The following is a 72,089-nucleotide window of genomic DNA, read 5'->3' on the forward strand; positions in this document are numbered from 1 at the left end:
ATCATCCTTGAAATCATCCCTAAAGATTCACTATTTCACTCCTTCCAATACTATTGTACACACATCTGGTCCCTCCTCTTTTCCTATAGTCTTTCCTTTTCTAACAAACCTTATTTTCTCTTATATATTGAGAACTCTATGTCTCGTCACTTCTTTGATCTCATCAAAGAACACTCAGGTGGTTTCACCTCTCAAGTGTCAGAGGTCCCTGAGGATGATTCTGATAAGTATCTGAACTCCTCCATTTTGGACTTAGTGACTCTCACGGAGTCACCAGAAAAGGAAGCAACGCATAACATCATGGCTATCGCTATTGAGAGTCTGATGAATGAAGAAGCATATCTCTCGTCTGAGTATCAAGGGGAAAAAACTCCATTCCTAGGCGATATAAGAACCATAGTACTCCTCGAGTCTTTGGCTCATGAGACGTTCCCAAAAAAACCTACTGAAGAACCTGATCCTCTTCCAGGCAAACCCACTTCTGCACCTCTTGATCATCCTAAGCTCTTAGAATCCTCCTCCAAGTCACCCATTATCAGGCCAAAGCAGAAAGAGAGTTTTGAGTCTACATTACAGAAAAGTAGAAGGAGTGTCAAGACAAGGAAAAAGAGGTTGATGAATCAAGGGGAATTTGTCACTGACAAGAGTGTTCCAGTAAGTGGGATTGATAAAAATGCTCCAAAGGAACCTGGTTCCATAGTGCAACAATCTTTGAAAGTTCAAAAGTCTATGGATAAAGCTTCCAATGAAACTATTGAGAAATGAAATGGTGCATCCGTGAAGGGCAGCAACAAGTCTAAGAAGAGTCCAGTTGAGCAAGCCATGTCTGAATATGATGTTGCGGGGCTAGTAAGCTGGAAAGGAAAGTCTGTTGAAGGATCTAGCAAACGAAAATGGGAAACTGTTAAAGAACCGGTGCTCTGAGGACCATGTCCAGTGATAGTGGTCTCTGGCAGCAGAGATTAAGAACTCAGAAAGTCTTGTAGGGTCGTATATTTGACCCAGCAATTTCAGAGATGGTTGGTATGAGACAAATTCTGTAGATAGTAGAATTTCAGCAATGGGAGCACTTGTTTGAAGGGAGCATGCCTCTGGTGTATGAAGATGCGGTACAAACTTTCTACGCATCTCTCTTCACCGTTGAGGGGGATCACATTTGTGGGCTAGTAAATGGAATAGACATTGTACTTGATGCTTCAGCATTGGGAAAGGTTCTCAGAATTCCATGTGAAGGAATGTCCTCAGTCAAGGGTGTATATGGTGTCAACTTTGGGAGAGCCATCATGAAAGAGCAAGCTATTTAGCAGGGGAACAAGTGCATAAGAAGGTATTACTTCCTGAGTATCAGCTTCTCTTTGAACTGGTCAATAAGGTGCTCTTACCTCGTTCTGAGAGGCGGTGTATTGCTACAAAATCGGATATGACCTTAATGGAAGCGCTTGATGAGTTTGTGCCAATCAATCTGCCAGCAATCATGATAGATCATATGCAAAAGGTGGAAAACTTTAAAGGTGGAAATCATGGGCTACCATATGGCTTTCTCCTCACTCAGGTGTTCAGATTTTACAAGGTCCCCTTGGGGAATCCCAGAGTGGGCACACGCAATCAAACCTTCTTTAAAAACCACTTTAGAAAAATGTGAATGTATATAAAGAGTTGGTGGAAACATCTCGACCATTTCTCAGCTGATCAACGCTCAAAATGTAGCTTCTGAAGAGATCAGAAGGTTAAGGGCTCAAAATGCCATTCTGGAAACTCAGCTCAGACAAGCAGTTAAAGGACTTGATTCTGTTAATGAGGAAGTTGCCCGACTGACAAAGGACAATGATAAACTTCGGGCACAATTGCTTGAAGAACAACTGTCTGCAAATGCTCGATTAGACTTGGTTCTCAAAACCATTGCTGCCTCTCCTTCCAAGCCTCCTTTTTCTAGTGTCCCCTAGGATCCTCTCAGTGGCCAGCTATTTTTGCTCTAATATTTTGTGGTTGTTGTTTTCTTTTTGTTTGCCTTTTTTTTGGTGATGGCATGCTGGAATTCACCATTACTGCTCCTGTCTTGCTTAGTCCATTGTTAATATTAATGAAATAGCTCCTCTTTTTGCCTGTACAATGCTGTGTTCCTCTGGCTTCTCTTTTCTGTCATGTTGTGTGCATATATGTGGCATGAGTTAGCTGTGTTAGACTTCTTTATGCTAATTATCTGTTTGTGTTCTTTTTAATGATGCCAAATGGTAGAAAAAGTCATAAGGGATTTAAGGGGATCTGAGAATTAAAGGATTGAATTAAGGGATTTAAGGGATCTAACATTAAGGGGAATCAAGAGGAAAAAGAGAATAAGGAGAAATCAAAAGCAAACGGTTTAGGGGTAACTTGTGTAGTTTCTGGTATCTTATCTGGTTATTTCTACTCTAAACAAATACTATCAATGCCTAAGTTTGTCATCATCAAAAAGGAGAAAATTGATGGGTTTCCAATGTCTTTGCCTTATGCTTCTTATGTTTTGATGATCTAACAAACTTATTGTGAAGAACCAAATAGAGAATCTGACCCACATGGTATACATTTCAAATGAATAATGTCTAGTCTGATCTCCAGCAAATGAATGAACAACCACAGGAAGGAACATAACACGGGCCCGGTGACCTGGTCCCTTAGGGTTCTCTGATAGAAGTACAAGTCAGTGACTGTCCGCAACCATTGTAAAGAGGAACACAACAGGGACCTGGTCCCTTATGGTTCTCTAACAAGAAGTACAAGTCAACTGTACAACTAGAATGTAACAACAAGAAGTGACCATCTTGCAACTGTTACAAAAGAGGAACACAACTGGGACCTGGTCCCTTAGTGTTCTCTGACAGAAGTACAAGTCAACCATACAGCTGGAACGCAACTGCACAAAAGTGACTATGCAGCAGACAGTGCAGCAGTCACTTTTCATTGGGAAGAAGCGTATGCCAAGAATTGACATCACTATCCATTGTGATGTTTTTTGTGATATAATAACCTGGTGCAAGGCACAACATTTCACTTGTGCATTCAGTGATATTCTCTCAAGCATAACAATGTTTATCTGGCATTGAAGTCACTGGTGTATCAAGAACAAGAAGACAACTCCACTAAAGATCAGTTTCATAATGAGTTTATGTATATCCGTAGTTGAGTTGTAATCTTATTATTTGTTCTTCATTGTATCTCCTATTTTGCTTTTTTAGAAGCTTTGTCTTAGGAAAACCAAAAATCTATAAACTTCCAAGTTTATGTTGTGACTAGGATTAGTCATAAGTTTAAAGTCTTTGTAACTAAAAAAGTCACAAAGTGGCTTGTGGTGAGAGCATCACAAGTTAGTTGAAGTCTTTATAATAGGGTTATTACAAAGTGGCTTGTAATAGTGAGATTGCAAGTTAGTGAAGTTAAAAGCCTACAAGTGTAGGTCATGATTTTTTTGATCCCCTTGTATGGGATTTTTCCACGTAAAAATCCCCCGTCTTCTTTACTGACAATTTTATTAGCATTCTCAGCTTAACCTTATAGAGGACCAGGTACTCTACTATTTGGTGGACTCATACAAACTAATAGCCCCGCTGCAATGCTGACCTATCCAAACACCGGTTCATATGAAATGCCTCAAGTCACAATGATCAAAATCAACAACTGTGCACAATTCGACATCAAGTACACGAAGTGCATGACCATAAACATGGAGAAGCCAATAACACAATATACCACAGCCCTAGAAAGAACATAACCAAGGCACAATCAACCATTCAACACCCCAATAATCATCTTGCTCGAATTCCACTGCAAGGCCCAAATAGAACCACATCATGTATGCATATAACCAATGAATCACCACCCCTCATAGCATAGAAGAGTGACATAAAGCACATATCAGAACACAAACAAGATTAACTCTAACCGAATGACTCACTCCTCAACACTAATAATTCTGAGTCAGTAAATCCGACCTGGTGTAGAATACACGTCCTCATTGGGCCTACCAATTGGTCCCTAAATAAATTCTGGTCATCCCAAATGGATAAATAACCCTCCAAAAGTCCACAATGACCTAACCATAGCACGTACTATCAGTTGGCTAACCTTGGCCATATTTTCACAGTCCACAACCACAAAACAATCTGCTTCTAAGAACTCCCAGTCTCCAAATCCACAAAACACACGAATCACCATAGTCGATCCCAACTCCACCACTCGAATGGATAGCACATCTCCCATACAAAATCATCCCACGAGAAATTCTTTCATGCCATATAGCAAAATCTGAACATCAGCAGTCGATCAACCAGGCAAGTACCACAATACCAATGAAGCATCCGTAAGTCAAAACATAGTGTGCCTTCTGAAATGCGTATACTTCTCAGGAATTACGCGAGTACTGCAATACCAATGAAGCATCCGTAAGTCAACATAGTGTGCCTTATGAAATGTGCATACTTCTCAGGAATTACCAAGTAGTTATAGCATTCATCGAAAACCGTCTATGCCATTTAAGAATTCATAACCTTCCCTTCAAAACTAAATCGTGACCTTGCACATGCAAATCTCAATCCCACACAATACACCGTATCTATCATTCCATCATATAAAAAGTACAGAATCTCATAATCAACTCTGAGTCACCAGTAGAATATTTACCCGATCAGTCAGAAACCTTCCATTTGATCCCATCCAGGAAAAAATCACAATATGCAACATGCTTCTCACGCCCGTAAGAAATGTCCATCTCAAACCATGATAGAAACCATCAAGAACTCTTCAAGACCCATTTTCACATAACCAAGCTATTAGAACTGAATCTCTCTTAACTCAACCAAGCCACGCAGGTCGCCAAACCCAAGAGTATTACCACAAAACACCTTAGAGACTCATCACATCATAAGTACCTAAAGAACCGATCATATCCATTACTATGTTGATCCAACCTACTACCAGGCTGTCCTTTTTCTCTGAATTTCTTCCGAATTACCCTCAAGTTGACACTTCTCCTTGCCAAAACACCACGATCCTTACCCAAAGCTCACCACCAAATATCCTAGCATAAAATCACACCGCCCTAGGGCCCATAAGCTGATATATTCCCTCTTAAGCACCCCAAAAGTACCACAACCAAGACACTCACTCTGAAGAGACCTTCTATGAATCTAAAGATGTTTCTTTCACCTTTTTCATACTGAAATGTATAATCCATAATGATATAGAAATACCGCAAGTTTCGACACCATCCAATGTAAATCTCAGATTCTAGCCATATACAAATTCGAAAAATTCTCAATTGACACATATAAATCTTGAATCCATTAGAAACCTCTCGAGAGTCATCCACTCTACTCAAATCTCAATTGACCACCCCAACAAGCCAAACGACCTGTTCCCCTTTAGCACGACAACACCCAAAGAAGTAACCCCTGCCTTAACACAACCAAGCAAATTCCTACTCCATGCGCGCTACACACTTCACGAATAACAACTCAATCATTCCATGATTTCCATATACCCATAAAGTGTAATACACCATGCATCCAGAAATTTCCCTGCTTATGTCATCCTTAAAATCAGCCTTTACAAGTCATAACCGATCCACAAGTATGCCTCAGGTTGAAATCAATAAAACACGTAACCATGCAATCAAATCGTTGATAGCAAACTCCCCCACTTGGCTCAAAGCCATAAATCAAAATTCTTTGTTAGTTTATATAAGTCCACCAAACTGTAAAGCACCTGGTCCTCTATGAGGTTATGCTAAGAATGCTAGTAATAATGTAAGTAAATGAGACATAGGATTTTTACGTGGAAAAATCCTAACTCAAGGGGACAAAAACCACACCCTACACCTCTAGGCTTTCAACTTTACTAACTAGTAAACACCTATTACAAGCCACTTTATAATAACTCTATTACATAGGATTTAACTCAACTAACTTGTGGTACTCTCACCACAAGAAACTTTGTCACTCTCTAGTTACAAAGACTTTAACTAATTTGTGATACTCTCACCATAAGCCACTTTGTCACTTTCTAGTAACAAAGACTATAATTTATGACTAAACCTAGTCACAACATAAACTCAGAGAGTTTACGGATTTTACAAGAGGGTTCCTAATCAATGCTTCTGGCTAAGCAGTTTAGGAGATATAGTAAGAACAATCATAAAGTTACAACTCAACTAAGGACAACAAAATACTAACTTTAGGAACTGGTCCGTAGTAGCGTTTAAATTTGTTCTTCAAGATCGTGAGAATTGATTTCTCTATTTTGCAAAAGGCTTGAATGAGGATCAGAATTGTTCAAGTGATGTTTTGATATAAACTCATTGTTGATACATTTTTATGACATCACTTGAAATTATGTAAGCACTTTAGTTGGTCAAGGAATAAGTGGGCACTGGAAATAGTGTAGTGCAAGCAGAAACAATGTAGGCTGTCATGTCACTTCCAGCTGTAAATTGACTTTGTACTGCTATAAGGGAACCACAAGGTTATCAAGTCCTTGTTTGGTTTCCTATCTCTTGAAGCTATAGCAGTTCACATTTAGCTGGAATCCGTTAAATAGTCCATGTGTGTCAGGTTCCCTATCTGGTTCTTGACAGTAAGTTTGTTAGATCATCAAAACATAAGGCAAAGACATTGAAAAGCTATAAATTTCCCTGTTTTTGATAATGACAAACTTAACATTGATAATCGTGGATTTAGAGAAAGGAGAACCAGATTAAGTAATAGGAGAACACAAGTTCCACCTGACTTTATACCTTCCTTATTTCTCATTATCTACACTTATTATTTATTCCCCTTTTGGCATCATTAAAAAGACAAGAACATATAAACAACATAAAGAAGTCTAGCCGAGCTAACTCATGCCACATATGTGCACACAACATGATATAGAAGAGAAACATAGAATTGAAGAAATGAGATAATAAAAGAGGATAGATTTTATATTAGTAAAATTTAATATGCCTTTGCTTAAAAAACAAAGGCAACATTGAACTGTTAAGACGGGAGCAGTACTGTTTCATCCCAACCACATCAAAAAAAGAAAACAAAACATCTGCCAAACAAAATAAAAAAAACTTAAAAGAATATTTCCAGAAACTGGTCACTGAAGGGGCACTAGGAGTAGAGGGCTTGGAAGCTGCAGCAAGTGTTTGGAGAACAAGGTCTATTCGGGCATTGGTCGACTTTTGCTCATTGAGCAGTTCTGCTTTCCGGTTCTCTACTTGCGCCCTGAGATTAGCATTCTCTTTTATCAAATGAGCTACTACATCATTTGATGCCGGAACCCCTTGGGCTTGGTGACCTTCCAGGATAGTATTCTTAGCCTTCAACCGACAAATCTCCTCAGTTGCACTATTCTGAGCATTAATGAGTTGTGAGACGGTTGATGTACTCCCTACCCCCCTATTCTTTTCTATGCACTCACATTCTTCCAATGTTGTCTGTGAGAAAGTCTGCTTCTTAGTCCCTAACTTAGCTTGCCCGAAGGGCAACCTCAAAGAACTTAAACACTAGCGTAAGCAAAAACCCGCAGGGAAGGCCATGATTACCATCTTTGAAGGTGGCTCACCTTTTACATATTTACAATCATAATAACATGCAGGCTTATAGGAGTAAATATATCCAGTTGCTCCATCAAGAACATGTTAGACTTGGAAGTCATAGACCTCCTCTCAGCTCGAGGCAATAGAACTTTGTTTACCAATTCGAAAAGCAGCTGATAGACAAGGAGCAACGCCTTCTTATGGATCTGGTCCTCCTTTTAGTTTGCGTTGTCTTTTACCACGGCATTTCTGAAGTTAAACTAACACACATCCTTTACACTGGACACATCAACTGAAAGAACTTTAAGAATTTCTCCAAGCAGCTTTACATCGAACACAATATCTACTCCATTCACCAAAGCATAAATATGATCGGTCTTAATGGGAAAGAGGCTAGCAAAGAAGCTTTGTACCTCATCCTCATATGCCTTAGGTGAATCTATTTGGAATAGATGCCCCCATCGTTGAAACTCAACCATTTCAAGAATTTGTCACATACCAGCAATCTCAAAGATTGCTAGGTCAAATGTACGACCCAACAAAACCTTTTGGTGCCTCAGGCGTTCTAAACCAAGGCTGACTTCACTTCTCATCCTCTTCACAGAACCAGGTTCCTGAACAATTCCAAACTTTTATTTGCCGGACTTCCCACCATTTGATTTCTCTTTTCCCTTGGTTTGACTAACACATCCTCATCAGACATCGACAACTCACTCACAACATCCTTCAACTTGGAACTAGGGTTTGAAACTCTTTCTACTGAAGCAGGCTTCTTCTTCTTCAGGGACCGTCTCACTAATGAACCAGGTTCATCTGGTGTTTCCTCTTCCACCTCTTCTACAGGGATCGCCTTATCACTTATGGGCACACCATCTTTCACCAGCTTCCTCCTTTTCTTCTTACTATTTTTTTGCTCTTTTGAAAGGTAGAGTCATAGGCCAACTTAGTTTGCAACCTGATAGTGGGTCGCTTTGTGGAAGACTCAGGAGTGGACACCACCCTTTGCTTAACTATGAACGCATCAAGAGCTAGGTCGTCTAAATCCTCCTCATTACTGGACCTCATCTCAGGTACCTGTATGTCCAAAGGCACAATAGCGAATGTAGGAATAGAATTGTCATGGGAATGAAAACCCTGACCCAGGTCCTCTAGAGAGGGATCATGTTCCTTATGTGAGGGCCCAGTAGCATATGCTAGTGTAGAGCTTTCAATAGTTACAATGGCCCCTTCGTTCCCCATACCCTACACCGTATTTTTCTGAGAGATGATCTCATGTAGTACACCATCAGTAGACACCACAAAGAGGGTTACAACTTTTTTTCCTCAGTCGGCACTACTGCTACTACGGAATCTGTAGAAACAATGCCAGAACCCTCTGTGACCTTAGGGTTTTGACCTTGTTGTCCACTTGTTCTTTGATTAGTGGGAACCTTAGAAGATGGAGAGGACATATCAACAATTTTAGGATTTTCTGAAATGGAGAGAGACGGGGAATCTAGGTGAGGTGTGATTTTAGCGGGAAGGGTAAGAGTGGTTAAAGAGGGCTCAATAGGGGTGGATGACTCCATAGGTTTTTCAGTAATAGGTATGATTGAGGTAGGGAGGTCAGAGTTTGTATCAGCCATTGGAAAGATGGAGTGAAGGTGCTTTGGGAAGTTCTAATAGAGGACTTATGGTTTGTGGAGAATAGAAGGGGGTTTTATTAAAAATGGATAATTATGAAGAGATATAGGCACCTGTTCTGAAACGGCGTTGGGTGTGGATAAGTGCAATGCTTCAGAGGGAGATGGAATGATTTGAAGTGAAGAGACATGACAGTAGAGTCTAAAAAGTTGGATGACATGGCAGTTGTGTTTTGTACCTTTTTTAAGACGTGTATTAAAGAATGCATAGAACTACTAACCTTTGGTACAAGAACCAGGTTCTTGACCTGTTATTTGAAAGTATCAATCCTATTTTATCATCTATGTACTGCATCTACAACTTCTATACTCATTACGCATATTTACCTGCAACGGTATTAAAGTGAGTTAGACATGGCCAGAAAAATTCTTTTAGCCAGTTTTTTCTTAAAGGTGATTTTCATAGCCAAATAATGAGGAATCAGGTTCTCAATTGTGCTTTAAAAGCCCCAACTTCACTCTTTTCTTTCAAAATGTTCCCTACTTAATGCCTTGGTGAAGATGTCTGTAATTTGATTTTCTATGCTACAAAACTTCATACATATCAACCCTTTCTCCACATTGTCCCTCAGAAAGTGATGCCTCACATCAATATGCTTGGTCCTTTTTTGTTGAACTGGATTCTTGGCCATGTTGAGTGCACTGGTGTTATCACATAGAAGGGGCACACTCTCAGTGAGTACCCCAAAGTCCTCCAGTTGCTGCTTGATCCATAAAAGTTGGGCAAAGCAGGATGCTGCGGCTACATATTCTGCTTCAGCTGTTGAAAGAGCCACTGAGTTTTGCTTTCTTGTGCCCTAAGAGATGAGACATGAACCTAGGAAGTGATCCATTCCAGAAGTGCTTTTCCTGTCCACAAGATAAGCTGCATAGTTTGCATCAACATATCCAATGAGATTAAAGCTGTCACCTGAGGGACAATAAAGAACCGGGTCCTGTGTTCCTTTAAGTTATCTCAAAATTCTTTTGGCTGCCTTGAAATAAGATTCCTTGGGATTTGATTGCACATAGCCCCACACTAAATACAATATTAGGCCTACTGGCAGTAAGATAGAGAAAAGACCCAATAATGCCTCTATATATGGTTTGATTCACAAGAGTCCTAGTTTCATCCATGTCCAGTCGAGTGGCCATAGCAATGGGAGTGTCTATCACCTTTGATACTTCTATGTCAAACCTCTTCAAGAGCTCCCTAATGTATTTTTGCTGACAAATAATGTACCCTTTAGGGACTGTTTTACTTGAAGACCCAAGAAGAAGTTCAGTTCCCCCATCATACTCATTTCAAACTCACTTCCCATGAGTTTTGCAAATTCTTCACACTGAGAATTAGCTGTTTCCCCAAAAATGATATCATCAACATAGACCTGAACAATGAGTAGGTTCCTTCCCCGTTTCTTTAGTAACAAGGTGTTATCAATTTTCCCTCTTTTAAAGCCATTTTCCAAGAGGAATTTTGACAGCCTTGCATACTAAGCCCGAGGAGCCTACTTTAGCCCACACAATGCTTTGTCCAGTTTAAACACATATTCAGGGTGTTCATGACATTCAAACCCTGGAGGTTGCTTCACATAGACTTTTCCTTAAGAAGTCCATTCAGAAATGAACTTTTGACATCCATTTGGAACAATGTGAATTCCATATGAGATGCAAGCGGTTAGAATTCTAATAGCTTCCATGTGAGCGACCGGAACAAACATTTTATCATAGTCAATCCCTTCCTCCTGATTGTAGCCTTAGACCACTAGCCTGGCCTTGTTCCTTGTGGTACTCCCATGTTCATCAATCTTGTTCCTTAATACCCACCTGGTTCCTATAATGGTTCGATCTGAGGGTCTGGGTACTGTCGACGCCCCCTTTTTTCTCTAACCGTGGGGTCAGAAATTGGGTATACGACATTGGGAGGACAACTCTATTCCTTTTCGAGAATTGGGTTTAGAAGTTGAAGAGTCGCCACCTAATGATTATAGTGCATTAGGACACTTTTTTAGAAGAGTTTGAGTTGGAAAACCAGAGTTCGGGTAAGGGCTAGAAATTATCTCGAGGGAAAGGTGTTAGGCACCCCTCAAGATCCACTAGTGTGGTTCCCGACCATGTTGCAATTGTGACTTTACAAGTAAACAATCAAAGCTCAAATAAGGACTCGCATATAACATTGCAATTAGGTTGAAAAATTTTGAAAGTATATAGAGAGGGCAGAAATAACAAAAGAGAATTGAATAATTTTACAAGAAAAGATGAAACAAATAAAGGGTGGGGGGGGGTCCTAAGTTTATAATTAATATGGATCACTTCAATGCAATACCCAGCGATCACTCCTCAGAAGAGGGGTCACACGTGATATTAGTGCACCGGTCATCATATCCATATCTACTCTTTCCACCGCGTTAAGGTGTTAAAGCGCGAAATGGTATCATTACTTATTGCATGCTATTACCCGTCCCAATCCTATCAGTCCCGGAGGCATATGTGACTCCTAATCCTAAAGGGGAGGGAGTTGGGGCTTTTGCGGAGTTTTCAAAAGGATAAAAATCTAGGCGACAAGCAATAACAGATTGCAGTTAAAAGGGAAACAAATAGCAGTTAAGGCTCAAGTCAGCCTCCTCTTTCAAAGCAGCAAATTATCTAGCATGACTTACAAATACTGGTTTGGTCTGTATTAAACTTAACGCATGAAGGGTGGCTAATTTATCACATATTTTCAGTAGAAGTCCGAATTAGTCCTGCCTACTGGTTGTAATTATCAAAATTGATGCAATTATAAAATTTTACCCTAAGGCTTGCCTAGGCATTAAACAGAACCTATAAGCATGATATCTATTAGTTTCAGAAATAAAGAAGTAAACTGATTGCAGAAAAAGAATTGTCAATTACAGGGACATAAGATCTGCAGGAGTTAAACATTATTGCTACTGATTTTAGGCTTATAAGCAAGTTGACGATTCAGGTTTAGTTAACAGCTCCTATAGACATACTTTCCAGGTGTTACTGATTTGAGCACTGTTATTGCTTATGCAAGAATCCTATAGGCAGATTGTCTACATGCAATTGATTAGGTATTTAAATCCTATAATAGGTTTGCCTAATGACGGATGCAGAATGCATAAAGTTCTATAGGCATGGTGTCTATATAAAGATGCAGAATTTTAGAATCGGTTTACAGGCATGGCATCTGTTATGAAATTGCAGAAAACCCTATAGACATAGTATGTATATGAGAATGCAGGAAATCCTATGAACATGGTATCTACATGAGTGCAGAATTTCAGAAGTATAGCAATTCCCTATGAACATGGTATCTACCCCTTGCATGCATAGTCCCCTGCCCTTTTCCACTAGCCGACCCCAAATGTTTATTACAAGATTATTACAGACTAGAATGAATAAGAAAAATATATAAGAAATTAAAGATTCCAACCAAGGAGAGCCTAATTCAGACCCCAGGTCTGAAATATGAAATAAACCAACTTCCCAAGATCAGATTCCAAAGCCTTCTCTCATCCGGTGTGTTTCAGAGATCCAAGGAGTTTCAGGAACTCAGGCAGTGCTTACACCCCAAATATATTGCAGAATTAGATTATAGTGCAGTAGGGAAATGCCAGCTCTCAGATGTCCAAGTTCAGAGGGAACTCAAGGTCCCAAAGCAGGGCTCAAATGAGAGGGGCAGAACTTAAGATTCTAGGAATAGGTGTAAGTGCACAAGGGGAAGGGAATCAGAGAGAGACAGGGCAAGCTAGTGGTCATGCCCAGCAATTGGGAAGCTGGCATACCCCTGACCAGCCTGCTAGTCAAGCATTGAGAGTTAGGATCCATTGTGGATCAAGCCAAGGCTTGGACAACAATTAGGATACTGTCAGGCCAAGAGCTTAACTCAACACATAAAAGGGAATGAGGTAGAGGATTCATAATAGAAACAGAAGCAAGAAAGGAGATATGAAGCACAAATTACGGCATATAAGCAATAAAGTAAACAAGAAGCTTGAAGTTGTGAAGTAAACACATAGGGGGTGAGGCAGAATATTTAAACAAAGGACATACCAGTTTCAAAGAAAATAAGTAAGCAAAAGTAGCCTTGAGAGAGCCAAGTTGCAAACAAAGTAGTTCCAAAAGATCTCAAGCGTAGCCAAGTATTGAATTAAAACAGTATTGCAAGTAAGTAATCAGAAGTTGTTTTTTTGTAAAAGTATTGAATTGTAAGTTAAGGATGATCAAAGTGCAAAAGGGTCGTGCCCCTTTTATAGTGCAGAGAAGCAAGTAAGAAAGGCAAGAAAATAGTTTGCAATCAATCACATAAAGTCTCCCTTTGGTTAAGGGATTCTGATTTCAAACGGGTAAAAGATAAGTAAGGAAAGAGTCTGATCAAAATCTTTTCAAGGCAGCACAAGAAGGATAAATACACAGGGACTATTTAAGGCAAAAGTCTAACAGTACATGGTTTGTGCAAATAAGGAAAAAGAATCAATCAAACAGCTAGGGAAATGAAAATTACAAGCTCAATTCGAATGAACCAAGTCAGGAAAAATCAAAGAGAAATCAGTAACAATCAATCAAACCCCATTAGAGGATTTCAGAATCAATCAATAGTTGGAAAAACCCTTTTTGAAAGAAGAATTTCTCATATATAAAGCACACAAATATGTGAATACCAGAGGGAATTGTCAAATTATTTAGAAGAGAGTTTAACAAAGAAAGGTTCAGAATCATAAGCAAGAAGAGGTATAAGTCTAGTTTGCAGACTCACAATGAGTCTGAGAGTCCAGGGTCCCGAAGTGGAACCTAACTTGCACACAAAAGATCAAAATGCCAAGAAATACCCGAACCTTAGGGTTTCGAGTTGAGTCAGACAATAGAGATGAGAAGGCAAACCATTCAATAGAGGCTCAGGAGTCTTTTCCAAAGACTTATGAGAAACAAACAGACATGATACACAATCAAAAGCATGGAGAACATGTTTTGAAAAAAACTCAGAACTTAAACAAGTTCAGAAGAAAAAGTGATACAAACTTAAGAAGCAGTAGATGAAACACATTTAGCAAGAACACGAACAGAGTCCAGTAAAGCAAACAAAAATCGAAGAACTTAACAGTAACACATATAGTAGAAGAGTAATGAAAACATAACAAGGATAATCATGTGAGCACATGAGTAACATGTATAAAAGAAAAGTAGAAGTACAATACAGGCGTGGTAGAAAAGAAAACATACGAACATAGTATAGACAAATACATGCAAAGCGAAGAAAAAGAAAATCCAGAGAAACATTTTAGGCATTTTCAGAAAACCCTAAATCGAAAAGAAGCGATTTTGAAAGTAATTTTTGAAAGAAAAGTTGGGGAAATTGTTTGAACACTCAAGTAGAGCATGTATACACAATAGATCTAAGAAACAATGGAGAAAACCTCGAATAGTCAAGGTTTCGGAAGAACCCTGGAATGAGAAAGGCTTTGAAAAAAGGTCTGATCGGAGCAGGAGATGTCAAAACCAAGCTTGAACAGCCATAACTGGCCGGAGCAAGGTCGAAGACAAGCCAAAGAACTCGAATCAAACAAGGTCTAGGCCAAGCCTCTTCAAGGTCTGGTCTGGAAACCATGATAATCGAGCACGTAGGAGTCTCAGGAGGCTGGTACAGGCCTTTAATGGCTTTGGAAGCCATGGATTCAGGCAATTTTAGGTGGTAATCAGAGGGAGGCGACTAGGGTTTCGGAGGAGGTTGAGAGAGAAGTGAATTTCAGAGGCGGCAGACTAAACGAAATGGCCAGGGTTTGGGGGTAGGTCAGGATTAATTTAGGAAAGGGTAAAAGGTAGCCGTTGATCATTTTGATCAACAACATAGATTGAATGGGTAGGTAAGGGATTCAGGTGGGTTGTTCTTTAAAGGGTCGTGGGTCAGGTAATTGGGCTCTGAGATTGGGTTTAATTGGGGGTTAATTTGGGCTAAAATTGAAAGCCAATTTGGCTATATATTAAATAGCCATTTCTTTCCCTATTTATTTTATACAAAATAATAAAAATGATTTCAAAGTAAATTTAAAGTACTGACCCAGTTAATAATATATAAATATTAATTTAAAAATATTGGAACCAATTTTATAATTATAAAATACTATTAATCTTAAAGTAGGCTATAATTGCAATTATATGCAATTTAGCTTTTAAAATACCCAATAAATTTGTAAAAATATACAAAAATTATCTTAACTATATTTTGGTAAAAATATGGGAATAAAATAAATTATTCACCAAAATTGATGATTTTGGGAATAATTATTGGATTTTGTACTGCTAAAATAGACAATAAATTGGTTTTAAAAATCTTTAAATTTTTTGGAAAAATACCAAAATACTTGGGGATGCTTATATATTCATACACATGCTATTTTAAAAGTATTTTGAGTATAAAATATATATAGGAAAAATTGGGTATCAACAGGTACCAGGTGTCAGACATTGTTCCTTTCAAACTGATGTAACTCGTCTTGCATGGTTGTAATCCAATCTGCATCTTTCAAGGCTTCCTTGATATTCTTGGGTTCTATTTGAGAGAGAAAGGCTGAGAAGGCAAGTGAATTTCTGGCTTTTGACCTGGTTTGTACTCCGGAATCTATAGGGGTAATTATGTTGTCAAGAGGATGAGAGCTTTTGTGTCTCCAGTTAGACGTCTGAGGTTCATTTAGAGAGAATGTGGGTACATTTGACTGGTTTTCCTGAGTTCTTCTCTCAGGTGCTAGTGGAGTACCTTGAACTGCATCAACCACTCTTTTTTCAGCTTTAGTGGTTGTAATTGAAGTACCTGGTTCCATTGAAGATAAGACAGTATTGTCTTCACTCAGCTCTTTTACTTGACTCATCATATCTGCCTTTCTATTTGTCATGTAAATGACTTCACCAGGGACTAGTAAGGGTTCTCCATCTTGATCTTCTTCAGCATTCTTTTCACAGAATGGATAAGCATCAAAAATAACATTAACACTTTCCTCAACATATTGAGTCTGCTTATTGTATATCTTGACGCTTTTCTTTGAGAAGAGTAGCCCAAAAATATTCCTTCATCACTCTTGGCATCGAATTTACCAAGCTTATCCTTTCCTTTATTGAGAACATAACATTTGCACCTAAATGTTCTTAGGTGAGTCAGCTTGGATTTCCTTCCATTCAGCAGCTCATATAGGGTTTTGTTTATGAGGGATCTCATCATGCACCTGTTCAGCAAGTAGTAGGTAGTGCTAAACGCTTCAGCCCAGAAGTTCATTGTAATTCCACTGTCGATTAACATTGTTCGTGCCATCTCTTCCAGAGTTCTGTTCTTCCTTTCTACTACTCCATTTTGCTGAGGAGGTTTGGGAGCTGAGAAGTTGTGGGTGATGCCATTTTCATTGCAGAAATCATCAAATTTGGCATTGTCAAATTCAATTCCATGATCTGACCTAATGCATGCAACTCTAGACTCCATCTTCACCTGGATTTTCTTTACAAAGGCCACAAACACCTCTAAGGTTTCATCTTTAGTTCTAAGAAATAGAGTCCATGTGAATCTGGAGTAGTCATCCACTATCACAAAAATGTATCTTTTTCCTCCTCTGCTTTGCACTCTCATAGGACCACATAGGTCCATATGCAAAAGCTCTAGTGGCTTTGAGGTGCTCAAATCCCTTTTTGACTTAAAAGAGGACTTCATATGTTTTCCTCTAGCACATGCATCACAAATTGTTTGCACCTTGAACTTTGTCATGGGCATACCATGGACCAGGTCCTTCTGAATTAGTTTGTTCAGAAGAGAAAAGCTTACGTGCCCCAGTCTTCTATGCCACAGTTCAACATCATCATCAACAGCTTTCAGACAACTCAGATCACCATTTTGTAAGGTCTTGAAATCAGCAACATAGGTGTTCTTGTATCTCTTTGCCATAAGTACCACTTCACCAGTTACTAGATCAGTAATTGTACATATCTTGGACAAGAATTCCACCTTGTTTCCTTTATCACAGATCTAAGAGACACTCAAGAGACTGTACTTAAGGCTATTGACATAGTATACAATTTCAATAGAATGAATGGGTGACTTCTCGACTTTTCCAACTCCAAGAATGTACTCCTTTTTCCTATTTCCTAAGGATACACTCCCTCCTTGCAGGGCTTTTAGTGAAAGAAAGTCCATGGTGTTCCCAGTCATGTGCTTTGAACACCCACTATCCATGAACCATTGTTGATTGCTTCCTTTCACTGTTCCCTGCACAAGAAGATCAAGAGTTAGTTTTAGGAACCCAAGAAAGTTTGGGTCCCTTGTAGTAGGCAAGAGGATGAATAAGAGCTCTCTTAGTCAATGCAGGTGATGTGCATTTTTTGTGAGTAGAACCTGGTCCCTCTTTTATAGTCACTTTTTCAGCAAACACTTTGTTTTTCTGAGCAGATTGAACCCTGGCTTGGAAATTTTCTTTGAAGTGCCCATTGTTCCCACAGTGGGTACAAAGCCAGTTATCTGAAACAATGACGTACTTGCTGTGAGGGTTGTAAGGAGTTTTCTTCCTTTGGAACCCTATTCCATGCCTATTTCCACCATTATTAGTGTACATGGCAGTGACAGCTTCTGAGGACCAGGTCCACTTTAGAAACTTTTCAAGATCATTTTTTACTCTTTCCAGATGAGTTTGTAGGTGCTTGTTTTTCTCAGTTTCAACACATATCCTAGTTCTCACAGCTTTCAACTCATTTTTAAGCCTAATGTGTTCCTCACTGGCTATCTCTTTTCCTTTTCCAGAATTTTCAGGTTTTGAATTAGTCTCTGGTCTCTCTATTATTTCCCTTAGGTCTGCAATTACTTCCAAGAGATCATTTCTTTCTTCTTTGAAGTTTTCAATGGTTTCCTTATGGTCAGTAACTACAGCTACTAAGTCATCTCTAGTTTGTTCAGCTTCTCCTAGTTCTAAGGTCAAGGAATCCCTATCCTCCACAAGGCTATGATAGGCATCAATCAATACACTAGCTAAAGACATGAGTTTCTTAGGAGAGTAGGATTTCATATTTCTTTAAACATCCCTAAAATTTACCTCCTTGTTGTCATCGTCTTCATCATCATCTGATTGGGCCATCAAATTAAAAGTTGAGTCATATTCATTTTCCTTGCCTGCAACTGCCATTATAGAACTATCACCAGCATCAGTTTCATATTCAGACTCACTAGAGGAATCTTCCCATGCTGCAAGAGCCTGTTTCATCACATTGTCAGTAGATCTCTTTCTTTTGAAGTCCTTGAAAGGAACCGGGTTCTTCTTAGCTGCTTTTTCAGGGTTGTTCTTGGAGAATTCTTGCTTCAAGAGAGGACAGTCTTTGATGTAGTGTCCAGGCTTTCCACACTTATGGCAGAGATCATAGTTTTATAGTTTGCTAGAGCTGCCCCTTTTTAGCATTTCTCCATTTTTTCTGACCATCTTCTGAAATCTTTTGGTTAAGTAAGCCATGTCACTGTCTTCTTCACTTGAATCATTGCTATCATCTTTGAGTACCATGTTCTTTTCTTTCTTTGGTTCTCTTTTTTCACTTTCTATCTTCCTCTTCATCTCGTAGGTCTTCAGATTTCCAACCAGCTCTTCTATGGTCAGCTCCTGCAAGTCCTTTGATTCAATAATAACATTCACCTTGCTTTCCCAAGGGCTAGGCATAATACTGAGAATTTTCCTTACTAGCTTGTTTCTAGGAATGGTTTCACCAAGTGAGTGTAACTCAGTTATGATGGAAATGAATCTTGTGTGCATATGTTGAATAGATTCATCGTCCTTCATCCTGAAGAGTTCATACTCGGTAGTGAGCATATCGATCTTAGACTATTTTACTTGTGTGGTTCCCTCATGAGCTGTTTGCAAAGCTTCCATATCTCCTTAGCAGTGTCACAAGCGGAGATTCTATTATATTCTTCAGGTCCTATTCCACATACCAGAATCTTCTTGACTCAAAAATTCTTCTCCACAGCTTTCCTGTCTACGTCGATGTACTCTTTACTGGTTTTTGACATTGAAAATGGAAGTTCTTCCAGTACCTTTGTTGGAATATAAGGACCATCACATATGATATCCCATAACTTAGAATCCTCAGCCATGATAAAATCATGCATTCTTGATTTCCACCACCCATAGTATTGTCCATTGAACTTGGGTGGTCGGTATGTAGATTGACCTTCATCAAAATTTGGTGGAGCAGCCATAAGGATCCTTCCTAGGTGTTATCCTGATAGGAGGAACCCGCTCTGATACCAATTGTTAGTTTATATGAGTCCACCAAACAGTATAGTACCTGGTCCTCTGTGAGGTTATGCTGAGAATGCTAGTAAAACTGTAAGTAAATGAGATACATGATTTTTACGTGGAAAAATCCCAACTCAAGGAGACAAAAACCACTACCTACACATGTAGGCTTTAAACTTCACTAACTTGTAAACATCTATTACAAGCCACTTTGTAATAACTCTATTATAAAGGATTTAACTCAACTAACTTGTGGTACTCTCACCACAAGCCAGTTTGTCACTCTCTAGTTACAAAGACTTTAACTAACTTGTGATACTCTCACCACAAACCACTTTATCACTCTCTAGTAACAAAGACTTGAACTTATGACTAAACCTAGTCACAATATAAACTCAGAGAATTTACGGATTTTACAAGAGGGTTCCTAATCAACGCTTCTAGCTAAGCAGTTTAGGAAATACAATAAGAACAATCACAAAGTTACAACTCAACTAAGGTCAACAAAATACTAACTTTAGGAACTGGTCCATAGTAGCGTTTAACTTTGTTCTTCAAGCTTGTGAGTATTGATTTCTCTATTTTGCAAAAGGTTTGAATGAAGATCAGAAATGTTCAATGATATTTTGATATAAACTCATTGTTGATACAACTTGATGACATCACTTAAAATGATGTAAGCACTTTAGTTTGTCAAGGAATAAGTGGGCACTGGAAATAGTGCAGTGCATGCAGAAACAATGCAGACTATCACATCGCTTCCAGCTGTGTGCCATTGACTTTGTACTGCTATGAGGGAACCACAAGGGTATCGGGTCCTTGTTTGGTTTCCTATCTCCTGAAGCTATAGCAGTTCACATTTAGCTGGAATCTGTTAAATAGTTCATGTGTGTCAGGTTTCCTATCTAGTTCTTGACAGTAAGTTTGTTAGATCATCAAAACATAAGGCAAAGACATTGAAAATCTATCAATTTCCCCATTTATGATGATGATAAACTTAAAATTGATAATCGTGGATTTAGAGCAAGAAAAACCGGATTAAGTAACAGAAGAACACAAGTTCCACCTGACTTTATGCCTTCCTTATTTCTCATTATCTACACTTATTATTTATTCCCCCTTTTGACATCATTAAATAACACGAACAGATGAATAGCATAAAGAAGTCTAGCCGAGCTAACTCATGCCACATATGTGCACACAACATGATAGAGAAAAGAAATATAGAATTTAAGAAATGAGATAATAAAAGAGGATAGATTTTATATTAATAAATTTTAATATGCCTTTGCTTAAAAACAAAGGCAACATTTGATTGTTAAAATGGGAGCAGTACTGTTTCATCCCAATCACATAAAAAAAAAGAAAACAAAACATCAGCCAAACAAAACAAAAAAAACTTAGAAGAATATTTCCAGAAACTGGTCACTGAAGGGGTACTTAGGGGGCACTAGGAGTAGAGGGCTTGGAAGCTACACCAAGTGTTTGGAGAACAGGGTCTATTCGGGCATTGGCCAACTTTTACTTATTGAGTAGTTCTGCTTTTAGGTTCTCTACTTGCACCCTAAAATTAGCATTCTCTTTTGTCAAACGAGCTACTTAATCATTTGACGTCGGAACCACTTGGGCTTGTTGACCTTCCAGGATAGCATTCCTGGCCTTCAACCGACGAATCTCCTCAGTTGCACTATTCTGATCATTAATGAGTTGTGAGACGGTTGATGTACTCCCTACCCCCCTTTATTTTCTATGCACTCGCATTCTTCCAATGTTGTTTGTGAGAAAGTTTGCTTCTTAGTCCCCAACTTGGCTTGCCCCAATGGCACTTCAAAGAACTTAAACACCCGCGTAAGCAAAAACTCGCAGGGAAGGCCATGATTTCCATCTTTGAAGGTGGATACATTTTGCACGTGTTGAATCATAAGAGTAGACACGCTCACAGGAGTAAAGCTATCCAGTTGCTCCATCAAGAACATGTCAGACTTGGAAGTCACTGACCCCCTCTCAGCTTGAGATAATAGAACTTTGTTTACCATTTCGAAAAGCAGTTGATAGACAGGGAGCAACGCCTTCTTATGAATCTGGTCCCTTTTTGGTTTGCATTGTCTTTTACCACGACACTTCTGAATTTAAACTGACACACATCCTTTACACTAGACACACCAATTGAAGGAACTTTAAGAATTTCTCCAAGCAGCTTTACATCGAACATGATATCTACTCCATTCACCAAAGCACAGATATGATCGGTCTCAATGGGAAAGAGGCTAGAAAAGAAGCTTTGTACCTCATCCTCATATGCCTTAGGTGTATCTATTTGGAATAAGTGCCCCATTGTTGAAACTCAACCATTTCATGAATTTGTCGCATACCATCCATCTCAGAGATTGCTGGCTCTAACGTACGACCCAACAGAACCTTTTGGTGCCTTAGGCATTCTAAACCAAGGCTGACTTCACTTCTCATCCTCTTCATATAACCAGGTTCTTAAACAATTTCAGACTTTCGTTTGCCGGACTTCCCACCACTTGATTTCTCTTTTCCCTTGGATTTGACTAACACATCCTTATCAAACGTCGACAACTCACTCACAACATCCTTCAACTTGGAACTAGGGGTTGAAACTCTTTCTACTGAAGCATGCTTCTTTTTCTTCTAGTACTGTCTCACCAATGAACCAGGTTCATCTGGTGTTTCCTCTTCCACCTCTACCACAGGGATCACCTTATCACTTACGGTCACACCATCTTTCATCAGCTTCCTCCTTTGCTTCTTACTACTTTTTCTACTCTTTTGAAGGGCAGAGTCGTAGGCCACCTTAACTTGCAACCTAGTAGTGGGTCGGTTGGTAGAAGACTTAGGAGTGGACACCAACCCTCGCTTAACTATGAACGCATCAGGAGCTAGGTCGTCTAAATCCTCCTCATCACCAGACCTCATCTCAGGTACCTGTATATCCAAAGGCACAATAGCGAATGCAGGAACAGAACTTTCCTGGGAATGAGAACCCTGACCTGGATACTCCGGAGAGGTATCAGGTTCCTCATGTAAGGGCCTAGTAGCTTCTAGTAGTGCAGCGCCTTCAACAGTTACAATGGCCCCTTCATCTCCCATACCCTGCACCGTGTTTTTCTGAGAGATGATCTCATGCAGTACACCATCAGCAGACACCACAAAGATGGTTACAACCTTTTCTTCCTCAATTTCGTACTACTACCACCACAGAATTTGTAGCAGCAGTGGTGGAACCCTCTGTGACCTCAGGGTTTTGACCTTGTTCTTTGATTAGTGGGAACCTCAGAAGATGGAGAGGACATATTAACAATTTTAGGGGTTTCTGAGATGGAGAGAGATGAGGAATATGGGTGAGGTGTGATTTTAGAGGGAAGGGTAAGAGTTGTTTAAGAGGGCTCAGTAGGGGTGAAGGACTCCATTGGTTTTTCAGTAACAGGTATGACTGAGGCAGGTGGTTGAAGTTTGTATCAGCCATTGGAAAGATGAAGCGAAGGTGCCTTGGGAAGTTCTAATAGAGGACTTATGGTTTGTGGAGAATAGTGGGGGTTTTTAATAAAAAACAGATAATTATGAAGAGAGAGATAGGCACCGCTTCTGAAATGGCGGTTAGGCATGGAGAAATGCAATGTTTTAGAGGGAGATGGAACGATTTAAAGTGAAGAGACGTGACAGTAGAGCCTGAAAAGTTGGATGACATGGCAGTTGTGTTTTGTACCTTTTTAAGACGTGTATTAAAGAATGCACAAAACTACTAACCTTGGGTACAAGAACCAGGTTCTTGACCTGTTATTTGAAAGTATAAATCCTCTTTTATCATCTATGCACTGCATGTACAACTTCTATACTCATCATGCGTGTTTACCTACTACGGTATTGAAGTGAGTTAGACATGGCCAAAAACACTTTTAGCCAGTTTTTTCTTGAAGGTGATTTTCATAGCCAAATAATGAGGAATCAAGTTCTCAATTGTGCTTTAAAAGCCCCAACTTCACTCTTTTCTTTCAAAATGTTCCCTACTTAATGACTTGGTGAAGATGTCTGTAATTTGATTTTCTATGCTCCAAAACTTCATACATTTCAACCCTTTCTCCACATTGTCCCTCAGAAAGCGATGCCTCACATCAATATGCTTGGTCCTTTTGTGTTGAACTGGATTCTTGGCCATGTTGAGTGCACTAGTGTTATCACATAGAAGGGGAACACTCTCAATGAGTACCCCAAAGTCCTCCAGTTGCTGCTTGATCCATAAAAGTTGTGCAAAGCAGGATGCTGCGGCTACATATTCTGCTTCAGCTATTGAAAGAGCCACTGAGTTTTGCTTTCTTGTGCCCCAAGAGATGAGACATGAACCTAGGAAGTGAGCCATTCCAGAAGTGCTTTTCTTGTCCACAAGATAACCTGCATAGTCTGCATCAACATATCCAATGAGATTAAAGCTGTCACCTGAGGGACAAAAAAGAACTGGGTCCTGTGTTCCTTTAAGTTATATCAAAATTCTTTTGGCTGCCTTGAAATAAGATTCCTTGGGATTTGATTGCACATAGCCCCACACTGAATAAAATATCAGGTCTACTAGCATTAAGATAGAGAAGAGACCCAATAATGCCTCTATACATGGTTTGATTCACAGGAGTCCTAGTTTCCTCCATGTCCAGTCGAGTGGCCATAGCAATGGGAGTGTCTATCACCTTTGATGCTTCCATGTCAAGCCTCTTCAAGAGCTCACTGATGTATTTTTGCTGACAAATAAATGTACCCTTTAGGGACTGTTTTACTTGAAGACCCAAGAAGAAGTTCAGTTCCCCCATCATACTCATTTCAAACTCATTTTCCATGAGTTTTGCAAATTCTTCACACTGAGAATTAGCTGTTGCCCCAAAAATGATATCATCAACATAGATATGAACAATGAGTAGGTTCTTTCCCCGTTTCTTTAGGAACAAGGTGTTATCAATTTTCCCTCTTTTAAAGTCATTTTCCAAGAGGAATTTTGACAGCCTTGCATACTAAGCTCGAGGAGCCTACTTCAGCCCATACAATGCTTTGTCCAGTTTAAACACATATTCAGGGTGTTCATGACATTCAAACCCTGGAGGTTGCTTCATATAGACTTATTTCTTAAGAAGTCCATTCAGAAATGCACTTTTGACATCCATTTAGAACAATATGAATTCCATATGAGATGCAAGCGATTAAAATTCTAATGGCTTCCATGCGAGCGACCAGAGCAAACATTTTATCATATTCAATCCCTTCCTCCTGATTGTAGCCTTAGACCACTAGCCTGGCCTTGTTCCTTGTGGTATTCCCATGTTCATCAAGCTTGTTCCTTAATACCCACCTGGTTCCTATAATGGTTCGATCTGAGGGTTTGGGTACCAGGTGCCAGACATTGTTCCTTTCAAACTGATGTAACTCGTCTTGCATGGTTGTAATCCAATCTGCATCTTTCAAGGCTTCCTTGATATTCTTGGGTTCTATTTGAGAGAGAAAGGCTAAGAAGGCAAGTGAAATTCTGGCTTTTGACCTGGTTTGTACTCCGGAATCTATAGGGGTAATTATGTTGTCAAGAGGATGAGAGCTTTTGTGTCTCCAGTTAGACGTCTGAGGTTCATTTAGAGAGAATGTGGGTACATTTGACTGGTTTTCCTGAGTTCTTCTCTCAGGTGCTAGTGGAGTACCTTGAACTGCATCAACCACTCTTTTTTCAGCTTTAGTGGTTGTAATTGAAGTACCTGGTTCCATTGAAGATAAGACAGTATTGTCTTCACTCAGCTCTTTTACTTGACTCATCATATCTGCCTTTCTATTTGTCATGTAAATGACTTCACCAGGGACTAGTAAGGGTTCTCCATCTTGATCTTCTTCAGCATTCTTTTCACAGAATGGATAAGCATCAAAAATAACATTAACACTTTCCTCAACATATTGAGTCTGCTTATTGTATATCTTGACGCTTTTCTTTGAGAAGAGTAGCCCAAAAATATTCCTTCATCACTCTTGGCATCGAATTTACCAAGCTTATCCTTTCCTTTATTGAGAACATAACATTTGCACCTAAATGTTCTTAGGTGAGTCAGCTTGGATTTCCTTCCATTCAGCAGCTCATATAGGGTTTTGTTTATGAGGGATCTCATCATGCACCTGTTCAGCAAGTAGTAGGCAGTGCTAAACGCTTCAGCCCAGAAGTTCATTGCAATTCCATTGTCGATTAGCATTGTTCATGCCATCTCTTCTAGAGTTATGTTCTTCCTTTCTACTACTCCATTTTGCTGAGGAGTTTTGGGAGCTGAGAAGTTGTGGGTGATGCCATTTTCATTGCAGAAATCATCAAATTTGGCATTATCAAATTCAGTTCCATGATCTGACCTAATGCATGCAACTCTAGACTCCATCTTCACCTGGATTTTCTTTACAAAGGCCACAAACACCTCTAAGGTTTCATCTTTAGTTTTAAGAAATAGAGTCCATGTGAATCTGGAGTAGTCATCCACTATCACAAAAATGTATCTTTTTCCTCCTATGCTTTGCACTCTCATAGGACCACATAGGTCCATATGCAAAAGCTCTAGTGGCTTTGTGGTGCTCATATCCCTTTTTGACTTAAAAGAGGACTTCACATGTTTTCCTCTAGCACAGGTATCACAAAATTTTTGCACCTTGAACTTTGTTATGGGCAGACCATGGACCAGGTCCTTCTGAATTAGTTTGTTCAAAAGAGAAAAGTTTGCGTGCCCCAGTATTCTATGTCACAGTTCAACATCATCATCAACAACTTTCAGACAACTCAGATCACCACTTTGTAAGGTCTTGAAATCAGCAACATAGGTGTTCTTGTATCTTTTTGCCACAAGTACCACTTCACCAGTTACTAGATCAGTAACTGTACATATCTTGGACAAGAATTCCACCTTGTTTCCTTTATCACAGATCTAAGAGACACTCAAGAGACTGTACTTAAGGCCATTGACATAGTATACATTTTCAATAGAATGAATGGGTGACTTCTCGACTTTTCCAACTCCAAGAATGTACCCCTTTTTCCTATTTCCTAAGGATACACTCCCTCCTTGCAGGGCTTTTAGTGAAAGAAAGTCCATGGTGTTCCCAGTCATGTGCTTTGAACACCCACTATCCATGAACCATTGTTGACTGCTTCCTTTCACTGTTCCATGCACAAGAAGATCAAGAGTTAGTTTTAGGAACCCAAGACAGTTTGGGTCCCTTGTTGTAGGCAAGAGGATGAATAAGAACTCTCTTAGTCCATGCAGGTAATGTGCATTTTTTGTGAGTAAAACCTGGTCCCTCTTTTGTAGTAACTTTTTCAGCAAACACTTTGTTTTTCTGAACAGATTGAACCCTGGCTTGGAAATTTTCTTTGAAGTGCCCATTGTTCCCATAGTGTGTACAAAGCGAGTTATCTGAAACAATGACGTACTTGCTGTGAGGGTTGTAAGGAGTTTTCTTCCTTTGGAACCATATTCCATGCCTATTTCCACCATTATTAATGTACATGGCAGTGACAACTTCTGAGGACCAGGTCCACTTTAGGAACTTTTCAAGATCATTTTTTACTCTTTCCAGATGAGTTTGGAGGTGCTTGTTTTTCTCAGTTTCAACACACATCCTAGTTCTCACAGCTTTCAACTCATTTTTAAGCCTAATGTGTTCTTCACTGGCTATCTCTTTTCCTTTTCCAGAATTTCCAGGTTTTGAATTAGTCTCTGGTCTCTCTATTATTTCCCTTAGGTCTGCAATTACTTCCAAGAGATCATTTCTTTCTTCTTTGAAATTTTCAATGGTTTCCTTATGGTCAATAACTACAACTACTAAGTCATCTCTAGTTTGTTCAGCTTCTCCTAGTTCTAAGGTCAATGAATACCTATCCTCCACAAGACTATGATAGGCATCAATCAATACACTAGCTAAAGACATGAGTTTCTTAGGAGAGTAGGATTTCATATTTCTCTAAACATCCCTAAAATTTACCTCCTTGTTGTCATCGTCTTCATCATCATCTGATTGGGCCATCAAATCAAAAGTTGAGTCATATTCATTTTCCTTGCCTTCAACTGCCATCATAGAACTATCACCAGCATCAGTTTTATCTTCAGACTCACTAGAGGAATCTTCCCATGCTGCAAGAGCCTGTTTCATCACATTGTCAACAGATATCTTTCTTTTGAAGTTCTTGAAAGGAACCGGGTTCTTCATAGATGCTTTTTCAGGGTTGTTCTTGGTAAAGTAAGCCATGTCACTGTCTTCTTCACTTGAGTCATTGCTATCATCTTTGAGTACCATGTTCTTTTCTTTCTTTGGTTCTCTTCTTTCACTTTCTATCTTCCTCTTCATCTTGTAGGTCTTCAGATTTCCAACCAGCTCTTCTATGGTCAGCTCCTGCAAGTCCTTTGATTCAATAATAGCATTCACCTTGCTTTCCCAAGGGCTAGGCAGAATACTGAGGATTTTCCTCACTAGCTTGTTTCTAGGAATGGTTTCACCAAGTGAGTGTAACTCAGTTATGATGGAAATGAATCTTGTGTGCATATGTTGAATAGATTCATCATCCTTCATCCTGAAGAGTTATACTCGGTAGTGAGCATATCGATCTTAGACTATTTTACTTGGGTGGTTCCCTCATGAGCTGTTTGCAAAGCTTCCATATCTCCTTAGCAGTGTCATAAGCGGAGATTCTATTATATTCTTCAAGTCCTATTCCACATTCCAGAATCTTCTTGGCACGAAAATTCTTCTCCACAGCTTTCCTGTCTATATCGGTGTACTCTTTACTGGTTTTTGACATTGAAAATGAAAGTTCTTCCAGTACCTTTGTTGGAATATAATGACCATCACATATGATATCCCATAACTTAGAATCCTCAGCCATGATAAAATCATGCATTCTTTATTTCCACCACCCATAATATTGTCCATTGAACTTGGGTGGTCGGTATGTAGATTGACCTTCGTCAAAATTTGGTGGAGCAGCCATAAAGATCCTTCCTAGGTGTTAGCCTGATAGGAGGAACTCGCGCTGATACCAATTGTTAGTTTATATGAGTCCACCAAACAGTATAGTACCTGGTCCTCTGTGAGGTTATGCTGAGAATGCTAGTAAAACTGTAAGTAAATGAGATACATGATTTTTACGTGGAAAAATCCCAACTCAAAGGGACAAAAACAACTACCTACACATGTAGGCTTTAAACTTCACTAACTTGTAAACACCTATTACAAGCCACTTTGTAATAACTCTATTACAAAAGATTTAACTCACCTAACTTGTGGTACTCTCACCACAAGCCAGTTTGTCACTCTCTAGTTATAAAGATTTTAACTAATTTGTGATACTCTCACCACAAGCCACTTTATCACTCTCTAGTAACAAAGACTTGAACTTATGACTAAACCTAGTCACTATAAACTCAGAGAGTTTACGGATTTTACAAGAGGGTTCCTAATCAACGCTTCTGGCTAAGCAGTTTAGGAGATACAATAAGAACAATCACAAAGTTACAACTCAACTAAGGTCAATAAAATACTAACTTTATGAACTGGTCCATAGTAGCGTTTAACTTTGTTCTTCTAGCTCGTGAGAATTGATTTCTCTATTTTGTAAAAGGTTTGAATGAAGATCAGAAATGTTCAATGATATTTTGATATAAACTCATTGTTGATACACCTTGATGACATCACTTGAAATAATGTAAGAACTTTAGTTGGTCAAGGAATAAGTGGGCACTGGAAATAGTACAGTGCATGTAGAAACAATGCAGACTGTCACATCGCTTCCAGCTGTGTGCCATTGACTTTGTACTGCTATGAGGGAACCACAAGGGTATCGGGTCCTTGTTTGGTTTCCTATCTCTTGAAGCTATAACAGTTCATATTTAGCTGGAATCTGTTAAATAGTCCATGTGTGTCAGGTTCCCTATCTAGTTCTTGATAGTAAGTTTGTTAGATCATCAAAACATAAGACAAAGACATTGAAAATCTATCAAATTCCCCATTTATGATGATGATAAACTTAACATCGATAATCGTGGATTTAGAGCAAGGAGAACCAGATTAAGTAACAGAAGAACACAAGTTCCACCTGACTTTATGCCTTCCTTATTTCTCATTATCTACACATATTATTTATTCCCCTTTTTGACATCATTAAAAAACACGAATAGATAAATAACATAAAGAAGTCTAGCCGAGCTAACTCATGCCACATATGTGCACACAATATGATAGAGAAAAGAAATATAGAATTTAAGCAATGAGATAATAAAAGAGGATAGATTTTATATTAAAAAAATTTAATATGCCTTTGCTTAATAACAAAGGCAACATTTGATTGTTAAAACGGGAGCAGTACTGTTTCATCCCAATCACATCAAAAAAAGGAAACAAAACATCTGCCAAACAAAACAAAAAAAACTTAGAAGAACATTTCAAGAAACTGGTCATGGAAGGGGTACTTAGGGGGCACTAGGAGTAGAGGGCTTGGAAGCTACAACAAGTGTTTGGAGAATAGGGTCTATTCGGGCATTGGCCAACTTTTACTTATTGAGCATCTGCTTTCAGGTTTCTACTTGCACCCTAAAATTAGCATTCTCTTTTGTCAAACGAGCTACTTCATCATTTGACGCCGGAACCCCTTGAGCTTGTTGACCTTCCAGGATAGCATTCCTGGCCTTCAATCGACGAATCTCCTCAGTTGCACTATTCTGATCATTAATGAGTTGTGAGACGGTTGATGTACTCCCTACCCTCCTTTCTTTTCTATCCACTCTCATTCTTCCAATGTTGTCTGTGAGAAAGTTTGCTTCTTAGTCCCCAACTTGTCTTGCTCCAATGGCACCTCAAAGAACTTAAACACCCGCATAAGCAAAAACCCACAGGGAAGGCCATGATTTCCATCTTTGAAGGTGGATACCTTTTGCACGTGTTCAATCATAAGAGTAGACACGCTCACAGGAGTAAAGCTATCCAGTTTCTCCATCAAGAACATGTCAGACTTGGAAGTCACTGACCCCCTCTCAGCTCGAGGTAATAGAACTTTGTTTACTATTTCGAAAAGCAGTTGATAGACAGGGAGGAACGCCTTCTTATGAATTTGGTCCCTTTTTGGTTTGCATTGTCTTTTACCACGACATTTTTGAAGTTAAACTGACACACATCCTTTACACTAGACACACCAACTAAAGGAACTTTAAGAATTTCTCCAAGCAGCTTTACATCGAACACGATATCTACTCCATTCACGAAAGCACATATATGATTGGTCTCAATGGGAAAGAGGCTAGTAAAGAAGCTCTGTACCTCATCCTCATATGCCTTAGGTGTATCTATTTGGAATAGGTGCCCCATTGTTGAAAGTCAACCATTTCAAGAATTTGTCGCATACCATCCATCTCAGAGATTGTTGGCTCTAACATACGACTCAATAGAACCTTTTGGTGCCTCAGGCGTTCTAAACCAAGGCTGACTTCATATTCTGTGCTACATATTCTGCTTCAGCTGTTGAAAGAGCCACTGAGTTTTGCTTCCTTGTGCCCCAAGAGATGAGACATGAACCTAGGAAGTGAGCCATTCCAAAAGTGCTTTTCCTATCTACAAGATAACCTGCATAGTCTGCATCAACATATCCAATGAGATTAAAGCTGTCACCTGAGGGATAATAAAGAACCAGGTCCAGTGTTCCTTTAAGATATCTCAGAATTTTTTTGGCTCCCTTGAAATGAGATTCCTTGGGATTTGATTGAAATCTTGCAGATAGCCCCACACTGAATACAATATCAGGTCTACTGGCAGTAAGATAGAGAAGAGACCCAATAATACCTCTAAACATGGTTTGATTCACAGGAATCCCAGTTTCATCCATGTCCAGTCGAGTGGCCGTAACAATAGGAGTGTCTATCACCTTTGATGCTTCCATGTCAAACCTCTTCAAGAGCTCCCTGATGTATTTTTGTTGACAAATAAATGTACCCTTTGGGGACTGTTTTACTTGAAGACCCAAGAAGAAGTTCAGTTCCCCTATCATACTCATTTCAAACTCACTTCCCATAAGTTTTGGAAATTCTTCACACAGAGAATCATCTGTTGCCCCAAAAATGATATCATCAACATAGACCTAAACAATGAGCAGGTTCCTTCCCCATTTCTTTAGGAATATGGTGTTATCAATTTTCCCTCTTTTAAAGCCATTTTCCAAGAGGAATTTTTAGAGCCTTTCATACCAACCTCGAGGAGCCTGCTTCAGCCCATACAATGCTTTGTCCAGTTTAAACACATATGAAGGGTGTTCATGACATTTGAACCCTGGAGGTTGCTTCACATAGACTTCTTCCTTAAGAAGTCTATTCAGAAATGCACTTTTGACATCCATTTGGAACAAGGTGAATTCCATATGAGATGCAAAAGCAATTAGAATTCTAATAGCTTCCACGTGAGCGACTAGAGCAAACGTTTCATCATAGTCAATCCCTTCCTCCTAATTGTAGCCTTGAACCACTAGCCTGGCTTTGTTCCTTGTGCTATTCCCATGTTCATCAAGCTTGTTCCTGAATACCCACCTGGTTCCTATAATGGTTCGATCTGAAGGTCTGGGTACCAGGTGCCAGACATTGTTCCTTTCAAATTGATGTAACTTGTCTTGCATGGTTGTAATCCAATCTACATATTTCAAGGCTTCCTTGATATTCTTGGGTTCTATTTGGGAGAGAAAGGCTAAGAAGGCAAGTGAATTTCTCGCTTTTGACCTGGTTTGTACTCCGAAATCTAGAGGGGTAATTATGTTGTCAAGAGGATGAGAGCTTTTGTGTCTCCAGTTAGACATTTGAGGTTCATTTAGAGAGAATGTGGGTACATTTGACTGGTTTTCCTGAGTTCTTGTGGAGTACCCTGGACTGCATCAAGCACTCTTTCTTCAGCTTCAGTGGTTGTAATTGAAGTACCTGGTTCCATTGAAGATGAGACAGTATTGTCTTCACTCAGCTCTTTTACTTGACTCATCATATCTGCCTTTCCATTTGTCATGTCAATGACTTCACCAGGGACTAGTAAGGGTTCTCCATCTTGATCTTCTTCAGCATTCTTCTCACAGAATGGATAAGACTCATCAAAAATAACATGAACACTTTCCTCAACACATTGAGTCCGCTTATTGTATATCTTGTACGCTTTGATTTGAGAAGAGTAACCCAGAAATATTCCTTCGTCACTCTTGACATCGAATTTACCAAGCTGATCCTTTCCATTATTGATAACATAGCATTTGCACCCAAATGTTCTTAGGTGAGTCAGCTTGGGTTTCCTTCTATTCAGCAGCTCATATGGGGTTTTGTTCAGGAGGGATTTGATCATGCACCTGTTCACCAAGTAGAAGGCAGTGTTAATCGCTTCAGCCCTGAAGTTCTTTGTAATTCCACTGTCGATTAGCATTGTTCTTTCCATCTCTTCCAGAGTTCTGTTCTTCCTTTCCACTACTCCATTTTGCTGAGGAGTCCTGGGAGCTGAGAAGTTATGGGTGATGCCATTTTCATTGCAGAACTCATCAAATTTGGCATTATCAAATTCAGTTCCATGATTTGACCTAATGCATGCGACTCTAGACTCCATCTTCACCTGGATTTTCTTCACAAAGTCCACAAACACCTCAAAGGTTTTATCTTTAATTCTAAGAAACAGATTCAAATGTGAATCTGGAGTAGTCATCCACTATCACAAAAATATATCTTTTTCCTCCTCTGCTTTGCACTCTCTTAGGACCACATAGGTCTATATGCAAAAGCTCTAGTGGCTTTGAGGTGCTCACATCCTTTTTTGACTTAAAAGAGAACTTCACATGTTTTCCTCTAGCACAGGCATCACAGATTTTTTACACCTTGAACTTTGTCATAGGCAGACTATGGACCAGGTCCTTCTGAATTAGTTTGTTCATAAGAGAAAAGCTTGCATGCCCCAGTCTTCTATGCCATAGTTCAGCATTATCATCAACAGCTTTCAGACAACTCAGATCACCACTTTGTAAGGACTCGAAATCAGCAACATAGATGTTCTTGTATCTTTTTGCCACAAGTATCACTTTACCCATTACCAGATCAGTAACTGTACATATCTTGGACAAGAATTCCACCTTGTTTCCTTTATCACAGATCTGACAAACACTCAAGAGATTGTACTTAAGGCCATTGACATAGTACACATTTTCAATAGAATGAGTGAGTGACTTCCTGACTTTTCCAACTCCAAGATTGTACCTCTTTTTCCCATTTCCAAAGGATACACTCACTCTTTGCAGGGTTTTAGTGAAAGAAAGTCCATGGTGCTCCCAGTCATATGCTTTAAACACCCACTATCCATGAACCATTGTTGACCGCTTCCTTTCACTTTTTCCTGCACAAGAAGATCAAGAGTTAGTTTTAGGAACCCAAGCAAGTTTGGGTCCCTTGTAGTAGGCAAGAGGATGAATAAGAGCTCTCTTAGTCCATGCAGGTAATGTGCATTTTTTGTGAGTGGAACCTAGTCCCTCTTTTTATAGTAACTTTTTCAGCAAGCACTTTGTTTTTCTAAACAGATTGAACCCTGGCTTAGAAATTTTCATTGAAGTGCCCATTGTTCCCACAGTGGGTACAAAGCTAGTTATCAGAAATAGTGACGTACTTGCTATGAGGGTTGTAAGGAGTTTTCTTCCTTTGGAACCCTATTCCATCCCTGTTTCCACCATTATTAGTGTACATGGTAGTGATACCTTCTGAGGACCAGGTCCACTTTTGGAACTTTTTTGGATCATTTTTTACTCTTTCCAGATCAGTTTGGAGGTGCTTGTTTTCCTCAGTTTCAACACACATCCTAGTTCTCACAGCTTTCAACTCATTTTCAAGCTTAATGTGTTCCTCACTGGCTATCTCTTTTCCTTTTCCAGAATTTCCAGGTTTTGAATCAGTCTCTGGTCTCTCTATTGTTTCCCTTAGGTCTGCAATTACTGCCAAGAGATCATTTCTTTCTTCTTTGAAGTTTTCAATGGTTTCCTTATGGTCAATAACTACAGCCACTAAGTCATCTCTAGTTTGTTCATCTTCTCCTAGTTCTAAGGTCAAGGAATCCCTATCCTCCACAAGAATATGATAGGCATCAATCAATACACTAGTTTAAGACATGAGTTTCTTAGGAGAGTAGGATTTAAGATTTCTCTGAACATCCCTGAAATTTACCTCCTTGTTGTCATCGTCTTCATCATCATCTGATTGTCCCATCAAAGAAAAAGTTGAGTCATATTCATTTTCCTCGCCTTCAACTACCATCATGGAACTATCACCAACATCAGTTTTATCTTCAGACTCATCAGAGGAATCTCCCCATGCCGCAAGAGTCTATTTCATCACATTGTCAGCGCTTCTCTTTCTTTTAAAGTCCTTGAAAGGAACCGAGTTCCTCTTAGCTGCTTTTTCAGGGTTATTCTTGGAGAATTCTTGCTTCAAGAGAGGACAATATTTAATGAAGTGTCCAGGGTTTCTACACTTATGACAGAGATCATAGTTTTTTGGTTTGCTAGATCTGCCCTTTTTTGCATTTCTCCATTTCTTTTGACCATCTTCTGAAATCTTTTGGTTAAGTAAGCCATGTCACTATCTTCCTCACTTGAGACATTTCTATCAGCTTTGAGTACCAGGTTCTTTTCTTTCTTTTGTTCTCTTCTTTCACTGTGTATCTTCCTCTTCATCTCGTAGATCTTTATATTTCCAACCAGCTCTTCTATGGTCAGCTCTTGCAAGTCCTTTGATTCAGTAATAGCATTCACCTTGCTTTCCCAAGGGCTAGGTAGAATACTGAGGATTTTCCTCACTAGCTTGTTTCTAGGAATGGTTTCACCAAGTGAGTGTAACTCATTTATGATAGAAATGAATCTTGTATGCATATCTTGAATAGATTCATCGTTCTTCATCATGAAGAGTTCTTACTCGGTAGTGAACATATCTATCTTAGACTGTTTTACTTGGGTGGTTCCCTCATGAGCTGTTTGCAAAGCTTCCCATATCTCCTTAGCTGTGTCGTAAGCGGAGATTCTATTATATATTTTAGGTCCTATTCCACATACCAGAATCTTCTTGGCACGAAAATTCTTTCCTGTCTGCGTCGGTGTACTCTTTACTAGTTTTTGACATTGAAAATGGAAGTTCTTCCAGTACCTTTGTTGGAACATAAGGACCATCACATATGATATCCTATAACTCAGAATCCTCAACCATGATAAAATCACGCATTCTTGTTTTCCACCACCCATAGTATTGTCCATTGAACCTGGGTGGTCGGTATGTAGATTGACCTTCTTCAAAATTTGGTGGAGCAGCCATAAGGATCCTTCTTAGGTGTTAGCCTGATAGACTGAACCCGCTCTAATACCAATTGTTAGTTTATATGAGTCCACCAGACAGTCTGAGAATGCTAGTAAAACTTAAGTAAATGAGACACAAGATTTTAATGTGGAAAAATCCCAACTCAAGGGGACAAAAACCACGACCTACACCTGTAGGCTTTCAACTTCACTAACTTGTAAACACCTATTACAAGCCTCTTTGTAATAAATCTATTACAAATGATTTAACTCAACTAACTTGTGGTACTCTCACCACAAGCCACTTTGTCACTCTCTAGTAACAAAGACTTTAACTTATGACTAAACCTAGTCACAACATAAACTTAGAGAGTTTACAGATTTTACAAGAGGGTTCCTAATTAATGCTTCTGGCTAAGCAGTTTAGGAGATACAATAAAAAACAATCACAAAGTTACAACTTAACTAAGGACAACAAAATACTAACTTTAGGAACTGGTCCGTAGTAGCGTTTAACTTTGTTCTTCAAGCTCGTGAGAATTGATTTCTCTATTTTGCAAAAGGCTTGAATGAGGATCAGAAATGTTCAAGTGATGTTTTTATATAAACTCATTGTTGATATACCTTGATGACATCAGTTGAAATGATGTAAGCACTTTAGTTGGTCAAGGAATAAGTGGGCACTAGAAATAGTGCAGTGCAGGCAGAAACAATGCAAGCTGTCACGTCGCTTCCAGTTGTGTGCAATTGACTTTGTACTGTTATGAGGGAACCACAAGGGTATCAGGTCCTTGTTTGGTTTACTATCTCCTGAAGCTATAGCAGTTCATATTTAGCTGGAATACGTTAAATAGTCCATGTGTGTCAGATTTCCTATCTGGTTCTTGACAGTAAGTTTGTTAGATCACCAAAACATAAGGCAAAGATATTGAAAACCTATCACGCTCGATAACTCACAATGCCCATAATCTATTACTGCCATAATACCTTAGTAAGATTCAACTAAATCCTTCATAAGCTCATGTAACACAACCCACAAAATACCTCAAATCATCTTCTAAGCCCGCATTCATCCTTGTGACAATCAGGTCAACTTTCTCAATCGATCCAAACTCAAATCGCAACACATATAACCCATTGGTAGAAAAGAAAGTATCCATATGACATCATAAAGATCACACATCCGTAAATTACCCCGCATGTGATAACCCACCTACTTAGCCTCAAACCGACGCCTCTCTATATCCTTTTACAGCCATAACTACTATGCAATCCCTTAATCTTCCTGAGTCTGAACTCACCAACAAGATAAGAAAATCCACTTCCATTAACAAACAATACAATACATCCCTCAACAAGATCATAACTCGAGACAGTACAACACATCGAGATAGAATTCAAGCATCCAATAGTCCTTTTCACATCTCAAGCAAACTCTTCCTATCACATTCAAACCATCTGAACACACCCCACAATCACATCCTACTCATCATATAGCCATCCAACCACTCATCAAGCCACCAGTTTCATTCATAGGGACACCACTGGACATAGAGGTCCAAAAGCACATGCTCATGAAATTAAAACTACCGAGCCTAAGTTGCGGTCCAAACCTAGCCTCAAGTCCTCTAGACTGGACCATCACCAAAACACATAAAACACAACTCGCACCTCATCCATAAAATCCACAAGCCGTTGATGTACAACTGATACCGAGCGCTCACATGCGCATACGAGTGAGTGGAAGAAATTCAAAGAGATACGCTTCAAGCTGAATCAATATCGCACGATAAGGAAATAAAGATGGGAAGTTTATCCTAAATGCCATGTAGCCTCTCAAAGATAGGTATGGATGTCGTCATACCGATCTATAAGACTCTACTAGACACTTGCTCATGACTTGTAAAACCTATGAACCTAGAGCTCTAATACCAACTTGTCACAACCCAAAATCCGACTAGTCGTGATGGCACTTAAGCCAACCTGCTAGGTAAGCCAGTTTAACAATAATCCAACTTCAAATGAGATTTACTTAGAAAATAATGATGAAATAATTGAACTCTTATACAACTTTCCAAGGATTGCTAGTACAAATCATGAGCTTCTAAGATTTAGAGTTTACAAAGCTAGTATGAAATAAATGCATCATCTGTTTGGAATATACATAGACAGATTCATAAGCCTAAAGCTACCAAGAATAGGAGGCAGCTATAACCAGAATGCATGCACATCTTCAATGTCATCTCCCGCCATACATAGCAACATCATCTCCAAAATCTACACGCAAGGTGTAGAAGTATAGTATGTGTACAACCGACCCCATGTACTCAATAAGTAACAAACCTAACCTTAGGTTGAAAGTAGTGACGAGCTTGGACAACAGTCAGAGTCTAACACCAACAGCCAGGAACAACTCATAACAATATAAATAAAGGAGTACACATAATAACTCAATGATATGATGTTCATCTCGTTCACAGTTACGAAAAATAGGCATGCTTTTCAGGTATAATAGTAAAAACCCAAATCTTTCACCGAATTACCAAAATATGGGTATAAAAGAAAACTATGATTTTTCCCAAAAACTTTCAACAACAGATAGGATGTTTCATTATCAGATGGCATGAGGAAGGAACATCTATATGCCTACATGTCAATGTGTATATGAAGTCATGAATGTAAAAATACCGTACATCATGAGGAAATACATCTTTATGCCTACGTGCCAAGTATGCATGTCAAGTGAAATGCACCACAGTGATAAACTCATGTGCTCATTCTCTCAGAGTAGTCAACCTCACTCAGCACGCTGAATCACTCAGTCCTCCTAGTCACTCAACACTCGCGCTCAATAGGTACCTGCGCTCACTGCAGGTATGTCAGACTCTAGAGGGGCAGATCCTACCTAAGCGCTAATATAAGCCAATCATGGAATGAATCAATAAAGCCTGCTGCAGCGTGCAATATGATCCCATACATATCACTCACAATCAAGCCCTTGGCCTCACTCAGTCATCATCCTCTCCAACCTCTCAGCCTCACAAATCTTATTCCAATCAGCCCAAGCAATGATAATATGATGTGAGACAAATGATAACAGAGATTGAGATATGATATTCAATGAATGAGTATGGCTGAATATGTAATTTCAATTTAAGAAAATAACTCAAAAGCAGAAATGACTTCAGTGGGTCCCAACAGGATAAGCATATAGCCTAAACATGGTTTCTAACATGGATCACAACTCAATTACTCTAGCACATAGAAATTTCATGGATATAAACAAGATTAGGTCACAATACTAGAGAATCAATCGAGTCATAATTCATACGGTACACTCCTACACGCCCGTCACCTAGAATGTGTGTTACCTCAACACCAAACACATAACACGTATATTCAGGGGGTTCATACTATTAACACCAAGTTTAGAAGTGTTACTTACCACGAATCGCACTTCAAATCGAACTTAATGAACTTTGAATCTTTCAACTCCCAAAACTCGTGCAGAACCTTATCAAATCAACCCGGAATGAACTCAAATTTGCACAAAAGTCACAAATGATATAACAAAGCTAGTCTAGTTCTTGGAACCACAGTTTGAACCGAATATCATCAAAGTCAATTCCCGATCAAACTTATGAATTTTCTAAACCTTCAAATTTCCAACTTTTGACAAATAGTGTCGAAACATTCTAGAAATATCCAAATGCAAATTAGGTAAATGTCCATGTCCAAGTTAAAAATCACCATCCGAACCTAACGAAACCATCAAAATTTTGATCCAAGTTTAAGTACTAAAAAGTTAAACTTGATCAACTCTTCCAACTTAAAGCTTCCTAGTTGAGAATCATTCTTCCAAATCAATTTCGAATAACCTAAAAACCAAAACCTGTGATTCACACAAGTCATATTACATCATATGAAGCTACTCAAGACTTTAAACAGTTGGACAGAATGCATATGCTCAAAACGATCGATCGGGTCATTATAGTTTCAAACCCCATAATCAATTCAAGGAATTAAAACATTAAATCTTGCAATTCAATGCAAACATACCTAATTTATGGCCTATTTTATCGCATTATGAATGCATATATTATAGAAGTTAAAAAATTATAACTTGGATGAAGTGCTGGTATACTTTGTTGAATAAACAAGAATTGGTTAGCCTTGAATAAGAGGGATGTCCAACATCAATACCTAAGAGACCATAACTAGCATCTTAGCTTGACCGCATTGCTTATTAGATTATGAGAATTTGTGGTAGCGCACTAGAGCATCTGTTTCAATAAGATAAGGGATAAATTGGAGGATAAGAATGACAAGATTCTATGTTTGGAAAGATGACACTGAGACAAAAGCTTTCAAATTAATAATGGAAAAAACTCCATCATTGTCTGCTAGAGTTTCACCAAAAAAAATCAAACTCTATTGCTCAATTCTAAAGTTTCACATGTAGAGATTTTTTGAATATCAATATAGTACGTTGTAGTTTCACAAATAAAGGTTGCAAAATCTAGCACCAATTGCTGGAGGGTATTATTTTCTAAAAAATTTTATATCAAAAGAGTGACTAAATGTTATTGAAATTGTGGTTAAAGCCTGATTAGATGTCTAAAAAATAACAATTTACTAATTTCTTTGAGAGTTTCGAAATAAAGGATCATTCCTCCATCCTTATTCACTTAAATACCAGGGTTAGTTGGTATAGTTCATGGATCAAACCTGTTACCTAAGTCTTAAACTTCTCAACCTTTACCATTTGACTAAGCCCCGGAATAGAATTGATAACCTTATTTCAAAAAGGCCTAGTAGGTTGGCACAGAATATAGAAATCCCAATGTAGAAGTGGGAGATGATTAATATGGACTTTGTGGTAGTACTACCTCACCCACCTCGTTCAATTTGGGTGATTATGAATCGACTCACGAAGTCAGCACACTTCTTGCCGGTTAAATCTACTGACACAACGAAACAATATACTCAGTTGTATATCAAGGAGATAGTTAGGTTGCATGGAGCTTCAATTTCTATCATTTTGGATCGAGGGGAACAGTTTACGACTAATTTTTGGAAGATATTTCAGCAAGGTTTGGTCACTCAGGTGAATCTTAGTACAACCTTTCACCCGAAAACTGACGGGCATGTAGAGTGGACTATTCAAACACTTGAGGACATGTTGCGCGCTTGTGTTCTTGTATTCAAGGGTAGCTGGGACGTTCATTTGTCACTCATAGAATTTGCCTACAACAACAGTTATCATGTTAGTACTCATATGGCACCATTCGAGGCTTTATATGGTAGGAAATGTAGATCTCCCATTGGGTGGTTCAAGATTGGGAAGCGAAATTGATAGGACCAGACCTCGTGCATTAGGTTACGACGAAGGTTAAGGTCATTAAGGATCAGTTGAAAACTATTCAAAGTTGTCAAAAGTCCTATTCGGATGTCCGTCGTAGAGATTTGGAGTTCAAAGAAGATGATTGGGTATTCTTGATGGTTTACCCCATGAAGGGTGTAACATGGTTTGGTAAGAAAGGAAAATTGAGCCCGAGGTATGTCGGGTTGTACATAATCATTCATAGAATTGGTCAGGTGGCGTATAAGCTTGAACTACCACATGAGATGTCATTAGTGCACCCGTTATTCGATGTGTCTATGTTGAAGAAGGTAGTTGGAGATCTGTTGCTTATTGTGCCAGTTGAGACTATTGAGGCTAATGAAGAACTGATCTATGAAGAATTCCAATTCCCATTCTTGATAGGCAAGTCCGAAAGCTAAGAAATAAAGAGATTGCCTCCATGAAAGTGCTATGGTGAAACAAACAGGTTGAAGAGGCTACTTGGGAGGCCGAGGAAGAAATAAAGAAGAAGTACCCTTATTTTTTTGAATAACTATTAATTGTATTTATGAAATCGTTGATTTTGAGTTATGTATCACTTGTATAGTTGTTGTTAAAGGGTGTTTCTTCCTGTTTATATGTTGCTTATGAGGATGCGGTTAGTGTTGTTTTGCATTATGTTACGCCATTGGATTATGTATATGTTGTAAGGGTTTGCTTCTGGGGTTTTCTAGCAGGTGGATAGGCCCAGTTACAGAGAAGACTCTAGCAAAATTTTTGAAAATTTGGAACTGCTGGTGTGTGGTGTAGTAGCTGAGTCATATTAGATGCTAGTGGTGAAATGTGACACTCATTCGTGGACGAATGATCTTAAGTGAGGGAGGATGTAAGGACCCGTAAAAGTTTACCTAAAACCCGAAATTTCATGGTACCGAGGCAGACTTATGTGTTTATGATTGTAGAGATTCTTCGCAGTGAGCTTGCTCATTGCGGTACTGACTTTTTTGCTCGAACAGTGCACCTGGGAGTTGAAGGAAAATGTTTGGTAGAAAATGATATTTCTGGCCCATTATGCGGCTGCAGAATAGCCGCAGAGTAAAGAAGAAAGTGGGGCAAGTTTGGATTACATTTTGCGGTCGATTATGCAACTGCACAATCATTTCGCGGGCCGCACATGAAAAGTTGCATACCCAGGCAGAGGTGCCCAGTTCCGGAAGGCTACTTCCCGATACATTTTGCGGACCATAGATGCATTATGCGGTCACATATGTGGCCGCAAATTCTGTTTCGGAGCTTTATTTTTGTTTTTTATAACCCGACCCCATTTCGTTATATATGTCTGTCCCAAACCCTGGGAGGCATGGCTGGCACCCGGTGCCTAACTAGCCCGAGCAAACTACTTTGTAACTCATGATCATTCAACCCAAAACTAGGACATACATAGGTCGAGTTAGTTGAGCTCACTCATTTCGTAACAATCATGGGCCCACATGGCCACAACTCATAATGTATAACTATAAGTGGGCAACACTGTATCAATAAACTATCGTTCTGAAGATATGAATACATATGGGCTGTCAAAGCTTCTGACATACTGTACAAAACGAACCTTTGTCTACAAAGCCTTTAAGATCATTTGACATCAAATAAGATAGGGTACCGACCTACCCATAAGTCTGTAGCCAAACTCTGACACGATGACCCATAGACTCGCCTGCACACTGAATGAGCTGGAGTCTTACCGATACTTCGCAGAATGCCAATCTCGTCTACTATGAGGGCTCGTCAAACTGATTATCTATACCTGGAGGTATGAATGTAGCGTCCCCAACAAAAGAACGTCAGTACGAATAATGTACTAAGTATGTAAGGCAGAACTAAAACATAATAGTAAGTTAATATTAATTAAGGACATGAAAGAAACATGGGGTAAATGACTTAGCTCGTAAATCTGGATGGCTCTGTAAATCAAAATCATGAAATATCTTTAATGTCATGCATATGCATATAAATGTCATGTAATGCATAGGTCTGTATGTACATAATATCATCAAGCCTCTAAGGGCATCCCATCATATCATTTCAGCCACTGTGGGCAACATCATCATCGTATACCAGCTGATCAGGTGGTGGTGCGTATATAACCCGTAACCTTTTTCCAATATCCCATATACATATATTTACATATATACGCGTATATAACGCCATCTGGTGCCACTGTGGGCAAAATCATCAACGTATGCCAGCTGATCAGGTGGTGGTGCGTATATAACGCCGTAACCTTTTCCCATATTCCATATACATATACATATATATATATATATATATATATATATACACACACACATATATATACACGTATATAACGCCATCTAAGTCATGGATAAATGCACATGTAAATGAGTGCAATGTATGAGAAGTACATAAATAAAACTTCTCTGAACTTCAAAAGACCATTATACCTCTGATTAATATCATTTTACATGAATAAATAACATAGACATCCTTAACTACTAAGAGTAGAAACACTTATGAAATAACATTACATTTACGTATCATTGCCTAGATCATGCCAAATGAAGGAAGGATTAGTCTTAATATACCAGGAGTAGGGAAAAATCCGTATAACCAAATATTCTACCTCTGTTTGCTCCAAACCTTTAAAGATACTCTCTAAACTTTAGTTGGGGTGTAACACACATATTGTAGTTTTTCCATCTAATGAAACAAAGCTCCTCAGATAAGTAGGATATCAAGACAATGAAGTTCCAGGATTAATAACAACCACACTGAAAGGGAATTTGCAGCCGCACATCACCAGCAAGGAGCTTAAGAGCCAATGCAGTTGGTGTCATTGTAAAACTACTTAAAAAAGTTCTGCTCGTCCCTTCTCAGAAAAATGACCACTCCGTTTTCAAGCATTTATTGTTCTCAAAAATAAAGCATAATCCATGTAGAGATACATGATAAAGGTTTTAAATGTGCCACCTCTTAAAATGGTTCAGAGTTATACAATTGAGCTTTGAGCCCTTCCACCTTGTTGCCACGTTTTGGGGGAAGATTAGCTTGTTAAAAAATTATCCATCTATTTCCTTAATTAACTTGTTACTCCCCCACTAATTCAATAATTAACCAATTATCCACATAATTAAGAATTATCTCAAATTACTTAAAATAGTACTCACTTTTAATACACTTTATACCCTACTATCATGGTCATGTGGTACCATATAAAATTAATACATACACTATTATTTCATAAAATATCCATGTAAAAGTACATATTTTTCTTAGCTTCTAATTTTCCTAATCTCATATAGAGTACAAATTTTCATACGCTTAATTCTTAAAATGGTAAAATGATAACCTTCTTTTCTTGTGAGAAAATAATTTCTATCTTTATAATAAAGAAAATCTCATTAACTTTCTCAGGTTATGTGTATAATTTAAAACATATACGAAAGTAGTAATAGTAATAACTATATAAAATTATATTTTTCAAACCATCTTTTTTATGTACATATAGCTCACTCTGTCTTATATGACGGTGATTTGAACAAAAAAAATGTTTTAGATTTAAATTTAGCTTATACTATATATTGTAGCAGTGATCACATCTGAAGTAAATACCAAATTGTTGAAATTAAGTTGACAAAGATAATATCACATCAAAGTTATAAATTTTGATATCTTAATAATTTAAATTTTTTGAAGGCAGTGAATACTGTATGAAAGTTGAATGATACTAAATATTTTGGACGTCTCAAAATAAAGAAATCATATAAATTGGAAGATGAGTAATTATTTTCAGATCATCAAGTAGATTTTCTGACATCCAACATATTTTGATTGAAAAAAGAAAGAAAACGCCAAAAAGGAGGGGAAAGGCAAGCAAGGAAGGAAAAAAATTATTAAGATGGGAGATATCATGAGCTTTGCTTTTCTCTGTTTGGGAACTTTAGGTTGGATCAGACATTAGTTTAATTTTGTTTGAAATTGATGTAAACTTAGTATCATCCAAGTTAAATACAACAATTATTAGATAAAAGTTTGGTGTCAGTCAGCATTTGTCAGCATTTCCTTAAATCCTTTGTTTGACAAATTCATAGCGGTGAATGACTTTCTCAAAACTTGCAGGTGAGTGTTTTTTTTATAAAGCATATAGATAACATATACTAATACATAAAATAAAAACATAAGGAGGAGGATACTCAATCTTTTGTCAAATGTGAATAAATTTTTTCTTTGAAAAGAAATTTCTCAAAACTAGGTAAAAGGATAAATTCTACCTTATTTTGGCAGAGAAAAAAAATGAAATTGTACAACCTTACTCATATAGAAGGAAGGTTCGCATATGCCTTTAATTTGTTTTATAAAATAAAAGATTTACCCTAATTATTCGATACGATTATAAATTTATATAAAAACACTCAAAATACCATATCACATATATATACATCGGTATCATGGTTGTTAAACTTACGGGGTGTAACATCCTTCCCCCCTTTAGAACCATCGTCTTCGAATGTTAACTTCTTAAGATTTAAATTTTTATTTTTTTACTAGGGTCTCCTTTGTAAATTAAACTAAAACCCAAACTATATCTAATGTCTCGACTATTCACAACCTTTTGTACTTGAATATCTCGTATCTTCTTCACCTTTAACTTCCTTACATTTCAATCTGCATCGTATCTTTTTCTGCTTTCATAGCCTCTCTTCCACATAGGTGGGAATTACATCTACGCCTTAAAACTCTATTGTGATAGCACCTCTGGTGCATGCAAAATTCGGTGGAAGCTTTATACTGAATTCTTACGACTTAGCTCTATGGCACGATCTGCAAACAAAAAAGGGTAATATTTCCTAAATGCCCTATAGCCTCTCAATTATAAATGTGGCGCGCAACACACCCATAAGTGAGACTCTACTAGGCACGGCTTCGTAGACTCTCTAGGACACAACTCGCTCTGATACCACTTTGTCACGCCCCAAACCTTGGGAGGCGTGTGTAACGACCCGACCGGTCATTTTGAGTATTTGTACTTTGCTTGCTAGTTCTCGGGCATGACTAGCCCCATATGATGTATTATGACCTATGTAAATTGTCGGTTTTGATTTTCAGGATAATTGGAATAGATTTGGAAGAACAATTCTCAGCTTGAAGCTTTAAATTTGAAAAGTTTGACCAAGTTTTGACTTTTTAGTATTTGATCTCGGATTAGAATTTTTATGATTTGGTTAGCTCCGTTAGGCGATTTTGGACTTGGGAGCGTGTCCGGAATGTATTTTAGAGGTTCGTGGTAGATTTAGGCTCGAATTGGCGAAATTGGAAATTTGGCGTTTTCCGGTCGGCAGTGGAAATTATGATATCGGGGTCAGAATGGAATTCTGAAAGTTGGAGTAGGTCCTTTATTTCATTTGTGACGTGTGTGCAAAATTTCAGGTCATTCGGACGAGGTTTGATAGACTTTTTGATCGAATTCAGAATTAGAATTCTTAGGCTTGAATCCGAGGATGATTCGATGTTTTGATGTTGTTTTGAATGTTCTAAAGTTTGGAACAAGTTTGAATGATAATATGGGGTGTGTTGACATGTTTGGTTGGGGTTCCATGAGGCTCGGATAAGTTTTGGAAGAATGTTTGGAAGATTTTGCCGTTTTGAGCATAAACATGTAATTATCCAAAGGTCCATTTTTAGTTCTAGAGAACGAAATTTGATTTCGAGACTTACGGAATTTTGATAATGACTTATAGGAGTGATATGAAAAGTTTGGTCTAATTTCATCAAGTCGTGATTGGGTTTTTGACGCGAAACATGAGTTAATTGTTTAACGAGCGAAATGAGTATCACACTGAGCAAATAAGCTCCGAATTGAGTTTTGATTGAAGGGCTATATTCGTATTATTATTAATGACTCATAGGAATAAGAATCATCAAATTCCAAGTTCGTATGGTGGATTTAGAGCCTTTCTAGTGAAAATAAATGTTGCTGGTGCAACAGGATCTGGTACGCACCTTTAGCGACCAAACTTGGCACTGTTAGCGATGGGAATGGGGCTTTTAGCGACCAGAATCATGTTTTATTGAGCTGTCTTGTTTTTTTAGCTCATTCCCACATTTTTGGACGAAAAGAACGTGGCTTGGGGCGATTTTTGAGCGAGAAGTCATGGGAAATCTTGAGATAAGTCACTTGTGATCATTTCTACTCCATAATATTGAATTATCATCGAATAATCCGGCTAGATTGCATGTTTTTGAGGTGTAAATTGGGGATTTGGACCTAGAGATTTGAAAATAAGATTTGAAGATTTGGAGGCCGAATTATTATCGGAATTTAGTAATTTTGGTATGGTTGGACTCGTGGTTGAACGAGTTGTCCGATTTTGTGATTTTTATCGGATTCCGAGACGTGGGCCCAAGGGTCGAATTTGGCCAATTTTGGGATTTTTGATGTAATTTGATAATTTTCGCTTGGGCTTTGTTCCTTTAGTGTATGTTGATGATAATATACTGATTTTGGTTAGATTTGGAGCATTTGAAGGCCAATTCAAGGGGCAAAGGAATTGCGGGCTAGAGTTTGGACCGAATAGAGGTAAGTAATGATTGTAAATATTTGTCCTGAGGGTATGAAACCTCGGATTTCATATCGTTGTGCTACTTTGAGGTGACACACATGCTAGATGATGAGCGTGGGGTCGTGCATCGTTGGAAATTATGACTTAGTCCGTCCCATATGATTGTCAAGTCACGTATTTGATTGAAAACTATTTGTTATCATTGTGTTTTGGAAATTATTACCATGTTTTGTGTTGAATGCCATATTTGGGCTTCGTGCGAACTATTTTGGACCCTTAGGGGATTTTTACTACCATTCCTCACTGTTTTGACTTCATATTTGTGCTCAATCATGCTACATTTTACTGTTTTCATAACTCAGCCATATTTACTCGTATTTTAAATGATATTTTGGGCTAAACATCATGTTTTACTATTGCCCGAGTGGCTTGAGAGGTTTCTAACTGAGTAAGGACGAGGGCCTGTGTTGTGAGGATATTATGGGATCGGGCTGCACGCCGCAACAGGTTGTTATTGATTCATGATATTGTGAGGCCGAGGGCCTGATTGATTTATGACACGAGGTGGTTTATTGTTATGAGGTCGAGTACCTGTTTGATTATGCCACGAGATGGCTTGTTATTGCGCTTGGGCTGTAAGGAGCCCCTCCTAGAGTCTGTACACCCCCAGTGAGTGTGAGTACCCAGTGTTAGTGATATGATGTAGCCCGAGGGGCTGTTGTTGTTTTATATTGTTGCCGGAGGGGCTATTCTTGATCCATATTTTGCCCGAGAGGCGGTTTTTGATTCATATATGCCCTAGGGGCTGATTGCGAGTGATAGTGAGGTAGCGCGAGGGGCGGTTTATGGCACATATTTTGCCCAAGGGGCTGTTTACGTTTCTATCGTTTTTGCTCACTGTCTTTATCACTTGTTTGAAACTATTGGAAGTTGTTTTAAAAGGGTTTTGCTGAAACTGAGCTTGATTTATGAAGAAAATGATTTCTGTACTGTTTTGGAAATATACTGCATTTGCTATAGCATTATGTTGTGTTTTACGTGTTTTTTTTACTGCTCAGCTTTCATTTACTTTTATTAATTACTGAGTTGGCATGATCACATTACTCCCTGGACCTTGTGTGCAGATTCAGGAACTTCTGAACCCGGTAGCGGGTGTTGATTGCTCGGTGGCAGAGTCATTAGAGTTAGCAAGGTAGCTGCCCGACGTTCGCAACACTGCTTTTCTCCCTCTTGTCTTCCTTGTATTGTATTTAGGATATTTTTAGACTTTTCGTTGTATTCAGACCTTAGTATATACTCGTGACTTGTGACACCCCAATGTTGGGCTTGTGTATTTATTACACACTGTTTATTTAGACTTACCTTATGAGATATTTGATTAATTAAAGGCTTAACAATGACTGTTATTGATTAAATAGTTAAATTTTGGGAGTTGTGTCGGCTGGCCTAGTTTCATGATAGGCGCCATCACGACCGGGTCGGTTTTAGGGTTGTGACAAGTTGGTATCAAAGCCTAGGTTACATAGGTCTCACGAGTCATGAGCAGGTTTAGTACAGTCTCGCGGATCGATATGGAGATGTTTGTAATTATCTTTGGGAGGCTGCAGAACCTTTAGGAAAAACTTCACATTCTTGAATTCTTATCGTGTGTCCTTGATTCAGTTTGAAATGTAACTCTTTGAATTCCTTCCACACATTCATATGCGTGCATGAGCGCTCGGTATCAACTGTGCATTGACGGTTTGTGATTCCCTGATCGAGGGGCGAGATGTGATTTCTGTGCGTTGATGTTGGGCCAGTCTGGAGGACTTGAGGCTGGGTTTTGCCTATAGCTTGAGCACTGAGGTGCTGATTGTGTGAGCACGTGCTTTTGAATTTATATGTTTGGTAGTGTCCCCATTAGTGGAAGTGATGGCTGGATGACTATGTGATGAGTATGATGTGACTGCCAGATGTATTCATATGATTTGGAAGCAACGAGAAGGGTCTGCTTGAGGATAGAAGAACTATTTGGTGCTTGATTTCTATCTTGACTTGATGTATAGCCCCGAGTTATGGGTGTGTGAAGAATCTTTTCATGTTGTTTAGCTGGGGAGTGGAGTAGATTTCATGTTACGATATGAGTTCAGACTCAGGAAGATTAAGTGATTGCGTAATGTTTATGATGGTGGAAGGGTATGAAGAGCTATTAGTTTGAAGTGAAGCAGGTGCTTTACCTCCTTCGAAGTGTTCTGAAGTTTGTGTGATCCTTACATTGTTTGTTGGAAGATCTCTTTTACCAGTGAAACATATGTATGCAATTTGAATTTGAGTCGCTTAAGAGAGTGGGCTTGACTGTTGCGAGGGTAAATGCGAGATTTGTAGAAGATTTGAAGTACGAGATGGTCTGTGTTGCACGAGCTTATGAAGTATGAAGTTTAATCTCACTATGGTATTATGGCAGTGATAGAGTATATGCATTATGAGTTATTGTGTGTTTTTGATCTATAGCTTTGAGCCAAATGGGGGAGTCTGCTATTGATCAGTTGATTGCATGGTTATGTGCTATGTTGGTTCCAGTTTGAGGCATACTGGTGAATCAGTTATGACTTACGGAGGTTGAGACCGAGGAGGGCTCGAGTAAATGAAATTTCAATACAGGTTATGTTATGCTTTATGGGTGTATGAGAATCACGGAATGATTTGAGTTGTTATTGGTAAAGGATGTATGGTGCATATAATAGGAAGTTGCTTGGTTGCATTAAGGTGAGGTTACATTCTGCGGTGTCAGAGTGCTAATGGAGCACAGGTCATCGGTCCATTTGATCGGTCTAATTGCGGTTAGAGTAGAGTGGATGACTCTCGAGAATGGTTCTAATGGGTTCAAGATTTTACATGTAATAATTGGAGATTTTTAAGTTGTATATTTTGCTAGAAACTGAGGTTTTCATTGGAAGGTATCAAGCTCGTGGTATTTCTATATCATTATGGATTCTACACATCAGTATCAGGAAGCTGAAGGTAATGGCTTTAGATTCGCAGGAAGTCTCTTCAGGGAAAGTATTTCGAATGTGGAGGGATATTTGAGAGAGTAGTCTGCGGCTTTTGAACTGTAGGACGGTGTGGCTTTATGCTTGGGTCTCATCTGGCGAGTCTGGGTCGAGGATTGTGGTGTTATGGCAAGAAGAAGTATCAAGTTGAAGGTAAATCAGAAGGAACTTAGATAGATGGGATAACTTGGTAGTAGGCTGGATCAGCATGATAAGGATATAATTAGTTCTTTGGGTGTTTATGAGGTATGAGTTTCTACAGGTGTTTCGCGGCAATGCTCTTAGGTTTTAGTGGCCTGCGTAGCTTGGTTAACTTAGAAGGATTCAATCTTGACGGTTTAGTTTTGTGCAAATGGAATTCGGAGAGTTCTTGATGGTTTCTGCCACGGTTAGAGATGTATATTTTCTACAAGCGTGAGGGGCATGAGATGTATAGTGATTTTCTTCTATATGGGATCAATGGAAAGTTCTTGGCTAGTTGAGTATGTAGTTTCTTGTAGCTCGGAGTGGATTATGAAGTTCTCATATTTATCATAGAATGGCATAGTATATGCGGTATGTTGTGTAGGGTTGAGATTTGCATGTGTGAGGTCACAGTTTAGTTCTGGAAGGAAGGTCATAAATTCTTAGGCAGCATGGACAGTTTCAGATGACTGGGTAAATGATATCACTAATTTTTGCGGCTTGATGAGGGCATACATTTCAGAAAGGGCAATATGATTGAGTTAATAATACATCATTGGTATCGTGACTCTCTCTTGTTGCATCGACCACTGATATTCGAGTTTGCTTGGTGGCACAGAAGAATTTTTAGACTACCTCTCGTGGAATGATTGGGTATTAGAGGTGTGGTATTTATTCGGACGGCAGAATTAGGATGGGATATGGTGATTCGTGTGCTATATGGATTTGAAGACTGGGAGTTCTCATAAACAGGTTATGTTGTGGTTGTGGGTCACGTGTATCGGTCTTGGGTGGTGACTATCGGGGTTTGGAGACCCGAGTGGATCCTTTGTGGCTTGGTATGTTAGATTTTGATATGATATTGGGTATAGACTGGTTCTCTCTGTGTCATGTTATTCTGGATTGTTGCGCTAAAATGGCGACGTTGGCTATGCCAGGGATGCCACGGATGGAGTGGCGAGGTTCGACAGGTTATGTTCTCAGTAGGGTGATTTCATTGTTGAATACCCAGCTAATGGTTGGGAAGATTTGTCTTTCTTATTTTATCTTCGTGAGGGATGTCGGTGTAGAGACTCCTACCATTGATTCGGTTCCGGTGGTGAGGGACTTTTCTGGATGTTTTTTCTGCTGCCGGGCATGCCGCCAGATAGGGTTATTGATTTCGGTATTGATTTGGTACCGAGCACCGTATCATGTGGCACTGACGGAGTTAAAGAATTTGAAGGGGCAACTTCAGGAACTCCTTGATAAGGGGTTCATTGGTAGACCTATATGGATGTGTGTTCTGCATCGAGACTGCTTTGTTGACTCCGAATTGCTATTGTTGAGGGATGTTCCATTCGATTGTCATTGAGCTTATTCGTGTTCTGGAGTGATCTATGAGTTACCCTTCTGTATTGCGAGGAGTTGTGATTGTTGGTTATATTCACATATGGTGCTTTTTCTATTTGGGCTTTATAGCGGAATTTGAGTAAGATGGGTATTTGGGTGTTGCATGATTGATTGCGCATTGGATATGTCCTTTCAGGATGGCATGTCATTGCATCATTTACTTCTTCGTGGTTTTGGTGATTTACTTTTGGTACTAGACATTAAATTGCGCGTGGATGATGATTTTGAGCATGGTGACTTGAGGTATCTCATGTGGACCAGTGTTTGGATAGGGTCGCGCATTGTAGCGAAGTTATGTAGAGGTATGATACTTCGGGTCAGATTCATGTGTTCTGGTTCTACGAAGGGTGATGGGTTCTCAACATTGTGTTGTGGTGGTACTGGTGATCTTGCGGTACAACTCTCTCATTTGAGTCATTTTTCCATAATTTGAGTACATTTGGACTGTTGCTTATTGGTGCACGAGTCGCACGAGTTGTGGCTTTAGATTGTATCGATGTGTCATGTCACTAGAGTAGTCATGTTGGATGAGATGGGGTCATTGAGATCTAGAATGAATACTATCGAATTCGATTTCAGCATGTTGGAAGATAATATCGGGATTCGGCTTAAAAATTTACTATGGTCTTTGCCGAAGGAGAGGGACCTCCAAGACTGGTTGACTGAGGAATGGTTATGACTTTCTATGTGTTTCATTCATCATTGGTAGTATACGAAAGTGTTGGAATGAGGCTTTGGTTTGATAAGAGGTATATTATCGGAATTGGGTTGTTTGAGCAGCTGCTGTGATTAGAAGTTAACACTATGAGTGTTTGAATTATGTGATATATCATGTGATTTTCATCTTGGATTGCGGTTATGGCTTGATACAGCGTGTTCAGACATAGTCAGTTTATATATGTGAGATTCTGATCTTATAGAAAATTTCGGAAGTGGAAAATTAGTTCTAAGGTTATGGGCTACGGTGAATTGTGAAATTTCAGTTATGTTGTGTTACCGGACCTATATGGGATAGGGTGACATGGGATCACCCCTGGTATGTGCATGGTAAGGTTACCCAGCGATTTGATGGTTTTTTGGAACAACTCTGGGCACGTTCGAGGACGAACGTATGTTTAAGTAGGGGAGGATGTAACGACCCGGCTGGTCGTTTTGAGCATTTGCACTTTGCTCGCAAGTTCTCGGGCATGAATAGCCCCGTATGATGTATTATGACCTATGTAAATCGTCGGTTTTGGTTTTCAGGATAATCGGAATAGATTTGGAAGAACAATTCTTAGCTTGAAGCTTTAAATTTGAAAGGTTTGACTAAGTTTTGACATTTTAGTATTCGATCTCAGATTGGGATTTCTATGATTTGATTAGCTCCTTAGGTGATTTTGGACTTGGAAGCGCGTCTGGAATGTATTTTGGAGGTCCGTGGTAGATTTAGGCTCGAATTGGCGAAATTGGAAATTTGGCGTTTTTTCGGTCGACAGTGGAAATTTTGATATCGGGGTCGGAATGGAATTACGGAAATTGGAGTAGGTCCATTGTGTCATTTGTGATGTGTGTGCAAAATTTGAGGTCATTCGGACGAGGTTTGATAGACTTTTTGATCGAATTTGGAATACAGAAGTTTTAGAATTCTTAGGCTTGAATCCGAGGGTGATTCAATGTTTTAATGTTGTTTCAAGTGTTCCGAAGTTTGGAACAAGTTTGAATGATGTTATGGGGTGTGTTTTCATGTTTGGTCGGGGTCCCATGAGGCTCGGATAAGTTTTGGAAGAGCTTTTGGAAGATTTTGCCGTTTTGAGCATAAGCATGTAATGATCCAAAGGTCCATTTTTATTTCTAAAGATCAAAATTTGATTTCAAGACTTCCGGAATTTTGATAATGAATTATAGGAGTGATCTAGAAAGTTTGGTCTAAGTTCATCAAGTCGCGATTGGGTTTTTGATGCGAAACATGAGTTAATTGTTTAACGAGCGAAATGGGTATCGCACTGAGCAAAGGAGCTCCGAATTGAGTTTCGATTGAAGGGCTATGTTCGTATTATTTTTGTGACTCATAGAAACAAGAATCATCAAATTCTGAGTTCGTATGGTGGAGTTAGAGCCTTTTTAGTGAAAATAAATATTGCTGGTGCAACAGGATCTAGTGCGCACCTTTAGCGACCCGATTTGGCACTTTTAGCGACGGGAATGGGGCTTTTAGCGACCAGAATCGTGTTTTATTTAGCTGTCTTGTTTTTTAGCTCATTCCCACATTTTTGGACGAAAAGAACGCGGTTTGGGGCGATTTTTGAGCGAGAAGTCAAGGGAAATCTTGAGGTATGTGACTTGTGATCATTTCTACTCCATAATATTGAATTATCATCGAATAATCCGACTAGATTGCATGTTTTTGAGGTGTAAATTGGGGATTTGGACCTAGGGATTTGAAAATAAGATTTAAAGATTTGGAGGCCGAATTGTTATCGGAATTTAGTTATTTTGGTATGGTTGGACTCGTAGTTTAATGGAATATCGGATTTTATGATTTTTATCGGATTCCGAGACGTGGGACCAAGGGTCGAATTTGTCCAATTTCGGGATTTTTAATATTATTTGATAATTTTCGCTTGGGCTTTGTTCCTTTAGTGTATGTTGATGATAATATACTGAATTTTGGTTAGATTTGGAGCATTTGGAGGCCGATTCGCGGGGCAAAGGCATCACGGGCTAGAGTTTGGACCGGATAGAGGTAAGTAATGATTGTAAATATTTGTCCTGAGGGTTTAAAACCCCGAATTTCACATTGTTGTGCTACTTTGAGGTGACACACACGCTAGATAATGAGGGTGGGGTCGTGAAATGTTGGGAATTGTGGCTTAGTCGTGCCGTATGACTGTCAAGTCGCGTATTTGATTGAAAACTGTTTGTTATCATTGTGTTTTGGAAATTATTACCATGTTTTGGGCTGAATGCCATGTTTGGCCTTCGTGCCAACTATTTTGGACCCTTAGGAGATTTTTACTACTATTCCTCACTATTTTGACTTCATATTTGTGCTCAGTCATGCTACATTCTACTGTTTTCATAACTTAGCCATATTTACTCATTTTGATATTTTAAATGATATTTTGGGCTGAGCATCATATTTTATTGTTGCCCGAGTAGCTTGAGAGGCTTCTACTGAGTAAGGCCGAGGGCCTGTATTGTGAGGATATTATGGGATCGGGCTGCACACCGCAACAAGTTGTTATTGATTCATGATATTGTGAGGCAGAGGGCATGATTGATTTATGCCACGAGGTGGCTTGTTGTTATGAGGCCGGGTGCTTATTTGATTATGCCACGAGATGGCTTGCTATTGCGCTTGGGCTGTAAGGAGCCCCTCCCTGAGTCTGTAAACCCCAGTGAGCATGGGTACCCAGTGTGAGTGATATGATGTAGCCCGAGGGGCTGTTGTTGTTTTATATTGTTGCCCGAGGGGCTATTCTTCATCTATGTTTTGCCCAAGGAGCGGTTCTTGATTCATGTTATGCCCGAGGGGCTGATTACGTGTGATTGTGAGGTAGCCCGAGGGGCTGGTTCTATTGATATTATGCCCGAGGGGCAATTTATGGTACATATTTTGCCCGAGGGGCTGTTTATGTTTCTATCATTTTTACTCACTGTCTTTATCACTCGTTTGAAACATTGGGAAGTTGTTTTAAAAGGTCTTTACTGAAACTGAGCTTGATTTACGAAGATAATGATTTCTGTACTATTTTGAAAATGTACTGCATTTGCTGTAGCATTATACTGTGTTTTACATGTCCTTACTGCTCAGCTTTCATTTAATTTTATTGCTTACTGAGTAAGCATACTCACATTAGTCCCTGCACTTTGTGTGCAGATTCAAGAACTTCTGAACCCGATAGCATATGTTGATTGCTTAGTGGCAGAGTCATCGGAGTTAGCAAGGTAGCCGTCCGATATTTGCAGCACTGCTTTTCTCCCTCTTGTCTTCCTTGTATTGTATTTAGGATATTTTTAGACTCTTCGTTATATTCAGATTTTAGTAGATGCTCGTGACTTGTGACACTCCGATGTCAAGCGTGTGTATTTATTCTACACTGTTCATTTAGACTTACCTTATGAGATATTTGATTAATTAACCTGTTATTGATTAAATGGTTAAATTTCGGGAGTTGTGTCGGCTGGCCTAGTTTCACGATAGGCGCCATCACGACCAAGTCGATTTTAGGGTCGTGAGAGCATGGCTGGACGGTGCCTAACTAGCCTGAGCGAACCACTCCGTAACTCATGATCATTCAACCCAAAACTAGGACATACTTAGGTCGAGTTAGCTGAACTCACTTCTTTCGTAACAATCATGGGCCCACATGGCCACAACTCATAATGTATAACTGTAAGTGGGCAACACTGTATCAATAAACTATCGTTCTTAAAATATGAATACATATGGGCCGTCAAGGCTTCTGACATACTGTACAAAACAAACCTCTATCTAAAAAGCCTCTAAGATCATTTGACATCAAATAGGATACGGTACCGGCCTATCCATAAGTTTGCAGTCAAACTCTAACACGATGACCCATAGACTCGCCTGCACACCGAATGAGGTGGAGTCTTACTGATACTTCACAGAATGACAATCTCGTCTACTATGAGGGCTCGTCAAACTGATTATTTATACCTGCAGGCTTGAATGCTGTGTCCCCAACAAAAGGACGTCAGTACGAATAATGTACTGAGTATGTAAGGCAAAATTGAAACATAACAGTAAGTTAACATTAATTAAGGACATGGAAGAAACATGGGATAAATGACTCAGCTTGTAAATCTGGATCGCTTTGTAAATCAAAATCATGAAATATATTTAATGTCATGCATATGCATATAAATGTCATGTAATGCATAGGTCTTATGTACATAATATCATCAAGCCTCTGAGGGCATCCCATCATATCATTTCAGCCACTATGGGCAACATCATCATCGTATACCAGCTGATCATGTGGTGGTGCGTATATAACGCCGTAACCTTTTTCCCATATCCCATATATTTACATATATACGCGTATATAACGCTATCTGGCGCCACTGTGGGCGAAATCATCAACCTATGGCAGTTGATCAGATGGTGGTGCATATATAACGCTGTAACCTTTTCCCATATTCCATATACACACACACACACACATACGCGTATATAACGCCGTCTGAGTCATGGGTAAATGCAAATGTAAATGAGTACAATGCATGAGAAGTACGTAAATAAAACTTCTCGGAACGTCAAAAGACCATTATACCTCTGATTAATATCATTTTACAGAAATAAATAACATAGACATCCTTAACTACTAAGGGTAGAAACACTTATGAAATAACATTATGTTTACATATCACTGCCTAAATCATGCCAAAAGAAGGAAGGTTTAGTCTTAATATACCAGGAGTAGGGAAAAATCCGTATAACCAAATATTCTACCTCTGTTTGCTCCAAACAGGAAAAGCAAGCAACCTTTAAAGATACTCTCTAAACTTTAGTTGGGGTGTAACACACATATTGTAGTTTTTCCATCTAATGAAACAAAGCTCCTCAGATAAGTAGGATATCAAGACTGAAGTTCCAGGATTAATAACAACCACACTGAAAGGGAATTTGCAGCCGCACATCACCAGCAAGGAGTTTAAGAGCCAATGCAGTTGGTGTAATTGTAAAACTACTTAAAAAAGTTCTGCTCGTCCCTTCTCAGAAAAATGACCACTCCATTTTCAAGCATTTAATTTATTGTTCTCAATAATAGAGCATAATCCATGTAGAGATACATGGCAAAGGTTTTAAATGTGCCCCCTCTTAAAATGGTTCAAGAGTCATACAATTGGGCTTTGAGCCCTTCCACCTTGCTGCCACGTTTTGGGGAAGATTTGCTTGTCCAAAAATTATCCATCTATTTCCTTAATTAACTTGTTACTCCCCCCAATCAATAATTAACAAATTATCCATATAATTAAGAATTATCTCAAATTACTTAAAATACTGTTCACTTTTAATACACTTTATACCCTACTATTATGGTCATATGGTCCATATAAAATTAATACATACATTGTTGTTTCATTAAAATATCCATGTAAAAATACATATATTTTCTTAACTTCTAATTTTCCCAATCTCATATAGAGAGTACAAATATCCGTACGCTAAATTCTTAAAATGGTAAAATGATAACCTTCTTTTCTTGTGAGAAAATAATTTCTATCTTTACAATAAAGAAAATCTCATTAACTTTCTCAGGTTATGTGTATAATTTAAAACATATACGAAATTAGTAATAGTAATAACTATATAAAATCATATTTTTCAACCATCTTTTTTATGTACATGTAGCTCACTCTGTCTTATATGACGGTGATTTGAACAAAAAAGTGTTTTAGATTTAAATTTAGCTTATACTATATATTATAGCAGTGATCACATCTAAAGTAAATACCAAATTGTTGAAATTAAGTTGACAAAGATAATATCACATCAAAGTTATAAATTTGGATATCTTAATAATTTAAATTTTTTGAAGGCAGTGAATACTGTATGAAAGTATAATGATACTAAATATTTTGGACGTCTCAAAATAAAGAAATGATATAAATTGGAAGGTGAGTAATTATTTTCAGATCATCAAGTAGATTTTCTGACATTCAACATATTTTGATTGAGAAAAGAAAGAAAACGCCAAAAAAGAGGGGAAAGGCAATGAAGGACGGAAAATAATTGTTAAGATGGGAGATATCATGAGCTTTGCTTTTCTCTGTTTGGGAACTTTTGGTTCAGGATTAGACTTTAGTTTAATTTTATTTGAAATTGATGTAAACTTAGTATCATCCAAGTTTAATATAACAATTATTAGATAAAAGTTTGGTGTCAGTCAACATCTGTCAGCATTTCCTTATATTCTTTGTTTGACAAATTCATAGCGTTGAATGACTTTCTCAAAACTTGCAGGTGAGTGTTTTTTTATAGAGCATATAGATAACATATACTAATACATACAATAAAAACATAAGGAGGAGGATACTCAATCTTTTGTCAAATGGGAATAGTTTTTTTTTTTTGAAAAGAAATTTCTCAAAACTAGGTAAAAGAATAAATTCTACCTTATGTTGGCATAAAAAAAATGAAATTGTATAGCTTTACTCACATAGAAGGAAGGTTCGCATATGCCTTTAATTTGTTTTATAAAATAAAAGATTCATCCTAATTCTTCGATAAGATTATAAATTTATATAAAAACACTCAAAACACCATATCATATATATATATATATATATATATATATTGATATCGTGGTTGTTAAACTTACGGGGTGTAACAATATAGACGTTATGGACCATTTCTTAAGTAAAAACCGATATTTTAAGAGTGAGAGAGTGCTCTAGAGTGGGAGAAAGTTCCTCAATTCCTACTCATATCTTGGAAGATTAATAAGGAAAACTCAGGTCTTCATCCTAGAGGTAAGTGTTTACCGTGAAAATGGTAATAACAATTAAATTTGTTGATGAGACTCTAAAAATATGTAATCTATTTTTATACTAGTTGTTAGAGCAGTTGATGCTAGGCGTGTAAAGGCAAGAGATGAAATGCAAGCTAAAATAGAGCTACGATCGAACCGAGAGATCAGTTATTCGGGCCTCGGACTAACCGATGAGGGGCCTCGAGGTCGATGTCTGGGCTCGAGCTCGAGCTGCCGGAGGTAATCAGGAAGGGAATAACAGTTATGATATAATTAAAAGGGGGCTCTTTATGGCCAATATCAAGCAATAAAATAAGAACAAGTATGAAAGCAATAAATGAGAAGAGTAGCCTCGAGCGAGTAAATTAGAGAGAAAAGAGAGAGAGAATTGTTATTGATCTTATGAAGAATAATTGGATTTGCCCTCTACAGAGTGTTAATGATTCCCCTTTTATAAGAGGGGGGAATCCAAACTTAATACAAGATATGTTGAGTGATAAAAGAAGCGAGATGGGACAACTTACTAGCTTCATGACGTATACGTAGACCAACGTTAGGCTACTCAGGTAGACTTAATCGACTCCAGATGCATTCTTCGGAAGCCTCCCATGCTCGTTGGGGTCTCGGCCAACATTATCCCCAGGCCAGGTATCGATAGATCTTGAGGGAAGTATCCGGCTCGAGGTCTCGAGCCTCCGAGGCGATCTTCTAAAGCACTTTGTCAATGGAAAATTGATCCCCCCGATTTCACCGTACACAGATACTCTCTACGTTTCTTAGAGAAAAACGATAAGAAATGATTTTGACATCCTACTCTATGAGCTCCCATAACGACGTCGTGCTGATGATGCAGCCCTCCATGAGTGCCGAAACATTTCACCGTTTTGCTTTTTCAGGGCCGTTCAATGTGTCGTGATTCCTTGTTCTTCGGGGTCATAATGTTGTTGTTGATTCAGCTCCTACGAATGCATTGAATATGCCTATCGTTATGTTTTTCGAGGCCGATAATGGCGCCGTCGGTTACCTTGGCTTTCTTCTCTATAAATGGGGCTTCTTGTGATCAGTTTTTCATCCAAACATCCTCCAATATCTATCCTTTCCTCCTTTCTTGCTATCTTTATTCTTTGCTGTTTCACCATGTTTGAGGCCCATGGCCTCAAGATTTTACGTCGGCATCATGCGTGCTGCGGCATGTCTCCCGGACCTTTTCTAGTCAGACGAAGTTGTGCTGCCTTGATGTTATTATTGTTGTTGTTGGTGTCTCTGTTAGCTCGGTGTGATGAAATAGAGGACCTTTTTTATCTGACCCGAGGAAGTATTTGGATTATACACTACTGCTCAAGAGGGGACTCGGATTATACACTACTGCTCACCCTCCTTCCTCAACATGGCGTATTACACCCCCTTTGGATTCCTTGGGGTATGTCGGCACATTCTACTGGCTGTCGCCTCCCAGCCCGAGGCAATGTCTCAAGAAGTGGCTTTATAATAGTAATACTGGCGGAGTTCATACTAGCCAGATTTTTCTCCCAGCCACTTCTTGTCTCCTTTCAGCTTCTCCGTCGTCACTTTGCTCTTCTCCATCGCTTTCCTCTTTTATGTCCTCCCTTTTGAAGATACCATTCTGGGAGGGTCGAGATGAGATTACCGAGGGGATTGGACTTGGAAGATATTGTGTTTGAGGTCGCGCTCCTGAGGAGATGATGCCGAACATTCCGCTATTGGGGACGCACTTTTGGGAATAGGCTAGATTCTTAGACTTTTGTTGTATGCACACCCTTCTGCTTCTTTGTTCCTATGTAAGGATCCCCTTGCGGACTTTTGTAATCATATATAAGGACCCCCGAGGGCCATTATAAGCAAACATTTATAAATACAAAGATATTTTCTTGACTCCCGCCTTTGATACTTGCTATATTTCTTTATGATTGCGGAGGCTCCGAATGCACAATATTGTTTGTTGTTGCTAATACTGAACCCAAATGCGAGTATTCCTTCTAGACTTCGGTTGATGGAAGCGGCTTCGCGCGGGGTTTTTTGTGGTTCCTTGGGTTGAACCCGTATAAGGTCGATAAACTCGGGCCACCGGGACCCTGACTTCGTGCAAAAATGAAAATAATATTTTGGGATTCGGGGTCGTGACTTACCTGTTGAGTTTTGTGATAACCTTTGAGAAGAAATTTGCTCGGTGACCCATGGCGGGGGCCTGCTTGTGATTTTTTGAAAGCAGTCTCCGAGTGAAGGCTTGCTCGCACTCGAACCATCCGGAAGCGCGTTTTAGTGTGAAGAGACTTATGGTGCTGTAGATAGATTCTAAAAAGGGGGTTTGCCCGACCCTTAGAATCCGGAGCCAGGTCCCCCGGAAGCGCGTTTTAGTGTGAATAGACTTATGGTTGCACCCGGAGCCAGGTCCGTACGGGTGACGTAAAAAAGTACTCATTTCTTCATAGCCTAGTTCCCTTTGATGGAGATCCTCGAAGTCTTATGCCACCCTTGTGTTGGCAAAGGCGTTGTCGACTCTCTAGAGCGCAACCTTACTTTGACGGAGGTCCTCGAGGTCGGGTACCGCCTCGAGGCTAGGGAGGATACTATCGGTTAGCGTTCCCGATCGGTTTTGAGGTAGGCGAATCGTCGCCTTTCCCACATATAATATGAGGCTGTTTACGCCTTCTCAGCGGTTACCCCATCTTGCGTAGTTGCCATTTTCTTTCTGTGCCATGTTTCTGGTATTAACACGCATGTACATCTTTTCGCCTTTTAGTTTTTCAACTTTTGCGACCGTTATGGCAGCTATGTCAGGGTTAATCCGATAGGGAGGGGAGAGCCCCCGGTCTTCAGGATCATCGAGGTCTGCTGAATTCATGGTGCCAGTCAATTACGCCCTTCGTTGCTGTTGTCGAGGACAACAGAGATCGGGCATGGACAATTCGCATCACCCGGGTGATGACTGCTGGTATTATATTTTAGGAACCCGTATTACTTATTGGAGAATGGAGCTATATTCTTAAGTGGCGCGCCCTGTGCTTTACCAGTTCTGCCTGTGGCGAGAGCAGATTTAGTAGCTATGTCTTCCTCCCTTCTTCTGTAGTGGTTATATAGGCATCGCATGATGCCCTTGATCTGCCAGGCTCGGCCTAAGGATTTGGCGTCCCATTTGTTCTTCAAGGAGCGCGAGTGGCGAGCTTTTTCCCGGTGCAAATGGGAAGCAAAATATCATGGTGAGCATTGTGCTATTCCTTCCTTGCTATCGCCTGATACTTCTTACTGAGTTTGCTTCTATAGAACTCCGACAAGCTTGAGTTTGGACTGCTTCTGTGTGGAGCTAGGCTCTGGATAAGGGTATGTCCCTTAGGCTTCATTACGAGGAGAAGGAAGTTGGGTTGATGCATTGGCGATGTGAGGCATACAGGTACTTGAATTGCGAGAGCTATTTGATGGAATAGGTAACTTCCCGTGGTATGTGTTTCGCTTTTTAACCTTTTAGGTTAACTTCTTTCCCATTTCAGTTGCAGGGAATGAGGGAGGCTTTGGAGCACCTTAGGGGTAAAGCCAACCAAGTTTAGGACGACTATGGCGAGCTAAGAGCTCAGGTGCAGGCTCAAGCTTCAGAGGAGAAGGGTGCCTTGGCTAAAGTTCCTGCCTTCGAGGACCAACCCCGCTTGGATCGAGACAACGCTTTAGTTCAAGATGATATGATCACGAAGCTTGAGTTTGAACTTTCGAAGGTTGGGGCTGAGATCGTTGATGCCTGGGCTGAAGCAGGATTGAGCCAGACTAAGGCTGATCAGGAGATTTCGATTCACTTGATGGACGCTACTGATGCCCAAGACGAGTTGAAGTGGGCCCTCTATCGTGAAGAGAGGATTGAGGAATATGTTAGTTGCATGTCCCGAAGAAGGGTACTTGAAGAGATCAGCGACAGGGGTTTTGTTCTTCTGGAAGAGCTGGCTCGAGCGTGATGCTCAATCACTTATGCTTGATGTTTGGGAGAGTGAATACGAGGCCAATAGATCGTAGCCCTCGGGGGAGGGGCGTAGATTTTGCCACTTTTTGGATCCGGTCTCCGATAGTGGCTCTTACACTTTTGGCCGTTGCGCCCTTTTGGTGTGTGGCCCTAAGGCTCATTTGGATGGAGACAATGGCTTTTATGCTTTTGCCCTTAGGCATGTGTAGGTTTTGTTTTCCTCTCGTTAAGGACTTATTTGAAATAATTTTGCCTGACGCGTCGTCGGTTTGGAAAGAACCTTGATTTCAAGTCGTTAGCGGCAATGTTCGAGCACCTAGGAAGGTTTAGTTCGTAGGCTAAGTAGCTCCAAGCCTTGTGATTTGGAGCTGACATAGTCGAAGCTCGTTTACATGTTGAGGGTAGCCTATTTTAACCGGTTCTTTTCAGAGTAGATTCGAAGTAATGGCCTATGATTTTGTTAGCAACGGTCGGGCATCCCCGAGTCGCATTAATTTGGCTGGTGCAGCCGTATTGACCATAGTCATATGTGTTTGGCCGGAGCCACTTTTGATCCCGAGTGTGGTAGTTTAGGCATCTATATCGAGGATATGCCCTTTCGGGAGTCTTACAAATGCGACATATAGCCTAAACTTCGGGATTGAGTTTTATGTCTGTAGTAAAGTCTTACAAAATTTTCATGCCTGTTGAGGTCTTACAGTTTTTTCATGCCTGTTGAGGTCTTACAGTTTTGTCATGCCGTTGAGGTCTTACAGGTTTTTCATGCTGTTGAGGTCTTACAGATTTTGTTGCTATGTTGAATAGACCTTGCTAGACCGAGTTTGCCCTCTCGGGGTCTTACGGCCTCGGGTTCTTAAGTGAGTGGTGACTAGCAACAGTCTCCGACTCATCGAGTTTGCTTAGGCTTGAAGGCCGTCACTCGCTGGTTCAGAGTTGCCTCATTGAGGGCTTACGAGCATGGGGTTCCGTCCCTTGAGGCTGTGCATTTATCTTTCGAACTTTTGACGTCAGTCCCTGAGTACTCAAGGTACCTTCGATGTTGGAGATGCTTGGCGATTTCCGCGTTGCCTTACCTGAAGGTTTTATGGTTTCGAAGTTTCGACCTGGAGGTCGTCTGAGTGCTAAATTGATGATGTCAGTCCCCGAGTGTTCAGGATGTTTCCAACGAAGGAATTGTTCCCTTATCTTGTGAAGGTGTTTTTAACAAAAGATATTCTTTGATTGTTCGGTACAATAGTACACGTATTCGTCGACGGGAGCCTGGCTATATGGACACGGTTTGTTTGATCGTTTGGCCTAGTACATTACTTTCCTACAAGGACCCCATTTGGCGTTTCATGACTTTTCTGAGCGGGTGGCTTACTAGGGGAATGCCCCCCAGCATTCAAAGTTGACTGCAAAGAAGTTTTGAACATTTACTGAGTTTCCCTTAGGTAGCACGCAGACGTTGCCTCGTTAAAAACCTTGCCGGTAAAACCCTTCTTTTGGGACAAAAACTCGATCAAAGGAAAGAGTGCAATGGGTGCTTTTAGAACCTTAGGATCTTCGGGAAGGGTTAGCGTTCTGACCGCTCCAGTCGAGTGCCTGCATAAGGGTTAGTCCTAAATTCAAAACAAAAAGGGAGATGGTCGTACCTTGAAGTGAGATATGCCGGCGATACCTCAGGGATTGATTTGCTACAATCGTGAGGGCTGATTTGTTTCAATTGCTCGAGGTGAGGATGCGGTATGGTCCTTTACTTCTTTTTCCATGTTTGATCAAGGGTGAGGCCTGATTCGCCCTTTGGTTTACTCGGGGGTGGAGGTACGAGCATTGGTACTGCACCGTGTATTGCGAACATTTCCCTTGACGCATGATGTTCCCCGTAAGCGGTTTTAATTCCATCATTTGTTGGAAATTTCATCATCTGGTAAAGGGTGGACGGTACCGCTCTCATGCAGTGTATCCACGGCCGCCCGAATAAGGCGTTATACCTCATGTCTCCTTCGATGACATGGAATTTGGCGTCTTGGGTCGTGCCGACCACGGTGACCGGAAGGATGATTTCTATTTTCATTGTTTCACTTGCCATGTTGAATATGTTGAGGACTCGAGTGGCGGGCATGATTTGGTTGAGCAATCCGAGCTGCTCTATCACCCTCGACCTGACAATATTAGCGGAGCTACCTGGATCCACGAGTACATATTTTATTTGAAAAGAATTTACAAGGAAGGAGATTACTAGTGCATCATTGTGAGGTTGAGATAAGGTCTCGGTGTCTTCTTTGCTAAATGTGAGGGCGTCCTTGGGAATATATCCTCGGGTCCGCTTTTCTCTGGTGATGGATATTTTTGTTCTTCTTATTACGGGTTCCTGCGGGGCATCGGTTCCCCCCATGATCATGTGGATGACATGTTGCGGCTCGTTTGCCTCGTTCTTCTTGGTTGCCTCCCTTTCCCGGAACTAATTTCTGGCTCGATCGCTAAGGAATTCCTGGAGATGTCCTTTATTAAGCAGTCGAGCTACCTCTTCTCGTAGCTGATGACAATCCTCGGTCCTATGGCCGTGCGTGTTGTGAAATTCGCATACCAAGTTGTAATTCCTTTGCGAAGGATCAGACTGTATAGGTTTCGGCCACTTGGTGTCTCTGATTTTATTGATGGCAAACACGATGTCCGACATATCGACGTTGAAGTTGTATTCTGACAAGTGGGGCGCACCCATTGTCACTACATTCCAATCAAACCTGGCTCTGTTGATGAGCCCTCGAGGATCCTGTCCTCGATCCACTCTCCGATCATTACGAGGTAGGTTGCACCTTGGGGCGTTCCTCCTATCTTCGAGGTATGGCTGATACCTTTCTTTGTTTGGTTTTGGTTCCTTTGCCAGGAGCCTGCTTGGGTATATAGAGCCCGAAAGGGCTCCCAGCTAGTCATCCTCGGCCCTGATCTTCGACTGGTACCGGTTGTGGACATCTGACCAGGTCACAGCTAGGTACTCGATCAGGTTCTGTTTCAGCTGCTTTGAAGCCACCGAGCTTCCTTCGTTCAGACCTTGAGTGAAGGCCTACACTGACCAGTCGTCGGAGACTGGTGGTAGCTCTATCCATTCCATCTGAAAGTGATACACGAATTCCCGCAGCATCTCATTCTCCCTTTGCTTGATTTTGAAAACGTCAGACTTCCTTGTCGCTACTTTGATGGCACCAGCATGTGCCTTTACGAAGGAGTCTTCTATCATGGCGAATGAATCTATGGAGTTAGGAGTCAAGTTGTGATACCACATCATGGCCCCCTTCAAGAGTGTTTCCCCGAATTTTTTCAACAATACAAACTTGATCTCGTCATTCTTTATATCATTGCCTTTTACCGCATAGGTGTAGGCAGTAACTTATTCATTATGGTCGGTGGTCCTATTGTACTTAGGGTGTTCCGGCATTCTAAACTTCTTTGGAATGGGTTTCGGGGCCGCCTCCTCGGGGAACAACCTTTGTATGAACTTCTTCGAATCCACGCCCTTGAGGACCGGGGGCGCACCCGGGATCTGGTCGACCCTAGGGTTATAGATCTCGACCTTCATGTCGTTGGTTTCTATAATTTTCTAACCCGATTCGATCCTTTTGGTGAGATCCTCAAGCATTTTTACTATGGCCTAGTTGGCTATCGATCAGTTATTGCTCGATATCTCGGGTACCTGTTCGGCTAGGAGAGCCGTTTCCAATGCTATTGTGCTGGGAGTCTTTGGATGGCTTTGCAACTGGGTGATAGCCAACTGTTGTGCCTGCAATTTTTTAAAAATAACATGAAGACTAACTTCTGTTCTTCCCGGGCTGGGGTTTTTTGGGCTTCCTGTTAGTCGTCATGCCGTATGCTCCTATCGGTGTGTGAGGTTTCATCGACCTGCTGTGCGTCCTGCGAATCCTTGTCCGCTAAAATCGGTCCAGGCACGTTATCGGATTCTGCGGTGGCGCACCGACGATTAGAATAGCCACACCGTTTTCCCCGTGGTTTTCGAGGTTGTCGTTCTCGACTTTGTTTACTGAGCTAGACATTTTGTCCTGAAATCAAAAGATCTTGGACAAGAAAAAGTGTTAATGATAACTTGCATTTGTGTAATGAAACCAGCAAGAAAATAATTACTATTATTTTTATCCCCACGGTGGGCGCCAAATTATTTACCGTGAAAATGGTAATAACAATTAAATTTGTTAATGGGAATCTAAAAATACATGATCTATTTTTATGCTAGTTGTTAGAGCAGTTGATGCTAGGCGTGTAAATTTAAGAGATGAAATGCGAGCTAAAATAGAGCTATGATCGAACCAAGAGATAAGTTATTCGGGCCTTGGACTGACCGATGAGGGGCCTCGAGGTCGATGCCTGGGCTCGAGCTCGAGCTGCCGGGGGTAATCAGGAAGGGAATAACAATTAGGATATAATTAAAAGGGGGCTCTGTATAGCCAATATCAAGCAATAAAAGATGAACAAGTATGAAAGCAATAAATTGGAAGAGTCTCCTCGAGCGAGTAAGTTAGAGAGAAAAGAGAGAGAGAATTGTTATTGATCGTATGAAGAATAGTTGGAGTTGCCCTCTACAGAGTGTTAATGATTCCCCTTTTATAGGAGGGGGAATCCAAACTTAGTACAAGATATATTGAGTGATAAAGGCAGTGGGATGGGACAACTAACTAGCTCCATGACGTATACATAGACCAACGTTAGGCTGCTCAGGTAGATTTAATCGACTCCGGATGCATTCTTCGGAAGCCTCCCATGCTCGTCGGGGTCTCGGCCAACATTATCCTCAGGCCGGGTGTCGACAGATCTTGAGGGAAGTATCCGGCTCGAGGTCTCGAGCCTCCGAGGTGATCTCCTGAAGCACTCTGTCAATGGAAAATTGGTCCCCCTGATTTCACCGTACACAGTAAGATTCTACACCCTAACCCTCAATTTCGAAATTTAACCAAAATGGGTAATTAGTAAGGCAATTCTTGGGTGTGGGAGTTTTTCATCTTGGATGCATGTGTTATCAAGGTTGTAGGAAGATTGTTGGGCTAAAAATGGTAGATAATGGGTTGTGGCATGATGGAATCCACCATAGGAGGACCTTGAAACCTTAATGCACACCTAGTGTTTCATAAAATGCTCAAATGAGGTGGAACCATACTCATCTTCCTAATTTTTAGTTCAAATTGTTATATTTCTAAAATAGATCGAAGTTGCTAGATTTTCGGAACATTTTAGAGTTTAAAGAAGCTCAAGCGAGGTATGTTGGCTAAACTCTTCTCTTAGAATTGAACCCCACAATGCCTTTGTAAGTCTCGAGTTACTCATTATGAATCGATTATTCCGAATAAATTTTGTGCGAAAAGACATATGTGCTCAATATGTATTTCAAATGCTTTGATTATGTGGTACTACTATTTGAGAATGTGTTCAGAGTATGGGTTGCATATCTAAATACTATGACTTCAAGTTGTGTTTCAAATGAAAGCCTATGTCAATTGTGTAAGAAATCTCAATGCACTTAAGACTCTTGTTTGATCATATGTATGCTTAATGTCTTGAATATAAATGCCTCGTTGTTGAAAATCCATGACAATGGTAAAAAGTGAAAAAGGTGATCATGAGATATGAAATATGAATTAAGGCAAACATGCCAAATAGAAAGGGGATATTGCCATTGTGACCACTAGTGCCAATGAAATAAAAAGATGTGAAAGAAGTATGAAATGGGATGATTTATAGAAAATGGTGATGTCTCAGATGAGATGGCCTAGCCGATCGGGTCGTGATCGGATATGATCGGATGCCATACCGCACACACGATGCTGATTGTGTTGGAAATTGTGATTGGAATTGTAATTGTGGTTGATGTCTCGGATGACACGGCCTAGCCGATCAGGTCGTGATTAGACTCCGTGCTAAAGGTATGATGATATTGTGAATGGTGATATATCGGTTTTAAGATCTCCTAACCTAATATATTAAGGTTTACTTGAAAGACGTATCTTGCTCCTAACATGATGTTTTGATATCATTTGAGGTTTTTAATTGATGTTACATTTCTCCTTCCTGCATTATTACTCATTCTATTGAGAGGGTGTTTAGTTATACATACTAGTACTATTCCATATGTACTAATATCCCTTTTTCTGGGGACGCTACATCGTTAATGGATGCAGGTGGTTCTATAACAGGCAGCATTGATCATCGATAGTGGTACACCATCCTTCCAGCAAACTTGGTGAGCCCCACTTCATTTCGGACTTATGTATCTTTTTGTTCCTTGCGTATCGTGTTAGATGTATAGACGGGGCGTTGTTGCTGGCACTATCATAATACTCTTTTGTATCTTTTGAAGGCTCCATAGACATAGTATGAGTTGTATATTGGTGATGGGAAAGTTAAACAAGTTATGTTATGTTTGAATCACTTATTACACTTAAAACTATGAAAATGTGTTTGTTTTGAGACTTTAAAATAAAGTAACTAATGGCAAGGAATTGGTATTGTATGAATGATCTCCTCGTTGTCTTATTGACGAAGTTATGTATTCTCTTAAATCATGAGTGAGTTCAGATAGAGAGTATCTAACAAGCTTGCTTGACCGGGTTCATTCGAGTGAGCGCCAGTCGCGCTCCCTGAGTTCGGGGCGTGATAGATGCCCACTAACTACCCTTATCCATGAATGATTTATGAAGAAGTAATATGTAGAGGTTAGCCAAGAATATTATGGGGGAAACATCCAGTGTTAATGTTCCATTACTTAAGCAATTTCATTAATAGCTAGCAAAACATTACAAGTTATTTTAAAAGCCTTTAAGCGGAAGCAAAATGAAATAAAACATATCAAATCCCCATATGATACATGTCCTACACAATGTCCATGTAGTCTCTATACTAATGTGAGAAAAATATGAAAGTGCCGGTGACAAGGCCCTGACTATACCTCAAAACAATATGTAAGGATCAATATAATACAAGAGCCCCGATACAGAGTAGGGGTCACCAAAGATCAACTGATGGAGGGCCCGATTCTATCAAGGACCTATGTCACCTACTGGAGTATCACCTGCATTCACTAGAGATGCAACATCCATGGCAAAAGAGACGTTAGTACATATGGAATAGTACTAGTATGTAAAGCAAACAGAATAATGTACCGAAATACGGTAGCTCAACGAGAGATAAATGAAGTACATCAAGAATATATAAAATAACCTATAGGATCATATGTCAAGTCATATTGTACTTGAGTCATCCTACACTTCTTTTGGATCGAGTGGGTCGTATTAGCTATTTATGAGACACAAAAAATATAATGTAAATGTACCGCTATGTTTCGACAAAAGACAATAAAAATGGCACCTATGCATTTCACTAGTCCATCCATAGGGCTAACCTATTTCCTATGCTGACTATGCATCCCACCAATCCGTCTATAGCCAACCGTTACTATGAACCTATGCGCGTCACCAAACCGTCCATAGGGTTAACTGTACTATGCACTTATGCGCTTGTAAAGACCCCATTGGTCGTTGTGTATTTGAGCCCCATTTCCCCTTTTAAAGCTTCCTGTATGTGTATTTGAGGTTTTATGACTTGGGGGATGGTTACTTTCATTCCGGGAAGGTTTCAGGTTGATTTCGACCCTTTGGTTCTTGGTTTAGAAGCTTAAGTTGGAAATTTTGATCGAAGTTTGACTTTTATAAAAATGACCTTGGAATAGTGTTTTGATGGCTCTGATAGGTTCGTACTGTGATTTTGGACTTGGGCGTATGCCCGGAATTGAATTCGGAGGTTCCCAGGTTGATTTGACTTGTTTTGCTGAAAGGCAATTTGAGGTGTAGAAGTTTTCCTAAGCTTAACCATAAATTGAGTTTGTGTCTATCGGGTTCGGAATTTGATTTTGGGACTTGTAATAGGTCTGTTTTGCTATTTGGAACTTGTTTGCTAAATTTGGTGTAGTTTGAAGCTTGTTTGATATGATTCAGACGTTTGGTTGCAATTTTAGAGGTTCTTGAGTTTTCTTTTGAAATTTATGAGTTTTGATGTCCGATTTGTGGTTCTAAATGCTCCCTCCATTCCAATTTATGTGAACCTATTTGACTGGGCATGGAGTTTAAGAAAAACGAAAGACTTTTGGAGTTTGTGGTCCTAAATAAGTCAAAAAGGGGTCCAGAGTATTTGTGTGGTTGTAAAAGCTTCTAATTAAGGGTAGAATTATAAGTTTAAGATAAATTGTTACCAAATTTAAAAGGGGTCATTTTTTTGGAATGGACCAAAAAGGAAATAGGTTCACATAAACTAGAACAGATG

General features: G+C 39.5%; 3 protein-coding genes across 3 annotated transcripts; all 3 read right to left on the bottom strand.

The window, feature by feature from the left end:
* Positions 1-9,689: 9,689 nt before the first annotated feature.
* Positions 9,690-19,040, bottom strand: LOC138877412 (uncharacterized). The gene is made up of 8 exons (XM_070157021.1): positions 18,657-19,040; positions 18,279-18,539; positions 17,496-18,176; positions 16,972-17,221; positions 16,205-16,734; positions 15,971-16,163; positions 10,476-10,567; positions 9,690-10,031 (listed from the first exon to the last, which is right to left on the bottom strand). Exons 1-8 carry the CDS (start codon positions 19,038-19,040, stop codon positions 9,690-9,692), a joined length of 2,733 nt encoding a protein of 910 aa, XP_070013122.1.
* A 7,376-nt stretch (positions 19,041-26,416) lies between these two features.
* LOC138877414 (uncharacterized) lies at positions 26,417-28,371 on the bottom strand. The gene is made up of 4 exons (XM_070157022.1): positions 28,109-28,371; positions 27,551-28,059; positions 26,783-27,409; positions 26,417-26,649 (listed from the first exon to the last, which is right to left on the bottom strand). Exons 1-4 carry the CDS (start codon positions 28,369-28,371, stop codon positions 26,417-26,419), a joined length of 1,632 nt encoding a protein of 543 aa, XP_070013123.1.
* Positions 28,372-30,948: 2,577 nt separating this feature from the next.
* Positions 30,949-31,545, bottom strand: LOC138877415 (uncharacterized mitochondrial protein AtMg00810-like). The gene has a single exon (XM_070157023.1). It carries the CDS (start codon positions 31,543-31,545, stop codon positions 30,949-30,951), a length of 597 nt encoding a protein of 198 aa, XP_070013124.1.
* Between the last annotated feature and the right edge of the window lie 40,544 nt (positions 31,546-72,089).

Source organism: Nicotiana sylvestris, chromosome 9 (assembly GCF_000393655.2).
Source record: "Nicotiana sylvestris chromosome 9, ASM39365v2, whole genome shotgun sequence".
Classification (NCBI taxonomy): Eukaryota; Viridiplantae; Streptophyta; class Magnoliopsida; order Solanales; family Solanaceae; genus Nicotiana; species Nicotiana sylvestris.

Excerpts from the sequence above, each read along its gene's own strand:
- LOC138877412 (XM_070157021.1), bottom strand. The coding sequence starts at position 19,040 with ATGCTCACTACCGAGTATGAACTCTTCAGGATGAAGGACGATGAATCT. Across the intron at positions 16,735-16,971 it reads TCAGAAGGACCTGGTCCATG|ATGAAACCTTAGAGGTGTTT; the intron begins GTATGCCCATGA and ends TTAGAACTAAAG. Across the intron at positions 10,568-15,970 it reads AGTGGTTGATGCAGTTCAAG|CTAATTCTCAGTGTGAAGAA; the intron begins GTACTCCACTAG and ends TTGGGGAAACAG.
- LOC138877414 (XM_070157022.1), bottom strand. The coding sequence starts at position 28,371 with ATGGCTGAGGATTCTAAGTTATGGGATATCATATGTGATGGTCATTAT. Across the intron at positions 27,410-27,550 it reads TTCTATGATGGCAGTTGAAG|CTAGTGTATTGATTGATGCC; the intron begins GCAAGGAAAATG and ends TCATGTCTTTAG. Across the intron at positions 26,650-26,782 it reads TACTACAAAAGAGGGACCAG|TGAAAGGAAGCAGTCAACAA; the intron begins GTTTTACTCACA and ends TGCATGGAACAG.
- LOC138877415 (XM_070157023.1), bottom strand. The coding sequence starts at position 31,545 with ATGGGAAGTGAGTTTGAAATGAGTATGATAGGGGAACTGAACTTCTTC.